Source organism: Brassica napus, chromosome A9, assembly GCF_020379485.1.
Source record: "Brassica napus cultivar Da-Ae chromosome A9, Da-Ae, whole genome shotgun sequence".
NCBI classification, from domain to species: domain Eukaryota; kingdom Viridiplantae; phylum Streptophyta; class Magnoliopsida; order Brassicales; family Brassicaceae; genus Brassica; species Brassica napus.
Window position 1 is genome coordinate 10320448 of NC_063442.1, and position 70689 is coordinate 10391136.

The 70689-nt window shown below is 34.3% G+C and overlaps 7 protein-coding genes and 1 long non-coding RNA gene across 12 annotated transcripts; 4 read left to right on the top strand and 4 right to left on the bottom strand.

Annotated features, from left to right (window-relative positions):
* The first annotated feature begins 5318 nt into the window (after nt 1–5318).
* LOC106376710 (uncharacterized protein At4g04980-like) lies at nt 5319–13910 on the top strand. Of its 2 annotated transcripts, XM_013816825.3 has the most exons (8): nt 5319–10277; nt 10561–10920; nt 11003–11098; nt 11183–11306; nt 11391–12967; nt 13058–13222; nt 13291–13443; nt 13530–13910. In XM_013816825.3, exons 1-8 carry the CDS (start codon nt 10209–10211, stop codon nt 13725–13727), a joined length of 2742 nt encoding a protein of 913 aa, XP_013672279.3. In that variant the 5' UTR covers nt 5319–10208; the 3' UTR covers nt 13728–13910. The 2 variants fall into 2 exon arrangements, with proteins under 2 accessions (XP_013672279.3, XP_048595777.1); XM_048739820.1 differs by having other exon boundaries at nt 5320–10920; nt 13530–13908.
* Nucleotides 13911–14037: 127 nt separating this feature from the next.
* Nucleotides 14038–16145, bottom strand: LOC106361585 (uncharacterized protein At4g19900-like). Its single transcript, XM_013801366.3, has one exon. The coding sequence runs from the start codon at nt 15927–15929 to the stop codon at nt 14583–14585; it is 1347 nt and encodes a 448-aa protein (XP_013656820.1). The 5' UTR covers nt 15930–16145; the 3' UTR covers nt 14038–14582.
* A 3179-nt stretch (nt 16146–19324) lies between these two features.
* On the top strand, nt 19325–22425 carry LOC106376703 (gibberellin 20 oxidase 4). The gene is made up of 3 exons (XM_013816816.3): nt 19325–20349; nt 20463–20784; nt 21330–22425. Exons 1-3 carry the CDS (start codon nt 19643–19645, stop codon nt 21585–21587), a joined length of 1287 nt encoding a protein of 428 aa, XP_013672270.2. The 5' UTR covers nt 19325–19642; the 3' UTR covers nt 21588–22425.
* A 3522-nt stretch (nt 22426–25947) lies between these two features.
* LOC106376698 (coatomer subunit zeta-1) lies at nt 25948–27906 on the top strand. The gene is made up of 6 exons (XM_013816806.3): nt 25948–26190; nt 26826–26985; nt 27064–27211; nt 27292–27369; nt 27479–27563; nt 27686–27906. The coding sequence occupies exons 1-6, from the start codon at nt 26188–26190 to the stop codon at nt 27743–27745; spliced, it is 534 nt and encodes a 177-aa protein (XP_013672260.1). The 5' UTR covers nt 25948–26187; the 3' UTR covers nt 27746–27906.
* Nucleotides 27907–29719: 1813 nt separating this feature from the next.
* LOC106447963 (fe(2+) transport protein 3, chloroplastic) lies at nt 29720–31775 on the top strand. 4 transcript variants are annotated; one of them, XM_013889925.3, is made up of 4 exons: nt 29720–29967; nt 30053–30080; nt 30465–31159; nt 31231–31775. In XM_013889925.3, the coding sequence occupies exons 3-4, from the start codon at nt 30494–30496 to the stop codon at nt 31684–31686; spliced, it is 1122 nt and encodes a 373-aa protein (XP_013745379.1). In that variant the 5' UTR covers nt 29720–29967; nt 30053–30080; nt 30465–30493; the 3' UTR covers nt 31687–31775. The 4 variants fall into 4 exon arrangements, with proteins under 4 accessions (XP_013745379.1, XP_013745368.1, XP_013745373.1 ...); XM_013889914.3 differs by having other exon boundaries at nt 29721–29967; nt 30459–31159; XM_013889919.3 differs by having other exon boundaries at nt 29729–30080.
* Nucleotides 31776–32044: 269 nt separating this feature from the next.
* LOC106447988 (ferredoxin, leaf L-A) lies at nt 32045–32994 on the bottom strand. The gene has a single exon (XM_013889931.2). The coding sequence runs from the start codon at nt 32658–32660 to the stop codon at nt 32214–32216; it is 447 nt and encodes a 148-aa protein (XP_013745385.1). The 5' UTR covers nt 32661–32994; the 3' UTR covers nt 32045–32213.
* Nucleotides 32995–33205: 211 nt separating this feature from the next.
* LOC111197787 (transmembrane 9 superfamily member 1-like) lies at nt 33206–37228 on the bottom strand. The gene is made up of 12 exons (XM_013889888.3): nt 36978–37228; nt 36093–36285; nt 35906–36010; nt 35597–35614; nt 35409–35506; nt 35171–35323; nt 34912–35046; nt 34607–34773; nt 34407–34501; nt 33932–34305; nt 33587–33860; nt 33206–33500 (listed from the first exon to the last, which is right to left on the bottom strand). Exons 1-12 carry the CDS (start codon nt 37071–37073, stop codon nt 33433–33435), a joined length of 1776 nt encoding a protein of 591 aa, XP_013745342.1. The 5' UTR covers nt 37074–37228; the 3' UTR covers nt 33206–33432.
* A 19755-nt stretch (nt 37229–56983) lies between these two features.
* Nucleotides 56984–61983, bottom strand: LOC125577851. Its single transcript, XR_007316251.1, has 2 exons — nt 58237–61983; nt 56984–57599 (listed from the first exon to the last, which is right to left on the bottom strand). It is a non-coding gene; the product is annotated as an uncharacterized LOC125577851 (long non-coding RNA).
* Between the last annotated feature and the right edge of the window lie 8706 nt (nt 61984–70689).

Here is a 70689-nt window from a genome sequence, read left to right on the forward strand (position 1 = left end):
CTCAACATCTCCCACACTGGTTCTTTATCTCTTCCTTCTTATACAAAACCTTTCTTTCTTAATAGTGTATTATGTGTTCCATCGTTACAAAAGAACTTAATTTCTGTGTTTCAATTATGCTCAACTAATGGGGTTGCTGTCACGTTTACTCCAACTTACTTTCAGGTGAGAGACTTGCAGACGGGGGCTCTTCGTCTGGAGGGCAAGCCTAAAGATGGTACCTATGAATGGCCGCTTTCAAAAACCTCTAAACCTCCTTCTCTTGCGTTTGCTTCAGCTGTCAAGACCACTATGTCTGATTGGCACTCGCGTCTTGGTCATCCTGCTTTTCCAATTCTTCAAAAACTAGTTTCTATTTATCAGTTACCTACTACATCTAGTGTTTTAATGGCTTCTCCATGCACTTCTTGCTCTATTAATAAAATGCACAAATTGCCTTTTAAAAATTCTACTTTGCGATCATCTTTTCCGCTTGATATAGTCTTTTCAGATGTGTGGACATCTCCACAAATTTCAGAAGATGGTTTTAAGTATTATGTTATTTTTGTAGATCATTTTACACGCTATACATGGTTATATCCATTGAAACAAAAATCCCAAGTGTTTGATGTTTTTACTAGATTCAAAGTATTGGTTGAAAATCGATTTCAAACCAAACTTAGAACTCTATACACTGACAATGGGGGTGAATATATAGCGTTAGCATCCTTTTTAGCTTCTCATGGCATCTCTCATATGACAAGTCCGCCGCATACTCCAGAACATAACGGTATATCGGAGCGTAGACATCGACATATAGTCGAGACTGGTCTTGCTCTGTTATCTCATGCTTCAATGCCTAAATCGTTTTGGACTTATGCATTTGCTACGGCTGTCTATCTTATAAACAGAATGCCAACTCCGGTTTTAAATTTTCAAACTCCTTTTCAAAAGTTACATGGACATGTTCCAAATTATGAAAAACTTCGGATCTTTGGCTGCCTGTGTTTTCCATGGCTTAGACCATATGCATCTAACAAGCTTGATGCACGATCGACACCTTCTGTCTTTCTAGGCTATTCAATAACACAGAGTGCCTATTTCTGTTTTGATAGAGAAACAAATCGGATTTATACTTCGCATCATGTAGTTTTTCATGAATCGGTTTTTCCATTCTCTATTTCTTCTTCAAAAGTTTCAACAGAGGATGATCAAGACGTCCCCACTCGCTCTCATCCTGTTGTCTCTCTTATACCTCAACCGGTTCCTCATGCTGCACCCCCACCCGCAACAAACCCACCTCAGCCTAACCCTCCTGCTACTACCACTCCCAGCAACACTCCACCTCTCGATGTTCCTTTACCTCCTCCATCTATACCACCTTCAACTCAACTTCCTCAACCTACTCGCGCGAGTACTCGTACCCGTAAACCAGTCCAGAAACTAAACCTTCATACTACCACTACCTCGCTCTTGGAACAGATTCCTAAAACAGTTGCTGAAGCCCTCAAGAGCCCCCATTGGCGCAAAGCTATGAGTGCTGAGTTTGATGCTCAAACAGGGAATCATTCATGGGATTTAGAAACACTAACTGAAGCAGATAATCATGTTAATGTTGTAGGTTGGAGGTGGATCTTCACCATAAAGAGAAACGCAGATGGCTCCATAGCTCGCTACAAAGCAAGACTTGTTGCCAAGGGTTACACTCAAAGACCAGGTGTCGATTATCATGACACTTTTAGTCCAGTCGTGAAGCCGGCCACAATCAGGACCATTCTCAGCATTGCAGTTACTAAAAATTAGAACCTGCGTCAACTTGATGTCAACAATGCATTTCTTCAAGGTCATCTCAAAGAAGATGTCTACATGATGCAACCCCCAGGTTTTATTGATAAAGATAATCCCACTGCAGTGTGTAAGCTCTGGAAGGCTATTTATGGACTTAAACAAGCCCCACGGGCATGGTACAATGAGCTCCGCACGTTTCTTCTCCAGTCTGGTTTCAAGAACTCAGTAGCGGATGCCTCTCTCTTTATCTACAACAAGAATGGGGTTCTCATCTACATGCTTGTCTACGTAGATGATTTGATCATCACTGGAAACAGTCCCTCTCATACATCCCGGTTTATCGAATCCTTATCTCAACGTTTTTCTTTAAAAGATTTAGATGATTTGTCGTTCTTTCTTGGCATAGAAGTAATTAGGACAAAGGAGGGAATGCACTTGAATCAAAGTCGTTACATATTAGATCTTCTACATCGTACAAAAATGGCTGACTGTCATTCTATCAAGACACCTATGTGTTCTAACACTACTTTAACGTTGTCTTCAGGTACTCCTTTGGCTGATCCTTCAGAATATCGAGCAGTAGTCGGCAGCCTCCAGTATCTCTCATTGACGCGGCCTGACATCTCCTTTCCAGTAAATAAGCTGTCGCAGTTCATGCACAAGCCCACCACTGACCACTGGCAAGCAGTCAAGCGCATCCTTCGTTATCTTGCTGGCACAACCACACGCGGCATCTTTCTTCCAGCTCACAACACTCCTAGTCTTCATGCGTTCACTGATGCGGATTGGGCTGGGAACCGAGACGACTATACTTCCACTGGTGCTTATATAGTCTATCTTGGTCGTCACCCTATTGCCTGGTCATCTAAGAAACAAACAGGTGTAGCTCGATCATCAACAGAAGCCGAGTATCGGTCTCTTGCATCCACTACAGCTGAAGTCTGCTGGCTTCAGTCTCTTCTGTCCGAGCTTGAAGCCCCATCTCCTACTAAACCAGTCATCTACTGTGACAATATTGGCGCTACATACCTTGCTGCCAATCCGGTCTTTCATTCAAGAATGAAACATCTTGCCCTTGACTATCATTTTGTTCGACAATTTGTGCAAAGCGGTGAACTGCGCGTATCTCACGTCAACTCAGCTGATCAACTTGCCGACGCACTGACGAAACCATTACCTCACACCCGGTTTGATTCTCTACTAGTCAAGATCGGACTCTCGAATGGCCGTCCGTCTTGAGGGGGTGTGTAAGAGTATGGAAAGTGTATAATCACTAACGTCTATCAACGGCTATATAATCTGTAATTAGTCTATTGTATCTCCTAGAATATTGCCTTGCCTTTCTTGTAATCATCTCTGTACATATAAGAACAGAGCTCCTTACTCAATAACATTCAATTCCAATACTCAATATGTGTACGTTCTCACGGCTTCAATCCATCCTTGGTATGCTTGCTTGAGTCTTTTGTCATGTAGAGACATAATCGTGTTCTTCACTTGTCTGCCGACTGCCCGAAAGAGAACTTCTGGTGTTCGCGATATGTCATCATGCTTTCTAACGTTTCTTTCCCTCTAAATTGTGTAGATAGCAGCCTGAAATACATAGCGAACCAGGAATTGGGGCACGAATGAGGTTGTTGACTGCGTGAGATAGTGAACAATGTCGTCCCATTCCATAGAGTTATTTTAATAGAAGCTTTGTAACATTTTTCATAATTCTTATATAATATATACTCTAAATTTAAAATTAATTGTAAAATACATTGTTTTATAAACTATTTTATTTATTTCAAATGTTACTGATGGAATATTTGTAGTTAATAAAATATAAATTTAATTATTCCAATCAGTTATTTCAATCAGTTTGCGGGGAAAATGTCAAATAACATTTTCGTAACATGAATTGAATAATTTTGCTGAACAATTCATAAGACTAGATGTACTTTAAGACTAGACGTACTTCTTTTTTTTTAAAAAAAACTAGAGGCATGACTGGTTCAAACGCAGCGGTTTCGGTTACGGGAGTTTGCGGATGCGGAGGTTGCGGTTCTAACTGGATATACGGTTAGAAATTAGTGCGTTTGTAAGATACTTATGACTGATTAATTACCAAATGCAGCAGCAGTTAAATAATAAATTAACAATATTTATATTTTATATAATTATAAAAAATATCAAAAATCATGATATTATAATAAATATAAAAATTATATTTAGAAAGTTATAGTTTTAAATTTTTTAAAATTATAGAAAATAGTTTTATTTTAAAATTTTATAATATTAATTAAAATATAATAGATATATTTTAGTATTTTTATAATTTCAATTTAAATTTTTTATTGAATATTTTTATTTTTGTATTTATATTGTTCTAAAAAAAGGAAAAAAAAATTATCTTCGTGCAACCGCAAACGCTAGCTGGACCAGCTTTTGAATTTATGAGGTTAGCGGTTTGAAGCGGTTTGGAACGGTTTGAGTGATTGTTGTAAAACACCAACAACCGCTACCAATTGCAAAAACTTCGTTTGTGGGTGGTAGCGGGAAAACCAGTCATACTTTGATGTACTTTATCTGTCAGAAACATTTAAAACCGTTAAAAGCAAGATTTTCCCTTAATTTATGAAGAGATGTCGTGATTTCGTAAAGCTTTTTCTCGCATTGACTTTCTTTGTTTTTTTGATATTTTTGTTTAATGCCGAGATCTTCTCTATTAAAAGAGAAGTATCATTTTTATCTACAATAAAAAAATCATACTAACCTTATTAGGTTCATTTTATTAATTACATTGATTAATCTAACAAAAATCTTTCTAAAAATTTAAAATATTTTATTTAAATTAATACCATTGATTAATTTCATAATTAATAATTTATACTATTATAAATTAATTTAAATAATATTTTATTATAAAAAAATAAAAGTGTATGCTATTTTTCAAATTTTATAAATATATTCTATATATTCTTTACTAAAAGAAATACCATAAACAATTCATACTAGGTCTATACATCTATTTGATTATTTAAGTTAATTTATTTAATATATAACATTTCTAAAAAATATTATAAATTATATAGATATTAATAAGTAAATTTTAACTGTAAATTTAAATTTTATTTTTACTTATAACAAAATATGTTGGAAAAGTCTAACAAAATCTTAATAAAATTTTAAAATATTTTTAAATTAATGCAGCGATTGATTTCATAATTAATAATATAGTATTATTATAGTCTTTTTACTTATAAAATCCCACAATATACTAAAATAAATAACATAGAAATATAAATTATGCTAAGAAAATATCAGTTCTATATTATAACTAAATAAAAATTTTAAAATGTATTGTATTCAGTCGGTAAAAATTAAAATAAAATGAAGGAGATTCTAAATTTGTTTATTTCATACTATGAATTTATTTTACCAAATTTGAAAATATATTAAGATATAATAAAAATTAATAATAAAGTAAAATGTATAAAACAAATCATTATATATTAATAATATCGAATAAGAAACATAACCAATAACATTATAGATTTATACAATATATAACACTAAAATGTAAATTATATCTTTGAAAGTTTTGCGATGGTATCTGTTATATATTTATAATATGAAAATCTCCCCACACGGATGTGCGGAAGAAAAATCTAGTTTAACATTAAATTAAGAAAAAATAACAGTAATACTCCATGTGACAAGCTTAATTCATCGTTTCCTGTCACCGTAAGCTTCGTTCGACACAACATAATAAAAACTCAAGTCAACATGTCTCCTTCACGTCTTCTCCTTTATCATAAGCAGAAGAAGACTTTACTGTTTGACTCTCTCTCTCTTCTGAAGCCATGGATTCAATAACTATCCTGTTAGCGTAACATCCCTAGTTGTGATATATGAAAATATTTAAGAGAATTGATTTGGCTACATAAGTCACCAAAGTTGACTTTTTTTTTTCTGTCACACGTCTGTTTAGAACTCCAGAGTTTAACGTATTTGGGATGGAGTAGTGAAATGATGGGTGACCTATCGGAAAGTGATTCGCGATACCGTGCGAGTGAGGCCGACCGGGTGGTGATTGCAAGGTCAGTAAACAATGATTCCGAGCCTTGGAAAATTAACGGAGCGACCGTCAGACGAGATGCGGTCCACGGGCCGAGAGAGCGGGCGTGGGTGGCCCATTAGCCGTGGACGGATCGGGGCGTTACAAGTGGTATCAGAGCTGGTTAGCCATCTCAGTTCTGACCCAAGAGGCGTCTTAAGATCTGTCGTGGCGCCACGAGGACGTTGCGTTCTTTGAGAGAGGGTGAATTGTAACATCTCGAGTTGTGATATATGGAAAGGCTTAAGAAAATTGATTTGGCTACCTATGTCACCAAAGTTGACTTATCTTTTCCGTCACACATCCGTTTAGAACTCCAGAGTTAAGCGTGCTTGGGCTGGAGTAGTGAAATGATGGGTGACCTATCGGAAAGTAATTCGCAATACCGTGCGAGTGAGGCCAAAGCACGGGAAATATCGGGTGGTGATTAAAGGGTCAGTAAACAATGATTCTGAAGCTTGGAAAATTAACGGACCAACCGTCAGACGGGATGCGGCAACAGGTTTGGGTGGCCCATTAGCCGTGGGCAGGTCGGGGCGTTACAGTTAGGTTCCTCAGGGATCATCCTCAACAATGAAGGTGCTGATCTTTCACTAAATTGGACAGACTCATCTGAAAACAAAGCTATCTTGTAGTATTTTATTTCAGACACACATGCAAATGAAAAAGTTTTTTTTTTTTGTGGAGATGACAAGTCAGTTACTTTGGACCAATGCGCACCTCTTGTTCCAAACTTTCAACCACCAATGGGATGGCAAAACCATATACCTCAGTGGTACTAGCTACCCACCTGCAGCGAATGCCAAGTCAAAACCAAGGAAACATGCCATGGCCTTCGAAAGGCAAAGCTTCCAAGACGAAAGGGAAATGAGATGCATGTGTCTAGTGTATCAAGTGAATCTGACTAAGGAAAGCGATGATGATACTGTTTCCTCTTTAGAAGATCAACGTAAAAGACATTCTCTTGGTCGTCAAAGAAAAACAAGAAGAAGTCGTTTGCTGAAAGTTGCATTCTTGTTTTGGAAAGGCAGAGAAGAATTGCTGATCAGAGATCAGCTTCGAGTGCATCACGAAAAGCCTCGAACCGAGTTTCTTTGGTTCGAGAAAGGGCAACACAAGAAGGTGAAGTAAGAAAAATAACGTTGCGTTTAAAACGGTTGGAGACAAAACAAGTCGTTTTACTGCGTCAAATAACAGACTCGGAAACGCTTTGTTTGGTTGTTACGTCAAAATGTTTTTGATATTTGTTGGTTTTGCTCGTCTTACGATTATAGATTTATTAATATTTTTGTTTTCAGAATTTTTTTTGTAATTTTATTGAGTTATCTCTGAGATTTAATATTTATAGATATTGGATTATAGACTCCAGTAGCAAACTAAAAATAAATATCTTCTCAATGTCACCGTCCATATGACAAAAATTAAAATTAGCAAGTGCACAACTCTACTATTATTTAATTATTCATCGTGTTTTTATGTTTTACCGACTAGCCACAACGCGTATAACGATTTGAATGGTCCACCTGAGGAAGTTTAAATATTTTTCTTATGAATAAAAGTTTGATGCATGAATTATACTTTGTGCCGTTTCTATTTGTAAACTTTGACTAGAATTAGCATAAGCGCTTCTATTTATTTAATTTAAAAAATATAAGATATTATCAAATTGCTAGTTGAGAAATGTTATACTTTTTCGATATATATATATATAATCAGAGATTTGTAGTTAGACAAAACATATCATTAAGATGGAATCAACATATAAACATAGGCTCTTAGCATGCTTTTCAAAAGAAAAATCATGAAGTGGAGAAAATTTGAAAATATATAATTTTAGAATTGATAATGTGTAAAACCGTTGAAGGATACGAATAACAAATTCTTATAAGCATTTTTGTTTTCTTTGAAGTTTGCATTTTGACCGGTTTGAATTTTGTATATAACGAAGACACTAGTACAACTTACAAACTACATTATCTATACTATTAAAAGGGAAGCATTCTTAAAAAAATCTACTTATGTAAGGTTGTTTGGACCTATTAGTTAGATTAACACCATATAATTCAGCATATTTTTAAGCAAAAGTAATATTCCATACATCAACTCATAATTTCCTTAATGTACAAAAAGAGATATTGTAACTAACAACAATATTTTACCTATCTATACTATTAAAAGGGAAGCATTCTTAAAAAAATCTACTTATGTAAGGTTGTTTGGACCTATTAGTTAGACTAACACCATATAATTCAGTATATTTTTAAGCAAAAGTAATATTCCATACATCAACTCATAATTTCCTTAATGTACAAAAAGAGATATTGTAACTAACAACAATATTTTACCTATCTATACTATTAAAAGGGAAGCATTCTTAAAAAAATCTACTTATGTAAGGTTGTTTGGACCTATTAGTTAGTCTAACACCATATAATTCAGCCTATTTTTAAGCCAAAGTAATATTCCATACATCAACTCATAATTTCCTTAATGTACAAAAAGAGATATTGTAACTAACAACAATATTTTACCTATCTATACTATTAAAAGGGAAGCATTCTTAAAAAAATCTACTTATGTAAGGTTGTTTGGACCTATTAGTTAGACTAACACCATATAATTCAGCCTATTTTTAAGCCAAAGTAATATTCCATACATCAACTCATAATTTCCTTAATGTACAAAAAGAGATATTGTAACTAACAACAATATTTTACCTAAAGAGTTTATTATTATTTCTTAATACAGAAAATAACTTAAGGAAATAGTCATAACAAACGGATTAATATTAATGTGCATATTTTTAAATATTAATGTCCCATTTTAAAACTAATTTATTTATATATGTAGTAGAAAACAATATTAAATTTTGATGAAATTTTATTAAAATTTACAATTTTTTTTTATTTTTTAACTTGAATTTGCGAAAATTGGGTTTTAATATTGAACTAGGTCCGATTTAACTCAAATTCGGTTTTTAGCACAACTCAGAACCAGTTAGAAGAGCGAGTCAGGATCCGACTGGTTCGATTGTACGGTCCAATCATATTTTCAAAACATTGGTTAATACAGTTCAATAATTAAAATATATTTTTTTATTAATGAATATCTTTACTAATAAAAACATACATATCATCTTTAAATCTATTTCAAACAAATCTCACACTATAAAAAATAATGAATAATAAAAACATTAAAAGTCAATAGTTATAATGTGAAACAAAAAAAATTATACTAGATTTAAAATTTATTAAAGATTAAAAACCTCAAATCCGCGCGGATCAAAATCTAGTTATATGTTATAATCGATGATATATCATGTTTTTTCAGGAATTAAGCTACTATTTTAAATCTCATTTTGTATATCTTATGACATTTTATGTCCAAAATTTTGGAAATTGTTATAGGTTAATTGTTTCGGTCCACAAACTTCACTACTGAGTTTTTTTCAAAAAAAAAAAACTTCACTACTGAGATAATTTTTACATTTTATAACATCTAAATCAAAAAGAAATAATTTCATACATTACATTTACAACTGCATGTACAATGTATGGTGATGTATTAAATTTATAGTTAGATTTTTTACCTCTTGTACATTCATACTCTATATGTTTTGTGAGCGAAGATGAGTTTGTTATATTAGCACTTTTGAAAGAAAAAATAATATAAATCTTAGGGATACTGTTTATATATAGTTTGTAATCAAGAAGCTCACCGAGCTGCAAATCGTGTTGAGAGGTATATGATATTGTTTAATGTCTTACCTGTACATTGCACAATAAATAATATGTCTGTTAACGAAAATTTTTTTTCAATTGAAGCACCAATTGTGCAGGTCATACATTGCTTTGCTTTCTTTTTGTGTTACTTGAAACAAGATAAAATTTTGTTTTCTGTTACAAAGGTTTAGTCTCCAGAAAAACAGAATGGCTATAGGAATTCAATCGTTTTTAACTACCTTTTCGATTTATTATATAATTAGTAAATCACACAGATAAGAAAAAAAAAACAGAACAATACAAACTAAAAAAAGGACATAGGTTTAGGAAGGGGTTAGAGAACATTTTCCCTTATATAAGACAGATTCAACATTTGGTTTCCTTTGGCTCTCTCTTTGAGAAAGTTCCATAAGTCCCACAGCCAACAAGTCGCTCTTGAATTGAATCTCAAACCCTAATCTGCCCTGCACGATTCTGATGTTATTCTATATTAATTCTTCAGCTGTAAGGCTTTGAATAAGTCTGTAAATAATCATATTTTATTTTGAAAAGTTCAACAGAAACCCCCAAAAAATATAGTTTTTGTTACATTATAAAGTTGGAGTTGCCGGCAAGTTATGACAGCCGGAGGCTGTTTGGACATCCAAACAATGTTGTTCGGTCGTAAATCATCGAGCAAGTTACAGGTAAAATTGCTCTTGTTTTCGTGAATGATTTTATGCTAAATTTCTCTTGACTGATTTTGATTATTCATATGCACAAAGTCCTTTCATGTATTCAGGAAATCATATAAATGATATATAGAAAAGTCTTGGATTAATAAGTTTTTGTCTCTTGACTTATTATGTGTACCAGATTTTTATAAGCATTCGTCTTGTCCATGTTAGATCATCAGATTGTATCTTTTTGTTACATGATGATGAATAATAAAGGAACTAATTAACAGTTTTTCATAATAACAATTTTCAGCCAATAAAAAGCCAAGCGTCACCTAAAGTTAGCAAGGTTAAGAAGCAGGATGATAAATCTTCTTCTTCTTCTTCTTCACCTAAACCTTCTTCTTCACCAAAACCTTCATCACCTATACCGATTAGATCATCTAAGACAATATTATCCGGGAGCCAACTATCATCATCATCGAGACGTGTTTCTTCGCCTATGGGCATCCTAAAGAATGTTTCCATTAGAGAAGCTAAGAGCCCAAAGACAACCAGCTCGCCTAAATGGACAGGAAACTTTATTCTTATGGTCGAGCTTCGCAGAAAGATCGTTACCTTTAGAGACATCATTGACCTTGCTCCTCTCGAGGGTTCTCCTTCAATAACCGATGTGAGTACACCACAAAGTTAGTTATCCTTTTTATTAATAGTGTATATTTTTTGTACTCACATCCTTTTTTGTTGTTGGATAGATGGTGATGCATACAATGAAAGATCTCCAAAATCTTTGTCCTGAGATTATCCACAGCTCACATATATCTGAAATTAGACGCGCAAATGTTGATAAGGTATTCAAAACATGAGCTGAATATATGACTTCCTCTGGTCCTTAGTTCAAATAACTTGAGTCTGATCAATTGTTTATCCCATAGGTTCTTGACCATTTCTTCAATGCTTTGAAATCCATTGGAGATTCATGGATCGATAACCCAGAATGGATAGCTAAGTCTAAGTATTGGAGTAGCAGCGTTGGAAAGAATCAGTCCGATCGACTAGGTAACAATAAACGTTACTTTCACAAGAAAATCATTTCAAGACTTGAAATTTCAAACTCTTTAAAATGTTATGTTTCCTTTGTAGTGGAAAAGGTGTTAGCAGCATTAGATGGACTGATCAAGATGTCTAAAGAGAGATTTGATATGATGGAGATTGATGAAGTGGAAGAGAAGAAAGAGTTGGTTAGTCCAAGGACTGCCAAAACATCGAGCAGTCGAGTTTTATCTCCATCTGATTCATTCTCCGACAGCAGAAGCTCGTTTTGCGGCTCACCAATCACGCCAAGATCGGTCCTTCCAGAACCAATGATGATGGGTTCGCCTGGTAAAGTTGGAGACTTTGCAAACTCTGCATCACATCTTCTGTGGAATATGAGAGTTCAAGCACTTGAGAAGCTCAGTCCTATCGATGTTAAGCGGCTCGCTATTCACATTTTGTCACAGAAAGAAGCTCAGGAACCAAACCAAAGCAATGGAGAAGAAGTGATTAATGTTGTTGAAGAGAACAAGCAGAAGACGAATGAGATTGATGTGAAGATGGAGACAGAAGAATCTGTTGTTCTAGATGAGCAAGAAGATACATTCATGAAAGTCTCTCCACTGGATTCAACATCTGAATCCAAACTCAATGCTTCAGTGAAATCTGAAGTTGCACCAGCATCTTTGTCACCACCACCACCTCCTCCTCCTCCTCCTCTATCCACTACAAAATCTGTATATTTAGCTTCTCAACCGCCACCTCCTCCTCCTCCGTCACCACCGCTGATTACAAAGGCTAATGTGGTGGCCATATCATCAATCCCACCTCCTCCGCCACTGCCACCATCTCCACCTTCCATTATGCCTTTACAAGGCTCTATTCCACCACCACCGCCTCCTCCTCCAGGAGCTGTGACGGCCCCACAACCGCCGCCATCACTTCCAAGAACCACAATGGCGCCACCACCGCCTACCCCACCTCCAGGGACTGCAGCTGCACCACCACCACCGCCTCCTCCTCCACCAATGCAAAACATAGTACCACCACCTCCACCAATGCCTATACCGAATAGAGCCGGTGGTAGACCACCGCCTCCACCACCACCTCCTATGCCTCAAGCTAATGGAGCAGCACCGCCTCCACCACCACCTCCTATGGCAAAGGGAGCTGCACCTCCTCCGCCACCACCTCCTATGGCCAACGGAGCAGCACCACCTCCACCACCACCTCGAATGGGTGTGGCAAACGGAGCAGCCGGTCCACCGCCACCTCCAGGAGCAGCTGGTCCACCGCCACCTCCAGGAGCAGCAAGAAGCTTGCGACCCAAGAAAGCAGCTACTAAACTAAAAAGATCCACCCAGTTAGGGAACCTATACAGAATCCTTAAAGGGAAAGTCGAAGGTCGTGATCCCGAGGCAAAGAAAGGTGGCGGAAGCGGAAGAAAAGCCGGAGTCGGAAGCGCACCAGCCGGTGGAAAGCAAGGAATGGCTGATGCTCTTGCTGAGATCACAAAGAAGTCTGCATATTTTCAGCAGATTCAAGAAGATGTTGCTAAATACATGAAATCAATCAACGAGCTGAAGGTTGAGATCACTAAGTTCCAGACTAAAGACATGACTGAGCTTCTTAGCTTCCACCGCCGTGTCGAATCAGTTCTTGAAAATCTTACAGATGAGACACAGGTCAGTAACATTTCAAACATCTTATTGCCATCACTTCTATGTCCACTGTTTTTGTGATTCTTGATTCTGAAAATGTTTTGAAACTATTAGGTTCTTGCGCGATGCGAAGGGTTTCCACAGAAGAAACTTGAAGCAATAAGAATGGCTGTTGCATTGTACTCGAAGCTGCACGGAGTGATCACCGAGCTACAGAACTGGAAGATAGAACCTCCTTTGGTTCAGCTTCTTGATAAAGTAGAACGTTACTTCACAAAGGTAACTAGTTTACTTAATTTCATACCGTTTTAACAACATCATGTAACTAAAATATCCAAAATAAAAAGATCAAAGGAGACATCGACACGCTGGACCGAACCAAAGATGAAGAAGCTAAGAAATTCAAGAGCCACAACATCCACTTTGACTTCAACATACTTCTTCAGATCAAGGAGACAATGGTTGATATCTCATCAAACTGCATGGAACTCGCATTGAAGGTAATTAAACAGCTAAAAAATATAACCTTTTATTTTTAAGTATTTTTAAAACCAAAGTTCTTATCTGATCAACCTAAAATTCACAGGAAAAGAGAGATGAAAAGCTTGTGTCACCTGATGCAAAGCCTAGCATTAAGAAGACAGTAGGATGTGCTAAAATGCTGTGGAGGTCATTTCAGTTTGCATTCAAAGTCTACACATTTGCTGGAGGACACGACGATCGAGCTGATTCTTTAACCAGAGAGTTGGCTCATGAGATCCAAACTGATACTCAGAATCCTTGATGTATCCATCGTTTCGAATCATGACTACTACTCCTTTTTGCCTTTCTAAACACCTAAAAATATTCCAAAATGTTTGATATGGAATGATAAAAAAAAAGTATATGTATAATATTTAACCTATTGTTTTGGCTTTGAGTTTGTAATTTTGAAGCCCACCCAAAAAGACTAGGATTTAGAGGTTTCATGGGAGCTCAGAGGTGCAGAGTTTTTTTAGTGAAAACCTATAAAAACCTTTTGAGTCAAGGAAGACCATTGTGTTGCCAGAATATGTAATATGGTTTTGTTGTTATAAACTTTTTCTTTCTTTAATTCTAGTTGTAAGGTACAAGTCGAAATGGTGATGACAAAACCTGGCAAAAGAAATGATATATATTAACAGAATTTAGCGAAAAGTTGATGATAGCGAGGCTAAAAATAGGAATCACAACCTACTTGTAGCTTTTAAATATGATGAAGATATCATCTTAGATTACAATATTTATCTCATTACTCTAAGTTGGTATGCGAATAGAATGGGATTGGCTGAAGCCAGCATGCTCTAATACTGAGCACTGCAGTTGCATTTGGATATCTGACCTTATGTGTTGCTTTGTGATAAGCAAAACAAAAAAGACGGGTTTAACCCTAAAATTTGCCATAAATAACTAGAAGAAACAAACTTCGGATCTACAAATAACACATAACACATTGCTTGTTTTGTAGGGCTCCTCAAAAGTGGCAGATAGAACAGCAAATTTGTATGTTCACATCATGCAGATATATTTGTTCTTTTGTCTATATCTCTCTCTCTTGTGCGAAAATTTACTTTGCATGTTCTTGTTTTACTAATGTAAAAATGTTGTGACAAAAAAAAAACTAACGTAAAAATGAAGAGTTACAGAAGATACAAGAATCAGACATGAGTTTTTGAATGATGCTTCCTTCTTCAATCCTAAAACTCTTACTCTCTCTGTTCCAAAGATGAACAGATAAGCTATGTTTACGTAAATGCATAAGTCTCTTACGTGACCAATTTGCCTCCCTCCCATTCACGGACGCTCTGTAAAATCCACTGATCCTAGTCCAGTCCACCGGATAAAACGAAGACGGTGGAAGAACAGAGAATCCCATATCCGACGAACAGTTAGAAACGTTGAATCTTGCAACCACTCTTGACACTAAGTATGGACCGTTGTGACCCCATTTGTTACCGTTGAAGGTTCTTGAGAACTCGTCGATGAAGCTTTTAAGCAAAGGATGGTTCTTGTCGAAGATGAGCACCGCGTTGTTGAGCCTGCTCCATTTTCTTGTAACCGGATCAACCGTTTGTGCTCCGATTACGTTGTGGAGACTGGTGAGAGGTTTGAGTATTATAACATCTGTGTCTAAGTAGATCCCTCCGAACTTGTAGAGCAAGACTAGTCTTAGAATGTTAGAGAGGTTTTGCTCTAGTGGAATCACTCCTGGACTGAACATTCCTCTCTTCAGTCTTTCAAACCATTTCTCTGCTGACGTGTCTTTGAAAATGTAAGTGAAGTCTGGTTTGATCGCGAGCACTTTAAGCCCTTTATCTGTAAAGGGTTTCAAGATGAGTGTTCCTCTCTCACAGTCAAGTGAGTTTGAGACCAAGATCAGACAGCTATTTGGGTGAGACTTGAAGAGACTCTCTATAGTGAAACGTTCTCTTTCACCAAAAGATTCGATGGAGGAGATCCAGATCATGAAGAACAGGGACTTGCATGAGGATTCGGACAAGAATGACTTGATCCTCGTCTTGAATTTCTGTCTTGATTTGCCTTGTGGCTTCTGTGTCATCTCGGGTGTTAACCCGTTTCTTCTCTTCCGTCTCCTTGTCCTTCTCTCTGTCTTTATTGGCGAAACTTTCTGCTTTTGTACGAACCCTGAAGAGGTTTCTTTCACCGCAAGCAACATTGAAGAATCTGACTTAGATGATGATGTTAAAGTTGACCTTGACGATGTTGATGATGATGATAATGATGGATGATGATGAAGAACCTGGTGGTGGTTATAATTGAGTGAAAGAGTGGATTTGGGTGGGATTGGATCAAGATGAAGGGAGAAGGCAGAGAAGCTGTTGTAGATTAAGAGAAGCATGAGAAGAAGACCTAGAAGAGACAATGGAAGACAACAAACCAAAGAAACTGTCAAATTTTTCAACATCTGCAATAAATCAACTTGTTCTGTTCTTCTGCTCTCCTCCATCTTTTGTTCTCTCCAAACAAATATTTTAAAGACAGAGACTTGGTGTAAAAGATTTCTTCAAGGATAAAAGGGTGTTGTTGGTCTGTCTTATGTGATGATGATACATGTTTGCTGAATATATTAAACAATTTTTTTTTTTTAACTTTCTTGGCATACCGAATATACATGTATGATGTATCATTCATAATAGGTGAAAGGGATGAGTACTAAACTATTATTTAAAGAAGGGAAATCTCCTAAATAACTCATTTTTAATTTTTGTTCTAAAAAACCAACTAAAGTCAAAGTGACTAAAATAGTGTGAATCACAAGAGCCTTATTGAAGAAGAAAGAGTTTTGACTGCAACACTTTTATTCCTTTCAACTTGATTATAAAGATACAACTCTAACTCTATTTATATGCCAAGCGCAACCTCAAAACCCTAATGAACCTCTACACGTGTTTGGAGGACATTGAATCTATTCTTTGTTGCAAGGTGGTGAGCTGTACGCGGTGCCAAAGTGGTCCTGCTCGTCGTACGGTTTGGCTCTGCAATATGAACGTTGAGAGGTTGAGCTAAAGCAGGCTTTGTCTTCATCTTTGACTGGTCTCCGAAACTCATATCATTGGGCTTGGGCTTTGTTGTTGTCTTGGGCTCAGCCTGACTAATACACCCCCTCAAACTTGGGGTCGGAGGAACAGAGACACCAAGTTTGTCCCGCAAACGGAAAAACGCTTCCTGACCAAGCGATTTTGTGAAGACATCGGCCAGTTGCAGAGAAGCGGGTATGTGCTTAACTTCCAGCGTCTTGAGAGCCACTCTCTCACGCACATAATGATAGTCGACATCAAAATGTTTAGACCGTTTGTGGAACATGGGATTTGCAGTGAGACACACGGCAGAAAGATTATCACACAGAAGAAGTGGCATGCGCTGTTGTTGCAGACCCATCACTCGAAGCAAATTTTGCAACCAGACAATCTCAGAAGCAGCAAGGGACATGGTCCTGTACTCAGCCTCAGTAGAAGATTTAGAAACTGTTTCATGCCTCTTAGCAGACCAAGAAATGACATTGGAACCTAATAGAGTGCAAAAGCCACCAGTTGATCTTCTAGTTTCAGTGCAACCTGCCCAATCACTGTCGCTGTAGCAGACAAGTGTGGAGTCTGAGGTAGCATTGATGCCAATTCCCATGTTCAGAGTTCCTTTAACATAGCGAAGGATTCTTTTGAGTAACATGAAGTCGAGACAGTAGGTGAGTGCATCCTTTGACAGATATAATTGACAGAGAATTGTAGATCCGGTCTAGTGAGTGTTAAGTACTGCAGTTTACCTGCAATGCTCCTGAAGTAAGAAGGATCAGAGAAAAGTTCATCTTGACCGGGAACAGTGGCCAGTTTTAAAGGCAAAGGAGTGGGCATCGGAGCGCAATCTTTCATTCCTGCATTGATTAAGACATCAGAAGCATACTTCTCTTGATTGAGAAAGAGACCATTCGGAGTTTGATGAACTTGAATCCCAAGGAAGTAGTGTACAGAGCCCATATCTTTCATGCGAAACACTTGACTGAGCTGAGCAACAAGATGATCCAGAAGCGTATTGTTGTTGCCAGTAAGAATCATATCGTCCACGTAGAGGAGAAGATAGATAACATCTGAGCCATGATGATAGATGAATAAGGAAGGGTCAGGGAAACTGCAGATGAATCCGAAGTCAAGCAAAAAATTGCTAAACTTATCAAACCAAGCACGTGGAGCTTGTTTTAAACCGTAGATCGCCTTCTTGAGCTTCCAGACGTAGTCAGGTTTGTTGGGGTCGACAAAACCAGGCGGTTGTTTCAGAAACACAATCTCCTTTAAATCTCCATGCAAGAAGGCGTTCTGAACATCAAGTTGTTTCAGGGACCATTTCTTTGTAACTGCCACATGAAGAACAGTCCTAATTGTTGCTGTACGAACAACTGGACTAAATGTTTCTATGAAATCGAGGCCCTCCTCTTGCTCATTGCCTTTTGCTACAAGTCTCGCTCTCGGTTTGAACACAGTACCATCAGCGTGGTATTTTGTTTTGTAAATCCACTGACTTCCGAGGGGGTTCTGACCATCTGCAGGTGGCACAAGCTCAAATGTTTCTGTCTCAACCATATTATCAATCTCAGTTCCCATTGCACCGTTCCAGCCAGGATGACGCAAAGCAGCTTTGAGAGACTTGGGCTCTGCATAATCTTCTTTGAGCTTACTAAACGGTTAAATGAAGATTCTATTTTTATTTATAAATTTAATTGGTTAATTATTAAAATATATATAAGTGTATATTATAATTGGAGACATTCTCCAGACAATTATAATACACACTTCTCAACTACTTGGGATCAGGTCAGAAACAAAGCGGGAAGAAGTTCCTTGGAGTAGCAGTATATGATTTGTGCAGGGTGTTCCTCGGTACTCTTTCATTTCTTGGCTCGCTGTAAAAAATAGACTCTCCACATCTGATAGAATAAGGCTTTGGGGTATACAGCAAGAGTGTATCTTATGCAGTGAGAAGGATGAACGAGGGATCACTTGTTCTTAGCTTGTCCTTATGCCTATACGGTATGGAATAGAATGGCAGGAGGGCTCATAGGGTCAAGGATTAAACCCGGACTGGCAAGATACTATGAACTTTCTTCAGACAGGAGCATCAACCAGGATGGACAGGTTTCATAAGAATGGTATTTCAAACTACAGTTTATCATGTTTGGAGGGAGAAAAATGCACGCAGACATCAAAAAGGTATTCAAGGGACTGCTCAGCTTATTCGAGTGATTGATAAAGCAATCAGGAATAGAGTTCTAGCACAGTAGCACTAGATATAAACCTAGCCTCCTCACAAACTGGAGGGCCCCTTGCTACGCTGGTTCGAAGTGTTTGACACTTAAGGCATACGTCTTCATCTTTCAGTTGAACAAGATTGATTAGTTCATAAGCATTTCTTTCCTTCTTTTGTAAAAGGCCCATAGTTTTATCGATAAATTTCAAATTTTCATTAAAATTCTTTTTTTATATGATATATAATTTAATTTAAACAATAATTATATATATTTTTAATTTGAATATTTATTAAATGAATATTTATATTCATATTGTGTTATAATCATTTATATATTTATAATAAAAATTTAACTATTAAACACAAAATTTTAATGTGGAACTTTTAATAATTTTAGTATAATTTAATAATTTTCAAATATTCAAAGTATGATAATATAAAACTAAAAAATGGTAGATGATAAATAAATTGTTTCCAAATCTTTATTAATCAATATAATTAATTGTCATATATATTTTAAATCATATTAAGTAATTCTATAACTTTTATTTGAAGAAAGAAAGAAGAAATTTTTTTTGATTTATTACTAATTAATTTTATAGTTAATCTAATGAAAAATATAGTTTTTGTTTAGATTTTAGATCAAATAATGAATGACATGTATTGTAATTATTTTATTAATTAAAACATATTTCTATAGTAACTCTAAAAATTGTTCTAATGTTGACACATTACCATAGCATAAATGTTACAATGCTTTTTAAATAATATATAAAGGATGTCGTTCTTCTCCTCCCCATTTACACCAGACAACACTGAGAAAAGCTTAAATCAAACGTCATTTTCTCCTTTAAAAGCCTTCTAAGTTCTTGTTTCTTTCAAATAATAAACATCTTTTCTTATCGTTTCATTTTCACAATTGAAATGGAATCCATCACAATGATCCCTGAAACATTCAATGAAAATGCAACCCAAAACAACCCTTTGAAAACGTTATTTTCTCTTTTAAAAAGCCTTTTAAGTTCTTGTTTCTTTCTGATATCAAACATCTTTTCTTATCATTTCATTTTCACACATGAAATGGAATCCATCAAAACGCTCCCTCAAACATTCGATGAAGATGCAACCAAAAACAACCCATTGATGATCTTTGATTCAGCTGACTTAAATAATAAATCAGACAAGATACCTCAAGAGTTTGTATGGCCCGACCATGATAAACCCTCTACAAACGTTCCGATCCTCCAAGTCCCTCTCATCGACCTTGCTGGTTTTCTCTCTGGCAACCCATTTTTGGTCTCGGAGGCTACAAGACTAGTGGCGGAAGCGGCAAAGCAACATGGTTTCTTCCTAGTCATCAACCATGGAATCGATGAGAAGCTCTTGTCTGGTGCATGCACACTAATGGACAAATTCTTCAAGTCACCGAGTTGTGAGAAACATAAGGCTCAGAGAAAGTGGGGCGAAAGCTCGGGTTATGCTAGTAGCTTTGTTGGAAGATTCAAAAAAAATCTCCCATGGAAGGAAACGCTGTCGTTTGCATTCTCCCCAGGGGAGAAGAGTGAGAACCACTCCCAAGATGTTAAAGAGTTCATCGTTAAGAAGATGGGTGACGAATACAAAGATTTTGGGTATATGAGACTCTTTTTCGGTCTCGATTGATTATTTGCTTTACTTTTTCATTTTCGTTTATATGTTATGTAGTAAATATCGTACGTAAATCTTGTTCCATGCATATATGCAGGATTGTTTATCAAGAATACGCGGAGGCCATGAGCGATCTTTCACTAAAGATCATGGAGCTTCTTGGAATGAGTCTTGGCATCAATAGGAGCCATTTCAAAGAGTTTTTCGAAGACAATGAGTCGATATTTAGATTGAATTACTATCCACAGTGCAAGCAACCTAATGTTGTACTAGGGTCAGGACCGCACTGCGATCCAACATCTCTAACCATACTTCAACAAGACCAAGTCAACGGTCTTCAAGCTTTCGTGGACAACCAATGGCAAGCAATACTTCCTAACCCTCAAGCACTGGTGGTAAACATTGGCGACACTTTCATGGTAACGTTTCCTTTTCTTCTAATATCAATGAATGAAAGAGCAAATATACTTTTGAAATAAAATCCGCAAATTTAAACACTTGTTTTCTAAAAGTATTTTAGGAGGTTTAATCAATGCATAAAGTTAAAGCTATAGGTTTTCGGATATATCTATATATATCATCATATCTGGAACTTCTCGATGTTTTTATCTTTTAATCTTGTTTTTCTGTGTATTTAGACAAAATATTTCATAGAAACTTCTGAATAGTTTGAGAATTTTTTTTTTGAGAAACGAATAGTTTGCGAAATGGTGACTATTAATATTACAAGAAACTGAAACAAGTTTTGTATGGGAGCTTTGATCAATGCATGAAGGAGAAGTGTTTTTAACATGTATATATATATAAATTGGAGACTTTAATTTCCCTAAATTTTATTTAGTATATGATTTCCAATAAAACTCTCAGAGAAGCTATAAATAGTTTGAGAACTGAGACTACTGAATAATACAAGAATTTAACAATTTTGCACTTTCCTGTTTTTCGGGATTTTTTTTAATTATAGGCTCTAACCAACGGAATATACAAGAGTTGCTTGCATCGAGCCTTAGTGAATAGCAAAACCGAAAGAAAGACACTTGCATTCTTCCTTTCTCCAAAAATGGACAAAGTGGTGAGGCCACCAGCGGAATTAGGAGGTGAAAGAGCATATCCAGATTTTACATGGTCTATGCTTCATGAGTTTGTAATGAAACATTATAGAGCAGATGAAAGCACGCTTGATGAGTTCACAAAATGGCATACGAACAGAGGAAGTTTCTGACAAAAAAAATTATAGTGTGCTGTCGCTAGTGCAATGCTGAGGGGTTTTGGAGCAAAATATTAGTTTATTAAAGAACTATAATTTAGTTATAATGATATGTTATATTATATATTGAAAATACATTAATATCAAATATAAAATGGTAAAACAAAATATTTAAATTTAATTAAAATATGATAAATGAAACTGTAAATAAATTTATATAATAGATGAAAATATGAATATATAAAATGAGTTAAATTCTTTTGATAATTTATACATGAAAAAAATCAATAGAAAGACAAAAACAGTTAAATACATAAAGTATGATAATTGATACATTTACAATAAATAAAACAAATAGAAAATGAAATAAATTATCTTAAAGAGATTCTTTTTGTACATCTAACAAAACGATGAAGTTAAATGCATTTTCTTTAACTAAGTACACCAAATAACAAAGGAAATGAAACCCCAAAAATTAGTATTTTAGAAGGGGCCTGAAGTCTGTTGCCTTTTTTTCCATGCCTATGGCACGGCTCTGGCTGTCGCATATGCAGTATTTAAGTTTCATAAATGGTTTTTCTTAAATACTATTTTTGAAGCTTTTCTTTTTCATTATCTTTCTTTATGTTGTTGGATTTAATTAGGACTTAGGAGCCATATATGATATATGCATAGCCTCGCTTCTAATTAATTGCATACATTTCACTTTTAAAAGAAAAATGTGGACGTGTTCTTTTTTTTTTAAAGGCTTTCTAATTAAAATTAAAAGTACAGTTACAAGCTATGATCCATGGATCATATATACAGTGAAACAAAGTTTAATAAAGATAGCAACATGAAGCACTTAAGCCAACAACAAGCATGAAGATAGAAGGAAGACCACAAGGTCTAAATGTGGACATGTTCTTTTTTTTTTTTTTAAACACGTACTTGATTAATATTAAAGAGTTAGTTGGGGGCATTAAACTCCTCCCTAACAGACACAGGCTCATACAAATTTAAAGCGCTTTTAGCTAATCTATCGGCTTCTACATTCCTCTCACGAGGAATCCAAGCAAAAGAGCTAGTCTCAAATTCAACAGCCAAGTTTCGAATATCTGAAATTACGCTAATCAGCTCTGCAATGGTCACTCCGGTCGTGAGGCTTTGGATGAGTTGAGCCGAGTCCGACTCGAACCTAAGGTTCCGTAGTTCCAAGCGTTGACAAGAGAGGACCGCTTCCCGGAGAGCGAGCCCCTCAGCCATTAGAGGCGACGCAGTGTGCTCCATTTGGAGTTGGAACGAAATGCTCTGTGGAGCAGTGAGGATATTCCATCCAAGACCCGCAGACATCCGCGTCGCACACCAGGGAGCATCTGAGCGCACCACCGTTACTCCACTTGAAGCTGGGATACTCCTCGCCTGATCTCTTTTACCGGCAGAAACCTCTGGTTTGCCATTGATGCTCCACTCTCGGGCCAAAGTTATGGCCGAGGAAAGGGTGTCCTCAGGGGAAGCTGAGAAACCTTCAAACACTAGTTTATTTCAGACTTTCCAGATGGCCCATAATATCCAAGGGAACAGGGTTCCAGAGGTGATCCCGGCAGGTGGGAGCGTTTTTTGTTTACATATTGCAGGCCAGACAGCCATCAAATCTATCATTCCTCTATAATCCATTTCCGAGATAAAAGGCGCAAGTTGCCATATTTTTAAAGCAAATGGACAATGGAAGAGGAGATGAATGATAGATTCATTGCATCCGCATCTTTTGCACTTTGGATCCACTTCGATGTGTCGTTCGAGCAGGCGTTCTCCCACAGGTATGGCTCCTTTAAGTACTTTCCATGAAAATAGCTTAATCTTTGGGGTACAGTCTAGGTTCCAGATGTTTTGTTTCCAGTTGAAGGCTTCATCTGATGCCCTGGCGTCAGCCTCTAACTCCACTGCAGTGTAGTATCCAGATTTAACAGAGTAATCCCCGGACTTTGTGCCTAACCATATCAGCGAGTCCTGAACTCCGGTGAGACTGGGTTTGATACAGAGTATCTTTGCCTCATAAGCAGGTAGGAGAAGTCGGATTTTTGTACGATCCCAATTTATGCGATCCGGTAGCATCAAGTCTGCAACTGTTAGAGATATGCTCTGCTCGGTAGGCGGTCCCATCGGGCGTTCTTGTTTAGATAGACAGAGCCAGGGGTCTTGCCATACATGAATAGACTGGCCATCTCCAACGACCCATCCAATATTTTTTAACAGGAGGTCACGTCCTATCAACACACTACGCCAGCCGTGTGACGGTGTTGACGTTTCTATGGCCTGGAAAATGGTAGTCTCAGGGTAGTACTTTCCTTTCAGAATTTTTCCCAGCAGGCAGGTCGGGTTCTTGAACAGCCTCCACCCTATTTTGGCCAACATCGCGTCATTGAAGCTCTGGAAATCTCGCATACCAAGTCCACCAATTCCTTTTGGTCTTGCGATTGTGTCCCAAGAGACCCAAGCCATCTTCTTGGTATTTTCATTATTATCCCACCAAAAGCGCGTGACAACATATTGGATTCGATTACACAATGACACCGGTAGCTTGAAACATGACATCGAGTAAGACGGGATATGAGAGAGGACGCTTTGCAGCATAACCATCTTGCCAGCCGAGGAAAGGAACTTCGTCGACCAGCCTCGGGCTTTCTGTTTGATGCGTTCCACGATGGTTGAAAAGAGATCCCTCTTTCGTCGTCCAAAGAGCTCCGGGAGTCCCAGGTACTTACCAACTCCGCCTTCTTTATGTATTTGGATAACATCCTTGATCGAATTCTTTAGGGCCATCGGCGTGAATCGAGAGAAGGTTACTGTCGACTTCTCGGGGTTGATTGCCTGTCCCGAGGCCTCCTCGTATGTTCTTAAGATCTCTGTCAGTGCCCGGCCGTTGCTTTCACTAGCGTTGATGAAGAACATAGTGTCGTCCGCAAATAGTAAGTGGTTAACTCAGGGGCAACCTCTCGCAACCTTGATCCCTTGGATTGCTCCTTCCTCATGTGCTCTGTTACATAATCCCGAGAGAACTTCACTATACATTATAAATATGTAGGGAGAGAGGGGATCGCCTTGACGAATTCCTCTACTCGGTACTATCTTCCCTTTAGGCAAGCCGTTAATGTGGACATGTTCTGTTTTATAAAAAAGAAACAAAATGAATTTTCTGAATGACTAGGATGTACTAGATTTTTTGGCTCGTATATCCTCTGGAAAGAATTTAATATCTTTCGGAATGTAATAATATCTTTTGGAATGTAAACAAAATGGATTTAATATCTTTTGGAATGTAAAAGATATTATTACATTCACACCATTTTGTTTCTTTTCGCTACGATGAAAGATATTAAATCCAATTTGGTTACCAGTCACACCATTTTGTTTCTTTTCGCTACGATGAAATAATTTTGAAAAAGTAACTTCTCTTATTTTGATTATGTTCGTTTCGATGTTCATGTAACCTGCGATCGCGACCTTAAATAAAATATTGTTCTTTTGTTTGTTGAAAGAACAATTGTTTTTTAAGTTGTTTAAATTGTCAGCAAAATGAAATTTTGAGTATGATTGGTCAACGAAGACCAATTGGCTGAATTTATCCATGCATATATATATGTTGAGAATCGACGCCTTCGATTGACTTTAAACTCAATCATAGAACACACTTCGATTTAGTCCGGTACATGTATTAAAATCGGTACATCGGTTAGGACCTGTCGGTCCCTAAGTTTCGATAGAAGACGTTGGAAAACACCTTCATGACCCTAAAATACATACGTAATAGTAAAGCCATGTTCGTTTCGTTATCGCCGATTCCAGCGGCAGCGTTCAAAAATATAAGGCAACAGAGACAAAAAAAAACAGAATCAAAGGTAAAAGCAATCGCTCATCAACTGCCAGAGACACTAGAAAACGAGACGCAGTGACGCTGAAATTTTCCGCGTCGTTTAGTTCATTGTTAACTGCCGCAGCGTCTGGAAAACAAGTCATTAATGCGTCACCGGTGCTGTACGATGCCATGATGAAAGGCTTAATTATCTGACGCTGACGCTGCGTCCAGCGTTGATAAAACGAACAGGCCTTAAGTCGGTGCTGAAGTTTAATTGCCTCTTTACTTTGTAACCTTCTTCTTTAAATAGGATGTTTACCAATCTTCTAGTGGATTGTACTTTTCAATGCACTTCCAAAGAGTTTGAAATTTTGTGAACCAGAGAGTGTTACACAAGAACAATTGAGGTGCTAGAGTCCGTTATGAGACTGTGATGTGGCATCTATCCATTGGTGGAAGAAGATTTGCTTTGCTGACAACTAACAAGATTTGGTGTTATCACAACAAATTGGAGTCGGCTATATATAACGCTCTAGAGAAGGCTCAAGTATCAGTCTAATAACTGGTTCAGGATCCGGTTTAGAGAAAACCGGGAGAGTGTGACGTGTGGAAGTAGCGCTCTGGATTCTTTGAGTCATCATAGCTCAAAGTGGACAAAAAACAATATTTTGTAACGTATCAAAGAATTTCCTCTTCGATATTTTTACTTAGAGAGAGAGAGAGAGAGATCTTCTCTTTCAAGTTCTAGAGCTTTCTCCGCCGATTTCATCTCCTTTAGCCATGGTAATTAAAAAAAAAAACTATTTTCAGTCTTTCTTGCCTTCATATTTCACGTCTCTCTGGATTCTCTGCTAATTTTGGATTGTGGTATGGCTTTTACGTTGTCTAGGAAAATCGATGGAAACAAAAGAAAACTGAAATGCATGCTATATGTTAGATTTTGTAATTGTTTAAAATTAATAAGAAATTAGCAGTAGTTTCAAGTAAGTGGTTAAAACCAAATAGATTTATGTAAAACTTGCATGTGAAATTCCAACTTTAAAGTTTGTTCATGATGATCTTGATAGCGTGAAAATCAAGAATTTTAGCTTTAAAAGTCATTGGAGGAGGTGCTAGTGTGAGTTGGTTGAATGTTGTTAAACTGATCACAAAGAAGAATTTTTTGTTTTCATTGATTTTATTTTTTAAGTTAGTTTGTATTTGTAGTAAGGTTGGAATAGCATGTGGTGAAGATGTTGTTTAGCAGTTTGACTTCCCTGGATCCATAGGAAAAAGGATAATTAGGCCTTCTCTTAATGTAAAAACTGAGACTTTGAAGTTATTCTCAAACGTTGTTCTATCATTAGATCATATATCCTTTTATGATTTGCAATATCTCACAATCTTTAAGCTTTCTTGTGTTTTATTTGTTCACATAGGAGTTACCCCCAAAAGTGAAGAACATTCTGCTTCTTGATTCTGAAGGAAAGCGCATAGCCGCTAAGTACTACTCTGGCGACTGGCCAACAAATACGGCTAAAGAAGCATTCGAAAAAGCTGTCTTCTCAAAGACTCAAAAAACAAACGCTCGCACCGAAGGTAAGTATTTTTTTTATCCTAGTGAATTATGTTTTGTAGTATAATCATTTGTCTTGATTGCTAGTTCTTGATACGCAGTTGAAGTGACGGCACTGGAGAACAACATCATTGTGTACAAATTTGTGCAAGATCTTCATTTCTTTGTTACGGGAGGTGAAGAAGAAAACGAGCTTATCTTAGCCAGTGTGCTTCAGGGTCTCTTCGATGCAGTGAATCTCCTCCTCAGGTCTTGCCTTATCATAGCTACAGTTCTCATATTACCTCAAGTTTTTAGACTTTCTTTTCTTTCTAAACATTAAATTACAGAGGCAATGCTGATAAGAGAGAGGCATTGGACAATCTTGATCTCATCTTTCTATGCTTTGACGAAATCATCGATGGCGGGTCTGTAAATGTTCTCCTCCTTTCAACATTTCGTTAGATAAATAAATCGTTTCCTAGGCTACTTACTTGTATACTCTGAAGTACTACTACTCTTATTATATCTGTTCAGTATTGTCCTGGAGACGGATGCAAATGTGATAGCAGAAAAGGCAGGAATCAATAGCATTGACCCTAACGCTCCTCTATCCGAGCAGGTGTTTTCTTGTTCTAAATGTGATATTTTTTCTTGTTAGAAATGTAACTATCTCAAGTAACAAATAACTAATGAACTTGTTACATATCTGTGTGTGTGTGTGTTGTTTTGGTTTGGCTTCAGACGATAAGTCAGGCACTGGCGACGGCAAGAGAGCATTTGACAAGGTCACTTATGAAATGATGTGCGTGTATTGCTTATTTGCTTTCTAGCTAATGTTGGTTGGTTGGTTGTTATCTAAGTATGAACTGAATGAAGACTATAACTGTGTGTCAGTTTGTTTGTCTCTGTTGGTTGACTCTTAGTCACAATTACGAGTAAGATAATAAAAATCAAAGTTTATATTTGTTTCTTTTTCATGTTTATACAAAAGTAAATTACAAAACATAGATCAAGTACAAAATAACTCACGCACATCATTAATTTTAAGCATTTACTTAAAATGATCATCAAATACTGTCACCAATTTTTTTTGTTTGTCATCAATTCAACTAATATTTTGCGAAACAAACTGGTAACTTATAAACTACGGTAACTTATATTATGAACACCGGTTGAATCTGAACATTGCGTATCAGGCTATCCGTCTGTGTACTCGATATTATGGACGACGGTCGAATTTGAACATTGCGTATCAGGCTATTCGTCTTTGTATTATGTGTTCGAGTCTCCCTTGTATTTTGCGTTATTGATACATGTATCAATTCTGTGTGATTAAAATTCTTTTTTTAGTCTCTGAAAATTTCTCAAGTATGTCTCTAAAATTCATTCTTTTGGTTCTGAAATGATTTTCACTATTTGAGAACAATCAGTTGTAGAAATTACATGGAATTTATGAAAGTTGTTCATGCATTACATTGCTCAAATAAAGGCTTCTAATTCCAAATGAATGAGTGAAAGGATGGCTCTCGTGTTTATTGTCCCATTAATCCATCAAAACCTTCTAAAGTGCTATATCACCTTCTCCCGCGTAATTATCATTTTCTTTCAATGATTCATTTGTGAAGCACCAGGTATCTGGGGTAAAGTTGCCGACTGCACCTCTCTATCTTGAGTGACACATTGTGTTATTGTTTTGTAAAGTATTGATTCTGCCTCTACCAATTGAAGAGTATTTCTTAGATCGACGTCGATGTTAATGAAGACCTTATTGCTTAGCCCTTTCCAAATATACCATAAAAGCAATGGAAACTAATGATTATCCCGTGAAGGTGGAATCCTCCAGTACAAGTAAATCATATTTGCATAAACCATTTGTAAAAAGAAGATGTCTGGATTCGATTGGATCCTTGAGATAGCTTATGTTTGGACTACTGATGGACATTCAAAGAAAACATGATTTATTGATTCCTCTTTTGCTCCACTGCATGTACACCGAGTGTCGCTTTATATATTTTTAACCCACATATATTTTTTTTTACCGAAAGACATCTTAATACTAATTGCCATAAAATGCTTGATCTTTGGTAGGCATTGTATTTTCCAAAGGAAAAACTTTTAATGGAATGCTTTTGAACATTCACCAATTACTTATTAATGACATTTTATTATTTTTAATTGTGTACTTAAATTTTTTTTATTAAAAACTACTCCTTCTGTTCCCAAAAGTAGGATTTTCTAGAGTTATTTTTTGTTCCAAAATAATAGATTTTTCTAGAATTTTAAAGTACTTTTAGTAGTTAATGTTGATAAATTGTATATTTTAAAAAACATTAATTGAAAATATTTAAATTGATTAAATTTTATTGGTTGATAGTTATTGGAAAATGTATAGTGAAATAAACAATAAATTCAATTGTAAACATTTATTATTTTTTTAATATACGTGAATACTTTATAAATTTTTTTTTTCAGGAACAGAGAAAGTAGTTATAAAAAACATTTTTTGGTGTAAAGTTATAAAAAAAAACATGTTGCAACTGAATATTTTTACCCAATTTTTTTCTTTAGTAAAGAAACCAGTTACATACAACGCTGATGAGCTGAGAATCTTTAGATGGTGGCAATTTGCAATATTTTTACAATACAATCCACTAATCGTTTATGTTATTTAAGAAAAAATAAATCAACGAAATTATAATTTAAAAAAAAAAACAAGAGAAGGTTACGCAAAAATGTCGACATACTTGGCGTGTGCCTACAACATTCTAGAGAATTGATTACCAAATGTCTCCCTTCTCTTAAAAAGTCGACTCTAAACCCGTTGCCCAAACTGCATCAGGATGTCGACATTACTTGTTCCTTTCTCCAACTTATATTTTATTTCTGTAACCAACCTATCGAGATTCTCGTACTTACCCTCCCACTCATTCATGTTGTTGGATGTTTCCGGGATATCCTCTTACGCAAATCTCTCCACTTTTTTTTTCATGATCCCAACGAGATCTTCTTCTTAGTCACCCAATGTTCGTCAATCTCTGATTTGATCCCATCCTTTGCAATTTGTGATATTGAATTGAAAAAAAGCTGATTCTGGGTTTTATTGTTTAGGTTCTTTGGAACTTGTTCCCTCTCTCAGGTATTTCATCGAACACCTTGTCAACAATCTCCAGTGAAAGAATGATTCATACTTTTTTTTCCTTCTTAATTTAAAGTCTTTGCATCTAATGTGAAGGTCTTCGCAATCTCACATTGAGTTTAAGAATTTTACACGAACTTACCTGTTTAAAGATTCATTCTTTTGTTCTGTTCTGTTTTATCTGCTTAAAGATTCGTAGTTTTCTTCTGTTATGTTTGGTTCTATTCTGTTCTGTTTCATCTGTTTAAAGATTCTTACTTTTGTTCTGTTCTGTTTTATAAGATTCATACTTTTCTTCTGTTATGTTTGGTTCTATTCTGTTCTGTTTTATCTGTTTAAAGATTCTTACTTTTGTTCTGTTCTGTACTAAAAAAACAGCAACAGAGTCCATTTTGCAGATAGTTCCGGACACAATGGCTGCTTCATCATCAACCATCCTCTGCAATGCCTCCGAGTCAGACCCTTGTCGTGACGACTCCGCAGCGTTTCTACTGAAGCTAGTAGCCATTGCATCCATCCTCTTATCCGGTGCAGCAGGTGTATCTGTACCACTCATTGGCAGGAACCGCCGGTTCCTTCAAACCGACGGCAGCCTCTTTGTAACCGCTAAAGCCTTTGCAGCAGGTGTGATCCTCGCCACTGGGTTTGTTCACATGTTAGCCGGAGGCACAGAGGCTTTGAAGAACCCGTGCTTGCCGGAGTTCCCTTGGTCTAAGTTTCCTTTCCCGGGGTTCTTTGCTATGGTTGCTGCTTTGATCACTCTGCTTGTGGATTTCATGGGGACTCAGTACTATGAGAGGAAGCAAGAGAGGGAAGCTGATGATGATCAGTTGCAGGGTATTGTTGTTCCCTTGGTTGGTGAAGGAGGATGTAACGATGAGAAAGTGTTTGGAGAAGAAGACAATGGTGGAATTCACATTGTTGGCATTCATGCTCATGCTGCTCACCATAGACATAGTCACCCTCATGGTCATGGTTCGTGTGATGGACACAGTAAAATCGACATTGGTCATGGACATGGACACGTGCATGGGGGTTTGGAGCTTGGAAGTGGTGCAAGGCATGTTGTTGTTTCTCAGGTACAAACTCTTTCTTGATTCTTGTACAGCTTTAAAATGTCCAAAAATGAATCTTTATATGATTTGGTTAGGTTTTGGAGCTTGGGATCGTGTCACACTCCATTATCATCGGCATATCACTTGGAGTATCTCAGTCTCCATGCACAATCCGGCCACTCATCGCAGCACTATCCTTCCACCAATTCTTTGAAGGGTTTGCGCTCGGTGGATGCATCTCCCAAGCGCAGTTCAGGAACAAGTCAGCGACCATAATGGCATGCTTTTTCGCCCTCACGACGCCTATAGGGATAGGGATTGGAACTGCAGTGGCGTCGTCTTTCAACTCTCACAGCGTTGGAGCGTTGGTCACGGAAGGTGTATTGGATTCGCTGTCGGCAGGGATACTTGTGTACATGGCTTTGGTGGATCTTATAGCTGCTGATTTCTTGAGTAAGAGGATGAGTTGTAACTTTAGGCTTCAGATTGTTTCTTATTTGATGTTGTTCCTTGGAGCTGGACTCATGTCTTCTCTTGCTATTTGGGCTTAGATTGTGAGATTCTTTCTTTTGTTATAGCTGCTACAAACAATGTGTATAGTTCTAGAATAATCAAATCTCGGATGAGTTATTCTTTCTTCTGTTGCCTGGATGTTTTTGTTCTACAGTTTCCTTATAAAATAGAGGAATTGGAATTAAGTATGCGAAAAAAATATATTAAAAAAGTATCTCCAATGTTCAAAGACAATGTTTTGAGATTATAAAAATAAAAAAAATAAATAAAAGGGAGATAAGGTTAGATTTTCATCAAAGGTGCACCACTCATAGTCCTCAAAGAAACTGTACTTCCAGTGTTCAAAGATAACGTTTAGATTCTCATCAAAAGTTCTTCAGAAATTGCATTACCATAAGTTTGAAACAGTTATCCATTGATCTAACCAAAAGATGGTCCAAACCAAGAACAATTACAACAGACAACAATATAGATTATACTAAAGTAACAACAAACTCAACCCAAAATGTAAAGACATGAATGATTATGAAACCATCAAAAGCAGCATGTTAATGGAGCTTTTGTCTTAAACAATGTCATCTTCTCTGTGGGTCTCAATGGTAACATCAGAAGTAGGATAAGCCGCACAGGTGAGAACAAACCCTGCAGCAATCTGGTCATCATCGAGGAAACTCTGGTCAGACTGGTCAACAAAACCAGACACAACTTTACCTGCACAGCTCGAGCAAGAACCGGCACGGCAAGAGTAAGGCAAGTCGATCCCGGCTTCCTCAGCAGCGTCGAGGACGTAAACGTCGTCGTCGCACTCAACCTCTTGCTCTCCTTCGGGAGTGATGAACTTGACCTTGTATGTAGCCATGGCTGTGACGCGTCCACCACGTGCGGTTCCTGACTTGAGGCCGAAGAGGGTCTGAGTGTTGGCTAAGGGGAGGGAACGGAGGCTGATGGGAGATGTTTGACGGCGGAGGAAGGATGTTCCGACGATGACGCTTGAGATAGCTGTGGAGGCCATTTCTTTTCTTTAGAGGATTTGAGAAGGTTTCTTGGGTTCTCTGTGGGTTATGGCTTGTGGAAATGGCATGGAGAGATTAAAAGGTGAGACTGTGGTGGAATCCTATCTTCCACGTGGCGTTTATCTTGTGGGTTGGTGGCTTATCATCTTCATGTTCTGGTGAATTGTGATTTGTTTCCTTTTTGTGTGTGATTGTGTTTGACACACTTTACACTATCTTGTTGATGTGAGCTGTACGTGGTGTTATTTGGGACAACTCACACTAGATTAGACGGACCAAACTGAAATTGTTGGTACAGGTCCGGTTATAAATTCTGAAGCGAACAGCAGATTTTAAGATATTCATTTATCCAAAAGTTTAAACCAAAAAAAAAAAAAAATTCAGTTCAATACACCAATTTGTTTTTTTTAACCGTAACAAACCAAAAATCTATTCGGTTCAGTCGGCATAAATTTTTTTTGGGGTGGGGGATTTTCCGCCTACCTCTTTACAGAGATGAACGCTTTACCAAAAAAAACGGGGAGAAAAAGCTCTCCGTAGCAAAAAAAAGAAAAGAGGATTTCAATAAGAAAATAAATTGGATTCTCAAATCACTACACAATTTGTCTTCCTCCCTCCACTCATTCCACATTTTCCCTTGTTTTGTAATAATCTAAACCCGTAAGAAGCTTCTTTCTAACAGACTTAACTGCCACCAACCAACATTCTTCTCTCCCGCGTTTGCTTTACGCTCTTGCTTCACTAACTCTCTCGCTCTCTCTCTCTCTCTTTCTAATCGCACTTGATGTTTCTGTAGATCCTCCTTACAAACAGATTCGATCCTAAGAACCCAACAGCTCCTGCACATTCAATTACCAACGTATTTTCAGACCAAACCAAATGCCAGTTTTGAAAGTGAGAACGAGAGAGTGAAAAGATAACTAACCGCAAAGGATTCCGAGGCCAAGACAGAACATCAAGGTGTATCCGAAGTAGAAACTGGTCTGGAAAAACCCAAACATCTTTGTCTTTACGTAGTAGTAATAGATCGAGTATAAGTAGACATAAACCGCAGTCGAAGCAGCTGAGAAGAACGACGTCCATTGCCAGTGATAGTTTTCCGCATTTAGCAAGAAGTATGTTCCCACGATCGTCACACAGACCGTCACCACAACAAGAATCAAAAAGACAAGCAGCATGAATCCGTACACGTAGTATACCTGCCACGAAATGTACGGTGAGTTTTGCTCTTTCTAACTGAAGTTGTAAGCTGTGTAAGAGATCTTTTTACCTTGTAGTTCCAGAAGGATGTGAAGACAAAGTACATTTCGATGAAGATGCTGCCGAAGGGTAAGAGACCTCCCATAAGAGAGACTACTGATGGAGTCAAGTACCACTTCTTCTCAGGGATTGGACGTGGGATTGTCTTCACACGGCATGGGTTGTTTGGGGCACCACTCCAGTTTCTACCAACGACTGTCCCAAGGAGGGCGAGAGGGAATGAAATGAAGCCCCAAATAACGAACACAACCACCATCGTTCCAAAGGGAATAGCGGCAAGAGAACCGTAGAATATAGCGATTGTGTTTAGGATGAATCCAATCCCAAAGCACAAGAATGGGAAGAGCGAAGCCGTGAGGATTATGCACTTGATCCAATGTTTACCTGAGCAAAAGAAGTATCAAGAGAATTTGAGAATGAGTCGAAGGAAGGTGTGTTATTGGAGAGCTTGCTTGCTGTTTTCAACAAAGATGGAAACAACATACCCCCACTTCTTGAGTACATTCCACCGCTCACATAACCAGAGATAAATGACGTCAGAGCGTAGCAAACTATGAAAGTTGTGACGATCGCTCCTCTCCTGAACAAGGTTAAACCAGAATGATTTTCAGACAAAAGCTAATCACTTACTCCGTGAGAAATAACAACATGAGAAGTTGATTGAAAGTAGGAGTGTAATACATACCCAACATAAAGTGTCCCAATGATTGCCATTAGTATGACAAGAAGAACAAGCAAAGCCAACTGTGCACCCGTACCAACAACAGCTGAGAGAAGAACCAGACCACGTGGTGGTCGGAACACATCTCCGTGCACGAGTTTCCATCCAGATTCCTCATTTACATCCCGTTCCTGTTATCAATGCATACCAGCTGTCAGAAGTTGCTCCACACTCTTGCACTAACGATGAAGACAAAATTGACAACATCGTAGTAACACTAAGAGAACTTCTGCAGATATTATTCTAGATAATAGATTGAGGAAAATCACCAGGCTCTCAAGGTCGTCGTCTTCTCGAGCATATTTAGCATAATCATTTCTGAGAGTCCTCATTAATATCATTGAGACCAAACCAGTGAGGAAGATAACCATCATGAACGAGTTAAAGATGGAGAACCAATGGATCTGCATCATTAATGAATCCATTAACAGAGTATTAAGTGTAATAGGTATCCAATTATGAAGCGAATGAAATAATGTCTGATACCAAAAGGATGAAAACAGTAAAACATAACATGCTATGATTTACCTGGTGTTCGAAGAACGGATAGTCTAGATAAACATCAAAACGACGAGCAAATGTGATGTCGGTTGGGAACCAATTCACAGAATATGTCAAATCAACCGTCCTCCCTGCTTCCAACGGCATTGGGTTGTCTTGTGTGAGATTCACATGAATAATCTATGCAAATAACAAAAAAAAATCAGATCACAGAAAAATTCATATGAGATCATTAATACTGCTTAGTGGCAAAGAAACAACCCACCTGGTCTTTGTTGTATTTGACATTAATACTCTTATGAGTATAAAGAACATGCTTGCCGTTTTCACCATTTTTTCCAGGTGCCAACTCGCCCACAAAGCCTATAACAAGAATGAGACGGTTAAAAGTTTATGTCAAGAACTAAAATTGAAATTTTGATTGTTCAAAGTGAATATAAGAAAATATCATACCCCACAGAGGCAGATCATCTGAACTTGCATCCACGTACGCCATAAACATAATTTTTTACAAAAAAACAAGACAAAAGATTAGCAAACTAAGGACGCTAAAAGTTTGACTTACACTGAGGTAAGAATAATGGATATATGGTGATATTGTAGCATTAGCTCATTGCACACCAAGTTAAGTTCCTTTGATAAGCTAAGAAGACTTTCAATTTCAAATATAACAAACAGCGAATCTTCTACAATCGAGCGAATCAATTTTTTTCCTACGACATTTATTAATCAGTAGAATGTACAAGTAAATGTGATACATACCCATAAATAATTCAAACCAGTAGCTATTTTCGATGGCATCTTTGAAATGCTTGACCTTAGCTTCATCAAGTTCCAAATGACAGATCACGCTTCTGTCAACATTTTCTGGGAGTAAAAACAGACGAAAGCAATATAACTGTTGTGCAATCAAGATAACAAAAAAAAACTAGCATAAAAGCTAACGTACTCGTGAACTTTATGTCTATCTGGCTGTCGATGAGCTCATTTCCACCAAGAACCTCACCAAGACCGCCCCATTTGTGAATGCTGTTTTCAGTTTTGCGGCAAAATGGGAGGCTATAGTAGTTATATGTTTCTTGTGGATTATTATATGGGCCGACTTTGTTCACCCACAGAGTAACCTGCTCATTAGCTTGATACTGGAAAAAAAAAAGCAGCAGACCAAATTTCATCACTTGCACATGGAAAGAACATAACGGATCAAAGAAGATTATTTAACAAGACATTATATTGTCTTGTTATTAGACAATAGACAACAAGATTCCCAATGTTAACTGCTTGATCTGCTTAATCAAAAATTCACATCAAACAGAAAAAAATATGGAAACTGCAGCTAAGAGTTGAACTAAATATTTATGGTAAGAGTAAAAAAAACCTCAAAGGGAAAGACGCAATGCAACCAACCACCTTTGCATATCCAGATCTCTAAATTTCAAACTATAACAAGATACCATAGCATCCAAAACTTAGATATGTGATCAGGAAATCACAGCTTAGATTAATATAGGAACATTTGACGCTTCGTTCTCTCTCTATTAGATCTAATTAACATCAAAAAAAAAGAAGCTAAACCTAACAAGGAACTGAAGAGCACACTCCACTCTCTGGTAATAAACAATCACACCAGAGAACAATGATCAATCACCAAAACAAAACCATTTCATATCAACCTAATCCATAATGCTACTGCTAAAACAACACAGTGTACAACCAGCTGGATCGAGCCTCCACAACAGATCCAAGCCAAAAAACAAACATGCAGCAGCAGCGAGATCGAGCTCGAATCGAGCTACAAGCTTAGAAAGAAAGACGGCAGAGATTCAAATCTAACCTTGTGATCTGACTCGGAGGCCGAAGCTGGAGAGAGAAGAAGGAAGACGCATGCGACGACAGATAACAGGGAAGGGACGGCGGAGAAGGACGCCATATCGGAACCCGGCGGAGGCTCAGATCTGAGGGCGCGGTGATGGAGAGAGTGAGAGAGAGAGAGATGTGTTACCAATTTTATTTTCGTTTTCGTTAAATTTAATCTTCGATTCGAAAAATTGGGATAGACAAAATTGCGTCGAGAGTATTTACAATAAAAGCCCAACTAGTTTGATGTTTACTAAAATATCGCAAACCTAAATATTTTTTAAATTAAGCTAATGTAAAATATGACACAAATTGATAAAATAATAAAATAATAATATTTTTAAAATTTCCATGTAAATATATGGTTCCAGAAATATCATAAATAAATACTATATATGAGTCTATTGTTGAATATATTTAAGATAGTCTACTAAAATATGAGTCTATTGTTGTCTGTTTCTTTTTAAAATTAAAATCCTTTTGGAGCTCATCTGAATTTTTTTATTACATCAAGAACTCTTAGAGTTGTCTTTTCGAACTGCATCCAAAATTTTTTAAGAGTTTTGGAAGCGATAATTGCTTCTTTATGTGTAACTATTTCCAAAAGTATCGCAACATCATTTTCTGGTTCATCATCAACATTAAGAACACTGGCCACAATTTCTTCTAAACATTGAACTTCTAAGCATGTATCATTTTCACCGGGATAATCGAGTTGGCTATTAACATCCATTCTATTGCGATAGCCAAGATTATTAATCACAACCTCAAGTTCAGGAATGTCGTCTCCACTAGTGGACTCCTCTTCTAAAATTGTTGATGTGCCATCTTCTGAACGGATTTTGCAGTGTCGAAAGCAATTCGCTATTGTCTCTTGATGAACATTGACTGTCCAAGCTGCCACAGAAAAATTGATAGCATTCAAAACACTAATCTTAACTGGATCTGATTGTCCCAACTCACAGCCTTCTAAAATTTCACGGTAAAGTCTTATGCTGTAATGCATCTTAAAAGCTCTTATTATTCTAGCATCGCAAGGTTGAATTTTTGATGTCATATTGGGTGGCAAGAAGAACAACTCAACATTCTGCAGTCCTTTAATATTTTTTGGATGTGCTGGACAGTTATCAACCACAAACAAAACTCTTCTACCATACATTTTTTTTATCAAACCAGCGGATGTACTCTTCAAAAATAACACTTGTCATCCAAGCACTTTAGTTGGCACGATAGTGACAATTCATGTTGTTCATGTTGATATTCTTGAAACAACGTGGTTTTGCATATTTTCCAATAATCATAGATGATTTTTTTCAAAACCATCCGCATTACAGCAAATAATAATTGTTAGTCTTTCTTTGCCTTGCTTTTTTCCTTCAAGTTGTTTTTATAGCAAGAGAATAATCAGCTTGTAACCTGTAAAACAAACCAGTTTCGTCCATATTAAAAACATCCCATTTAGAGAATTTATCTATTTTTTTCCCTAATAGCCTCCAATTTCTTCTCCATGTCTTCTATATTAACTCAACCACTTTCTCCAAAACGAAGAAACGATTTGATACCATGCCGTACTTAAACTTTTCAAGCTAACCCAAAGAAAGATGATGCTCAGATTCTGGTTGAGTGCATACAAGTTTCATTGTCTCTCTTGCGTTTTCTAAAATTAGCTCGCCGGTCATATTCACAAGATCTTGATATTGAAGAAACCACTCAAAAACATTTTTTTTCCATATCCGGATATTTTGCTTGTTTGTGCCGCTTGATATCTCTTCCCCCTTCCAAGCTGGCTGAAAGATACTCAGATGATCGCTTGAGTGTGTTTGAAATTATACCTTCAATAATTTTTAGATGAACTTCTCTTCAAGCCACAATTGCAGATCGATCTTTTTGAGTACATGAAGTATGATCTCTCTTATACTCGCATAATTCTTTGCGAATTTTATCTGTCATTGTTGATTTTGGAATATTTTTAAGATGAGAAGACATTGTTGAAATCTTAGCAAAGAAGAATAAAAGTGGATTTTGTTTGATGTTTGTCAATTTACGTGACATGTAGAATGATGTATATAATAATTCTCTTAAAAACAAAAAGGAAATTTAAATGAGAAAATATGAACATTATGTAAAACATGAAAATATGTAAATGTAAGAAAATGACAATTTTAAATAAAAGGAAAACATAGAAGAATATACATTTACAAAAAAAACTTGGGGTTTTTGCAAATATGATTCAAAACTTGAAGTCAAACACAAAACTAATCCATGTTTTTTTTGGAATTTTGACTTGCTATTTTCATCCTCAAAATTCAGATTATTCACAAAATGCCATCATTTTTTTATATATTTTTTTAAATGCATATTTTACTCCATCACTCTCATCTTTCTCAAGTATTCACAACATTGACATTGCCATCAATATACACCAACCACCATGAACAACCAATTTGAAGCTCTTAATGCACCTAAAAATCGATTTACACTCTTTCTTTCTCAATTCTTATGAACTAAAAACAACATCTCTTTACTTTTTCTCCATATTTATCCAAAAAAACCCAAGATTTTGATTCTAAAAATTTTATGGTTCATAGAGCCATTGAAGCTTACGATTCTGGTGGGTCACTTTTGTTTGAGATTATGGGTGCTTGGAGAATACTTTTGTGTACTAAACAAGTTATCTCACTGGTTGAAACTATGAAATTATTTTTTTTCTAGATATGTTCGTCCATACGACTTACATGGAAGTCTTCTAGTCAATGCATATGCTAGTTTTATGACTTTTAAATGTGTTTTTCTAGACGACTTACATGGAAGTCGTCCATCTTTGTTTGTTAAAAAAAAAAATCAAGAGGACTTCCATATAAGTCGTCTAGGGAAAACGGGTTAGTTTTGCATTTGACTGGATTGTGTCAGAAATTTGACTTTTCTCGGACGGCTTACATGTAAGTCGTCCAGTAGAAAATTAAAAAAATATATATTTTGTTATACCTAGACGACTTCCATGTAAGTCGTCTCAGGTTACTTTTGCAATTGAAAAATAAAATAAAAAAATATTTTTGTCTAAACGACTTACACGGAAGTCGTTCATCAGACGACTTACACAAAAGTCGTCCATGATTTTATTCCGAGATTCTGGTCAAACCTTGATTATCTTGGACGACTTCCATGTAAGTCATCGGACGGACGACTTTTGTATAAGTCGTCTAGAAAAAAAATTGTTTTATTTTTCAATTGCAAAACTAACCTGAGACGACTTACATGGAAGTCATCTAGGTATAACAAAAAATATTGATTTTTTTAGTTTTCTACTGGACGACTTATGTGTAAGTCGTCTAAGAAAAGTCAAATTTCTGACACAATCCGGTCAAATGCAAAACTAACTCGTTTTCCCTCGAATTTTTTTTTAACAAACAAAGATGGACGACTTCCATGTAAGTCGTCTAGGTTAAAAATCAATTGCAAAACTAACCTAAATGGATGATTTCCTAGAAGTCTACCAGATGACCTCTGTGGAAGTCGTCAATGTTAATAAACTTTTATTTTCTCTAAAACTATAAAGACTTTTTAATTTTTTTTTGTTAATTCATGTATATTAGTCAATATTGAGGCTACTGAATAAAATTTATAACTTAATTGGTGATACTTATGAGGCTACCAACATTCATGCTTAGTAAAGTTTCTAGCTGGAAGTCTTCTACGTTAGTTTTTTGTAAATTTGTTAAGTAACTTTAAGAAATGTTTATTTAATTTTCAAAAGTGTTAAGTAACTTTAAGAATATCAAGTAGCATGATTTAATGTATCTTCTCAGATCATAAGATATACTTTTTACTTATCTATATAATGAAAGTGTTCTAGTTTTGAACTTATGTAATGTTTTATCTTTTATGAATTTGACTAAGTTTTCTTGAGAATTCTTCTTCCTTAATTGTAATAAATTTGATTATTTTTTGTGTTATTGTGTTTTACTATTGAAGTTGTATCAATAACTTCAATTATGTCAAGTAATTTTGGCCATATAATATTGTGGAAAATGAACATATTTACCAATCTTTTTCATTAATATCTCTTCAAATTTACAAAAAAGTCACAACTAAAGGAGTACACATGCAAATCACAAAACATACCACAAACAAAACTATTATAGATGATTTGGAAGAAGACCCCGTCAGAAGACTTCCTGGAAGTCGTTTGGAAGACTTCCAGGAAGTCTTCTAGCGCATTATATTTTAAAAGACTTCCGAGAAGACTTCACATATGTCCTCCAAAGTCTGATCCAGATCTGAAAAACATGTATATCAAACCAAGATCTGAAAAACATGTATATCATATCAAAAAACATTCAAATGGCTTAAAAACAGAGAAAATGAGTAGAAAAGTAGATAGATATACTTTTATAGAACACACAAAGTACATATCCAAGTGGAAGATGAGAACCATCTGATTAAAAACCTGCAACAAAAAGATAGATTAGTGAGAAAGACATGAGACAAAAATGAAAATTTTATATAAAGTTTTATGTTTTCAAGTCAAAGAGATTATAGTGGGTTTGGAGAGTTTTAGTTTGGGAAACAAGGATGAACTTTATGCAATAGGAGGTTACCCAATGAAGAAAAATCAAACGTAAAAACTTACCAAAACACCCAGATCTATTATGAAAGGGAGATATGAGAGAAGACTTCTTGGAAGTCATCTGGAAATCTTCTAGTCCATAAATCTTCCAGATCTGAAAAAACCTGCATATCTAAATCCATATCCGAAAAACCTGCATCTCCAAAAACGTTCAAATGGCTTAAAAACAGAGAAAATAAGTGAAAGATTAGATAGATCTACCTTTATAGAACACACAAAAATACATATCTAAAATTACTAAATCTACATTTAAATGAGTGGAAGATGAGAACCATGTGATGAAAACCCTACAAAACAAGATAAACTAGTAAGATAGATATGACACAAAAACAATAAATTGATATAAAGTTTGGTGTTTATAAGTTCAAAGAGATTAGAGAGAGGTTGAAGAGTTTTAGAATGGGGAACATACCATTTTTGGTGTAGCCATTTGAGAGGAAGAGAGATAATTTTTCTTTATATATGGAGACAAAAATTTCAATAAGGTTAAATATTTTCGATCGAAAGATTTACTAGACGACTTACGTGTAAGTCGCCCAGAAGACTTCAATATTTTTAGCGGGAAATTTAAATATTTTTAGCGGGAAACTAAAATATTTTTAGCGGAAGTTAGAAGACATTCAGAGAAGTCTTCTAATCGCCAGACGACTTACATGTTAGTCGTCTAGATCTTACACATAACCCCCAAACTAAATTAACTAACTAAACACTTCATAAAATCAAATTAAACTTAAAAAGTATTTACTATACACATAAATAATCACATGTAAGTAAAAATTTATTTTTTCACAAAAACATTTAAGATTTCCAAAATCTAACCCTAAGAATACATACAATACTACAACATATGTTGCCAAACCCTAGATCAAATCATGATTCACTACTTTCACTCATCTATGTTGAAAACAATTCAATTTTATTATATCTTAATTTATATCACTTAAAATTGCTTATAATTACATGATTTTAATTTTTCGCTTATCAAAATATTTTTTACAAAATTTATAAATTATTTTTAAGATCATCTATACCAGACAACTTCCATGGACTTCGTCCAGAAGACTTAACAAAATCTCAGAAGACTCAGAAGACTTAGCAGAGCTATATTCGTAAAAATGAGTTTTGTTTTTATGTTTGGTCACAAGTGGATGGTTGTAATTTCACAAGGCTTTTGGTTTACTTTTGCATTTGATTCAAGTTTGGGTATACTTTTGCAATCAAAATCAAGTTTTGAGTAATATTTGGTAAATCCCCCCCCCCACCCCACCCCAAAAAGACTTCTTATTTAAATAAAAGGAATGTATGGAAATTTGTTAAAATTCATTACCTATCTATAAATTAATATCTCTATAATTTATAGAGGTTTTACTGTACCCCGAATCTTTTAGTATCTACCAAAATACACTGATCCTTTTTATTTAAAGCCTGACTGGTTCAAACGCAGCGGTTGCGGTTGCAGGAGTTTGTGGATGCGGGCGGTTGCAGTTTCTAGCGGTTTTAAGAGATTTGTACGACTGGTACTCCGGTTAAAAATTGGTGCGTTTGCGGATGACTTATGACTGGTTAACTATCAAATGCGGTAACAGTCAAATAATAAATTAACAATATTTACATTTGATATAATTATAAAAAAAAATCAAAAATAAAATTATAATAAATATAAAATTTATATTTAGAAAGTTATAATTTTAATTTTTGAAAATTTATTAGAATTGTTTTTATTATAAAATTTTATAATATTAATTAAAATATATCTAATATTTTCATAATTTCAATTTTAAATTTTTTTAAAATTTTTTTTACTTTTGTATATATATTGTTTAAAAAAAAGGAATTTTTTTTTACCCTCCCGCAACCGCAAACGCTAGCTGTAGCCAGCTTTTGAATTTATGAGATTCAGAGCGGTTTGAAGCGGTTTAGAGCGATTTGAGTGATTGTTGCAAACCGCCAACAACCGCTACCAACAGCAAAAGCTGCGTTTGCGGGTGGTAGGGGGAAAACCAGTCACCCTCTTAATAGCTTTTAAAGATCTAACTATCAATCAACTAAAACATGTCAATGATTTGAAGGAAAAGGATAATACCTATATATATACTATTATTTTTGCAAAGTAATTTTTCGCAACGGAACTCTCACTTTAAAAGTTAGACGGGAACAATTATTTTTGCCTTGTCGGAGGTTGTTTGGCGTATGCGCTGCTTGCGGTTCTTGATGTCTGTTCCTCTATGTCCTTCGATTAGTATGGTTCAGGAGGCTCCCGCAAGGTTCATTCTCTCTTCCTCTAATCATCGGGTCTAAAGTTTCATGATCAGTCAAGTTACAAGTTTGAAGATATAATCAATAGCTAGATACTCCTGTGATGTCAAGAGAAGTCCGGCATCCGAAGCAACAAGGTAAACTCCACGTTCATGTGGTAAACATCAACAGCTGAGAACATGGAATGATTTTCTAAAGATTCTGGAGTAGTCTAGCGGATTGCGACGGTGAAGTGGGTGAGCAAAATTAGACTTGTAATGTTTGAATTAGGAAACTTTTGGTTGAATCAAACTTGTAACTGAAACTGAATTCCGGTTTAACTGGTTGATTCTTAAAAAAAAAAATTGACAGATAAACAAATATAGCCATGTGCTATTGGGATTCTAACTTAGTTTAACAAAACCATGCTTGATTTTAGAACTCAGGACCCTCCTCCTCAGTCCTTATGATGGGACATATTGTGTTTAGTATGCGTGTGTGACCCTTTTGACATTTCAATTTAAAACGATCTATATAACAAAATGAATATCATGATTTTGATTACTGAATCATGTTAAACCATGACTTTGTGAACAATATTATTACATAATATCTTGATATTATTAATATAAAATAATTATCTTATAAATATTTAAAACTTCAACAAGTAGGGTAAGGTACACCACAACCCGTGAAGACACTGTGAGCATTCTTAAAAAACCCACCATATACTGGATTTTGTATGTAACCACATAGACACGACTGTTGTGCTTTCAGTGTTACACAACATTCTGGATAAGGGTGAACTCCGATTATTGATGATTCGAGACATGGGATAAGTTCTGTTACGACACATGCCACTTTTATCTCTTCTTCCACGGCTGCACTGGTCAGATCCAAAGACGAAACTAGGACTATCACAAGTGCGATGCATATTGCTCCTGTGAACTTCATGTTTTATAACCTTAGTGACTTCTTTTAAACTAGTTCTAATTATTTTTTCTTTTTGAAAATTGTTTGAGATGTTGATTTTAAGGTCTTGATGGTGAAGCTATTATATAGATGAGACTCGAATAAAGTTTGAAATGGTAGGCTGGCGTTATAGGTTGTGTATTTTGTCTTTTTGTTAATTAAATCTTGAAGCATTTATTTGATAATTTATAAGATATTAGATAATAACAACAGCTAAGAATCAGATTTGGTCAAAAGAACAGCTACCTAATCTAAGAAGATGTTTTAGATGTTTAAAGCAGTTTTTAGTGATTTTCATTAAAAACTGCTTTAGACTACTAAGACATCTTCCAGATATTATTTGCAAAATGATTTGACATATGTTCTTTTTACAATCATTTTTACTAAAAAGTATGAGATAATATACTATAAATGATGGCATGGTTTATGGGTAAATTTAAAATAGATAATTACATAGAATATGATAATAATTCATATATGATCATTAAAATAAATATACGTATACGATACTAAATAATATAACAGATGGAAATATAATATTTCTTGCAAAACCAACTGGAGACGAAGAGAGAAGACATGCTTCCGGTTCAGCTCCCGTAGAGAGCGTTTTGTGAACCAAAAAAAAAAACAGAGAGATTTTTTTGGGTAGAGGGATATGGCTGTGTATCTTATAGATGGGACTGAATTTCTTGGGCTTTCATTTTGTTTCTGCTTGACTAAATTCTTGCTCGCTATAATTGGTAAGCAAGGAAAATAACTGTGCTCTGGATAATAATTTATATATTATTATTGGTAAACTTATCAAAATTTTGTTATATTGTACACAGTTTCAGATTAAGTATTTTAAAAGAAGCAATGCACCACACCATTTTATTGTATGTGCTAAAAGCCTAAAAGAGTGAGTATGTATAAATAATGTTTTAGTAGTCTAAAGCAGTTTTTAGTGATTTTCATCAATTTTATTATGTATATGTTTACTAACAATTTGAATAGTAAACTGATTTTTATTGTTATTTAAAAATATATAAAGAATAAACAAAAAGATGAGCAAAAATATAAAGAAAAAAATGAAAAACATAAGCACAAATTTAGAAAAACTGAAACAACAAACAACAATGTAGAGGAAAAGTAATATAGACAATTTTATCCTATATCTCCATAATATTGTTTAAAATGTCAATTTCTTACAAGTCGCGGTAATGTTAATTTTTATAATAGTCAGTTACATATGTATCTTTAATGAATCAAAATTAGTATATCTAAATATCATTTTAATATTCCTATTTTAGTTAGTAACATTTATTTTTCATAATATATATAAATAATTAAAATATAAGAAATAATTTTTAAACTATTTGAGTTATTTGTTTCTTGTAAATCAAGTCTATGTTAATATTAATAAATTGAGTTATACAAATTATAAATAATTTTAAATAGATATTTTAAAATAATATTATAGATTTTTTCAGGGGCCGACCGAGGAATGAGAGATGTGTGGCACGTGCCGCACTCTCTATTATAAACGTTAAAAATTAAGATATAAAAATTTATAATTAAGAATTAATCAAACAATTGTATTTTTATAAAGATATTTTCTGAAATATTTCTAATATGTGAATTTTTAAAAAAACTTTAACACAATAACTAAAATATATATTTTGATAAAAAAATTGTCAAATTTAAATAATTTGATCTATAATTTAAACTTTTTGAAAATATTTATAACAGTTTATCATGTTAATTTATGAATTAATAGGACATAAACTAATAAATATTCATAAAGGAAAAAGATATCATATGTATAAACAAAGACCTATGGCCAGTATAAAAATAGGATGAAGATCTTGAAGTCTAGGTACCATAGCTTTGCAGATTTTTCATATCCCTGTGTCCTGTTCTGTTACTTGTTTGGTTACTACTGAGGATCACCTACAACTAATTACACTATTCCTGTGACTCTCGTTTTTCCCAGCATCGTTCTCATTCTGCAAATATGAAAATATGTCTTATCTATGGATCCGTTCTTCAGTGACTTCCAACACCCCTAATGAAAACTAAGCTAGATGTCCATGATTACGTCTTTTGATGGAAACTCTAGTTAGTCTTATATAGCTGAAGTGATCTGAAGAACTTGTTCCTGCCTCTCTTTCTAGGCCAATTTACAACATCATCCCTGTAGATGTGCAGACTTTGGCACACCAACATATTTCAAAGGTAACAACAATGGGGAAACTTGTCATGGTAATTGATTTTTTTTACTGATCCAAACCCATCAGCATGTTTCTTGCGGCAAATCTTCTTTCTTTTCCTGTATCTGAGTAAACACTTAGGTCGCTGTAGTTACTGGATTCTGTTTTCCGATTGATCTTCCCCTGACAGAGAAGCCCCTTTTCATTAACATATTACTTACGCTGTTACATATGTTGCCAGGCTTGGTGTGCTCTTGCAAATCTCTCAATAAATAATACATACCTGAGACCTGGCATTACTCCTGCAGTTGATGATATCAACACTAACTGTTCATTTTCTAGGAGAGGAAGATCCACTGCCAAAGTTACATCCAACACTGATGGATCTTTCTATGCACACAATCATCAAGAGGATAGTCAAAAGAGAATAAGAGGAACTGCAACATCTTTTGACTGTTCCTCCTCCTCTTCCCCAGGTGATGGTAAATTAACTTCTGGAAAAGTTCCATGGGTAAATAACGAGGTTAAAATCTAAATAAATAACTTATTCTTAGCTGTGTTGATATTAAAGCAAACAAGATGAGAAAACCATTCTTAGCTAATAACTAATTCTTAGCTGTGTTGATATTCAATTCTTAGCTGCAAGCAGCGCGTCCTTCATTTGTTCCACATGGCTGGAAGCTTGAAGACAGAGCCCTAACTGTGTTGATATTAAAGCAAACAAGATGAGAAAGCCACTTGGTTTTGTGAAATAACCATTAAGAAAGTGAGAGAAATGGCAGCCACACCTTTACTCCATGACTACAGTTGGAACATGATGTAGCGGAAGCCTTTAGGATGTAGCGGAAGCCTTTAGGATAGGACTAGAGATCCGTTGATTCTGAGAATACCCGGAAAACTAGAATAACATAAAGATCTTCTTAAATTCGTTAAGATCACCAATGATCTACCGAAAGCAAAAAACAACAAAGAGAACTCTCAATTTTATTAATAAATCATCAACTCATAAACTCCCTAAAACCATAGCCTCAAAGACTATATATATATATAAGAAAACATAAAAACCCTAAAACATTAGAGATAATTATCTTAATAATAAATAAACTCTAAATAAAACACTAAATAAATAAGATATTTATTCTAAATATCCTCTCTGCATCAGAACATAACTCAGGAGGCAAACAGGGCTGTTCTTTTCCTCTGGAAGCAAATATATTAACAGATGGTTGATGGGTACACGTTGAATGGTAGTGTTCCATAACAATTTCCTCTACGTCAATACTCTCCGCTCCAAAGTAAGCACATGTTGGAGTTGGTCTAATTTTTCAATTCTGCAGAAGTAGCATCAAGAATGTTACCTTGAGCATGTCATCTGAAATCGTATAAAGATATAATTTGTGTTGTGTTATTAGAATAGCATAAGCTCTCTCTTTATACAAGTAGAATGCCCTAAGATGATAAGGACTAGGACTAGTTACATCATTATCCTAAGATATATAGGATTTATCTCTAATACTCCCCCTCAAGTTGGAAGTGTGAGATTTCGAACAGCCAACTTGGACATAATGAAGTCAAACTGCGGTCGAGGCAAGGCCTTTGTAAGGACATCAGCAAGCTGATTCTTGGATGTAACATGTTCTGTTGTAATGAGTTTAGTCTTGAGAGCATCGCGAACATGATGACAATCGCGTTCAATGTGCTTGGTGCGCTCATGAAAGACGGGATTCGCAGCAATGTACATTGCTGGTTTGCTATCACAGTATACCTTCATCGGTGATGCATGATCAAAACCAAACGACTGGAGAAGCTCTTTCAACCACTTGAGTTCTTTAACAGCTTCAGACATTGCACGGTATTCGGCCTCAGCTGAAGATAGTGAGACTGTGTCTTGCTTCTTAGTTCTCCACGAGACAGGGGAGTCACCAATAAAGGTAATGTACGCACTTAACGATCGTCGAGTCCGAGGGCAAGCAGACAGGTCCGCATCACAGTAGATGCTTATTTGCATCGGATCATCAGATTTTAAGAAGATACCTTGTCCTGGCGTGCCCTTAAGATATCTTACAACACGTAACGCCGCCTCCCAATGCGGTAACAGCGGCTTCTGCATGAATTGGGCCAAGATGTGGACCGTGTATCCAAGGTCAGGTCGAGTATTTGTGAGATAGATCAGGCGTCCCACAAGACGACGATATTGTTCAGCATTTGCCAGTGGTCCTTCAGCACGGGCTAGTTGATGGTTGAGTTCAATCGGAACCGCTGATGGCTTAGCTCCAAGCAAGCCTGTTTCAGAGATAATATCAAGAGCATATTTCCTCTGAGATAAGTAGAAACCTGACGCATTACGCGCAACCTCAAAACCAAGGAAATATTTCAATGTGCCAAGATCTTTCATCCGGAAGCACTTTTGGAGATAGTCTTTAAATTCTTGTAGTGCCTTGGCATCATTGCAGGCTATTACAAAGTCATCCACATAAACCAAAATATGTATGCAAATCGACCCACGAACCTTTGAGAATAAGGACTGATCAGCATATTCATGGGAGAAGCCAAAATCTTGTAAGGCTTTTGTGAGTTTAGAATACCAACACCTAGGAGCTTGGCGCAGGCCATAGAGGGACTTCTTGAGCCGACATACTTGCTTAGGATCGGAACAAGTAAATCCTTGCGGAAGCTTCATATAGATTTCCTCTTCAAGATCACCATGTAGGAAAGCATTACTAACATCCATTTGATGGACCAGCCAATTTTTGATAGCAGCAAGTTTAAGAATAATCCGTACTGTTGTTAATTTTGCAACAGGCGCAAATGTATCGGTGAAGTCTTCACCCTCTGTTTGTCTGTTGCCAAGGACGACCAACCGAGCTTTAGGTCTCTCTAGTGTGCCATCCGCATTGTACTTGTTAGAATATAACCATTGATTTCCAAGTGCTTTCTTGCCTGGTGGGAGTGTAGTGACTTCCCATGTATCTGTGACTTCAAAAGCGTCAACCTCTTTAGACATCGCATCATTCCAGATTTTGTGTTTGACCGCTTCTTTGAAGTTTTTCGGTACATTGTCGTTGATTATCGCAGCCATGAACACTTTATGGTTATCTGAAAAGATGTTATCAGAAACATAGCTGGAAATAGGGTATGGAGTCATACCTGAGACCGTATCAAAGAGCCCATGATCGGAGTGAGCGAGATCGTGAGGGGGGTGTGTAAGTGCCGAATGAGTAACATAATCTTTAAGTAGTACCGACGGCGTTCGAAGACGCTGCCCACGGCCTAGTATCTCAGGGAGACCCGGAGAACCTGAAACTGTCTCTTCCACTGGCGGAGTAGGTTCATGTGTAGGAGACATAGGAGGTTCAGTTTCAGCTATAGGTGGCAGGGGCTGAGATGACTGCGGGTTAGTAGGAGGGATGGTAGTCTGTGGTATAGAAGGAGATGGTTGAGTAGGAGGTTCAGCGTGGTGAGGAACACTCCCCCTGGAGTCAGTATTAGGGAAGAGCCAATCATCAATGGTGGAATCATCAATATTCAACGGTGGAGAGACACCATCATCGTCATCTGCGTCGACACCAGGAAACTTTTGTTCCGAAAAAACTACATCTCTGCTTGTGAAAAACTCATGTGTAGTCAGATCATATAGTCGCCAAGCCTTCTTGCCATATGGGTAACCCACAAAGATACACTTCCTACTTCGGTCCCCAAATTTATCTTTATCGCGTGCCTTGCGATGTGAATAACACAAACAGCCGAAAACCCGTAGCTTGTCAAAGTCGGGTTTCTTACCAAATAGAACCTCGTATGGCGTTTTGTTGTTCAGAACCTGAGTAGGTGTGCGGTTAATGAGATGTGATGCTGTTAGTATACTCTCTCCCCAGAATGAAACCGGCAGGTTAGATTGAAACAGGCATGCTCGTGCAACGTTCAAAATATGGCGATGTTTTCTCTCAACCCGCCCGTTTTGTTGAGGAGTATCTACACAAGATGTTTGATGCTCAATTCCAAGTTGCTTAAAATATGACGTAAGAACAAGAAATTCCGAACCATTATCTGATCGGATTGTTTTAACTGTTTTCCCAAACTGCCTTTCCGAGAGAGCAATGAACTCGCGAAGCAGGTTAGCCACTTCGGATTTTTCTAACATGAGGTAAGTCCAGACAGCTCTGGAGCAGTCATCGACTATAGTGAGGAAGTATCTAGCACCACAAGAAGAAGGAGTTCGATAGGGTCCCCAAACATCACAATGTAATAAAGAAAGCGGCTCAGAAGCTTTATTCAAACTGTCATTAAAAACTTGTCTTGTTTGCTTAGCACGAAAACAGATTTCACAAGACGCAGCTTGTTCTGAATCAAAAACCATATTATCTAAAACCGGTAAAGCTGATAAAACCCTAAAAGAAGGATGTCCAAGCCGTCGATGCCATAGTTCTGATGTTGAAGAATTCTTTAACTCAGTTCGATGTACTCGTGCAGCCGTAACACCCGTGAAGTAGTACACCCCCTCACGTTCTTCACCCGTTCCAATCAGGGTCTTCGTAAAACGGTCCTGCAGTACACATAATGTATCAGTAAAGATAGCAATACACCCAGTTTGTTTCAGTAATCTAGAAACAGAAATCAATGTGCAATTAAAATCTGGCACATATAGAACATCTTTCAAGTAGTAGTGCTCGCTTAGGCGCAAAGTGCCTGTTTTCATTGCCTGTGAACATCGGCCATTAGGGAATTTAACCGATGATGGCATAATATCAATCAGATCAGTAAGTAGAGATAAATCTCCAGTCATATGATGAGAGGCCCCTGTGTCGATAATGACATCTTTAATCGTTGGTTTACCAGACAATTTCTCAGTTGAGATCGTTGACTTGGAGTTTTGAAGAAGCTGAAGGAGCTGAGTGATTTGTCCAATTGGGTCGTTGTTGTTGGAGTTTGAAGTAGTGGTGTTGTTAGACGCAGCTCGAGCTGAATTTGAACGTCCACGACCTCGGTTACTGTTGTTGGACGAACGTCCTCCTCTGCCTCGCTGAGACGATCCGTACGAAGAACCTGAATTAGTGTTCTTTTGTTCATACCACCATTCTGGATAACCATGGAGCTGGAAACACTCTGAATTGTCATGACCCTTCTTAGAGCAATGAGAGCAAATCCTATTTGGATCTCGGAAGCGTGTAGTCACAGTAGACAGTTGAGTAGAATCAGGCTTAGAAGTTTCTGTGTGAACTGAGAACCCCATTGCCTCTGTTTTACTCTCCTTAGACCTTGCCGTATTGTTGTGTTGTTCCTCACGTATAACTCTGGAGTAGACATTATTGATATCTGGTAATGGATCTTCATCGATTATTTGTGATCGAATGTTTCGAAACCTAGACTCGTCAAGCCCAAACAAAAACTTATGAACGCGTATCTCTTCTCGTTCCTTCTCAATATCTGCAGAAGCTTCGCATGAACAACCTCGTGGAGTCTTAAGATTATCTAGTTCCTCCCATAGCTTAGACAAGCGACCAAAGTATTCAATGACGGTTTGCCCATCCTGTAGACACGTATTGATTTCATCACGTAATTGATGAATACGAACACCGTTCTTGACAGAGAATCGGCGCTGGAGATTTTCCCAAAGTTTATACGCGTCCGGTACAAACGTAACAGTCGATCTGATCTTCGGGTCTATTGAAGTTCTAATCCAGCCAACCAGCATAGAGTTTGTGGCAAGCCAGCGTGATAGGTCTGGTTCAGTCGAGGGTTTTTCTATAGCTCCGGTAATAAAACCTAGCTTTTGCTTGGCTTGTATGGAATTAGATAACTCCGTCGCCCATTCGGTATAATTGTCTCCACGAAGAAGAACAGAAGTTATTAATGCTCCAGGATTATCTGAGGGATGGAGATAATATATCCCACCGGGAGTAGGAAGACTCGTCGCAGACGTAGTCGACAAGGCAGAATTAGTATCAGACATGTTTCTTGATGATCAAGAAACACGTTTTTAGTATTTTAGGTTATTCAGATCTTTGTGCTCTGATACCATGAAATCGTATAAAGATATAATTTGTGTTGTGTTATTAGAATAGCATAAGCTCTCTCTTTATACAAGTAGAATGCCCTAAGATGATAAGGACTAGGACTAGTTACATCATTATCCTAAGATATATAGGATTTATCTCTAATATCATCATCGTCAATCTCGATAGCTTCCACCTGTCTAGCTGGGTGTGCGAAGTTTCTAATTGGTGGTACCTCCATACCATTTATACAACCGGTTACTGAATCTCCCTTTTAGTTTTTTCTTGGTGTCTTCGTTGTGTGTTGTTTAGTATCCGCATTTTATGCCGAATTACCCACTATTTTTTCCCAACTTATAAGATGTTGTTGCACTACAAGATCTCCAATATATGTTTACGCTTGATATTTGACTCTATTATTCTTTCTGGGTTTTGATTTACTCCTCTTTTTTGATCCGTTATGTTTTTCCATGTGCAAGTGATGAAATATTCTGCTTTTTTTTTTCCAGTATCAAGCTAATGAGCAGGTTACTCTGTGGGTGAACAAAGTCGGCCCATATAATAATCCACAAGAAACATATAACTACTATAGCCTCCCATTTTGCCGCAAAACTGAAAACGGCATTCACAAATGGGGTGGTCTTGGTGAGGTTCTTGGTGGAAATGAGCTCATCGACAGCCAGATAGACATAAAGTTCTTGAGTACGTTAGCTTCTATGCTAGTTTTTTTTTGTTATCTTGATTGCACAACAGTTATATTGCCTTCGTCTGTTTTTACTCCCAAATATAGGGATATTCATTATAATTCTTGTGTCTTATATGGAATTCTTCTTTCAATAGTATATGGTTAGCATATTTCGAAATCATTGGTTCTCAATGTTATTAACCTTTTAAACAGCCAATAATGAACACGTTTTAATATTGATATTTATCAAAGTTGGTATATAAATATAAATATAAAACATAATAAATAGAAACTCACAAATTTTTGGATTCAAAACAAATAAATTCCAAGAATATTTTCTATAACATCTATTTTCGTAATTGCTACATACAATAAATGCAAAAGATAATATATAGAAACAAGATTTTCCGATTTAACTAAATTAACTTGATGACTACGCATAGAATATATTATGTTTGACATGGTAATTGAATTTATATTAGTAATAAATGGAAACTCATATATTTTCGGATTCAACGAATTAATTCCAAGAATATTCTCTATAACATCCATTTTCGTAACTGAATTTATATTAGTTACTATATATTCTGTTTGACATGGTAACTGAATTTATATTAGTTACCATATATTATGTAAATCATGGTAACTGTATTTAGTTATTAGTTTTATATAATAAAGAGAGGATCCCCCAACTTTCTCCTCAAACCGAAGACTCTCGCTTTAAATTAGGTCGATATTATAAATAGGCAGCACTAAATTTATTAATTGACTATAAACAAATATAAAATCTATTAAAATATAGATTAGACAAATATTTATTAATTTAAATAAAATTTTAAAAGAAACGATCCCGCGCTTTGAAAGCGCGGGTCAAAATCTAGTTAGTAGAAATTAAAAAAAAAAACTGAAATTTCATCACTTTAACAAAATAGAGAGAATCAGTGGAGCTACTGCAAATACTTAGGAAAATTTAGGTAGAGATGAATCTGAATTTTATAGAATCGTTGAGTAAATTTGCTATAAAAAAGATTAACTGTTTTGAAGATCGTGAAGAGATCATGGAGGTAGTGTTAGAAATATTAAGGATTTGCTATAAAAAAGATTAACATTTGGCATTTCTTTCATTTAATTTTATTTACTGCATTTGATTTTTTTAAAAAATATATAAGAAATGCCAAATGTTAAAATTTGATTGGTTATGCGACTTGCGCTTTAGTATATAAGATCCCAACCCCTCCATTATGAGTCTTTTCTGACTCCATAATTAGGTTGTTGGTGAGACTCGAACCCAAGTTCTCACCCTTTAACAATACTCCTCCAGGATGAGTTGTCACCAATTGACGACTTTTTATGTGACAACCCATCCTCTCACTAGGAACCTAGGTTCACAGCGCTGTGAACCTAGGTTCCTAGTGAGAGGATGGGTTGTCACAAAAATGTTGACAGAAGCGTGATCTGTCATTTGGAACTTGATGAAGCTAAGGTCAAGCATTTCAAAGATGCCATCGAAAATAGCTACTGGTTTGAATTATTTATGGGTATGTATCACATTTACTTGTACATTTTACTGAGGAAGAAATATCAAAGGAAAAAAATTGATTCGCTCGATTGTAGAAGATCCGCTGTTTGTTATATTTAAAATTGAAAGTCTTCGCAACTCATCAAAGGAACTTAATGCTACAATATCACCATATGTCCAGTGTTCTTACGTCAGTGTAACTCAAACTTTCAACGTCCTTAGTTTACTTTTGTCTGCTTCTTTTTGTCACAAATGATGTTTTTTTTTGCTAGGAATGTAAATATCATATAAATATGAGAAGGTTCAGATATACAAGATAGCTGCAAGATATCACCTTGGCAAAAAAAGATAAAAAACAAGGGGATACATAATTGAGAAACAAATGATCAAGAGAAGATTAAGAAAGCCATCGAACCATAAGACCTTCAAAGCGCTTTCTTCCCCTTCTTCATGTGATTACGTTGCGGACCTCGCGATCAATGAGCCTAACGACGGTCTGAGGGGGTAGACAGACTCCATTGTGTAGACTGTTATTCCTCTGCTTCCATAAATGATACACTGTTGCCTGGGCCGCCACCATTTTTAGTGTTGAAGGCGTACGTGGATGCAAGTTAAGAATATGTTTATTGCAGGTCTCTTAGGTTGGGTCTCTTAACATAATGTCGTAATATAAGATACGGTCACTTAGCTTTTTTAGCTTATCACCAAAACAAAACCATTTCATATCAACCTAATCCATAATGCTGCTGCTAAAACAACACAGTGTAGAACCAGCTGGATCGAGCCTCCGATCCCCAAAACAACAGATCCAAGCCAAAAAAACAAACATGCAGCAGCGAGATCAAGCTCGAATCAAGCTACAAGCTAAGAAAGAAAGATGACAGAGATTCAAATCTAACCTTGTGATCTGACTCGGAGGCCGAAGCTGGAGAGAGAAAAAGTAAGACGCATGCGACGACGGATAAGAGGGAAGGGACGGCGGAGGAGGACACCATATCGGAACCCGGCGGAGGCTCACATCTGAGGGCGCGGTGATGGAGAGAGAGAGAGATGTGTTGCCAGTTTTATTTTCGTTTTCGTAAAATTTAATCTTTGATTCGAAAAATTGGGATAGACAAAATTGCCTCAAGAATATTTACAATAACAATCCAACTAGTTCGATATTTACTAAAATATCGCAAACCTAAATATCTTTTACTAATTAACTACATACTACCCCAAATCTTTTAGTATCTACCAAAATACACTGATCCTTTTAATTAATACCTTTTAGAGATCTAACTATCAATCAACTAAAAAATGTCAATGATTTGAAGGAAAAAGATAATACCTATATCTATACTATTATTTTGTAAAATAATTTTTCGCAACAAAACTCTCACGTTAAATATTAGACGGAAACTATTATTTCGCCTTGTCGAAGGTTGTGTGGCGTCTGTGCTGCTTGCAGTTTATGGTGTATGTTCCTCTACGTTCCTCGATTAGTATGGTTCAGGAGGCTCCCGCAAGGTTTGCTATCTCTCTTCCTCTAATCATCGAATCTAGAGTTTCGTGATCAGTCAAGTTACAAGTTTGAAGATATTATCAATACCTAGATACTCTTGTGATGTCAATAGAAGTCCGGCATCTGAAGCAACAAGGTAAACTCCACATTCATGTGGTAAACATCAACAACGGCTGAGAACAGGGAATGACTTTCTAAAGATTCCGGAGTAGTCTAGCAGATTGTGTCGGTTAAGTGGGCTAGTGAATTTAGACTTGTAATGTTTGAATTAGAAAACTTTTGGTTGAATCAAACTTGTAACCGGAATTTAACTTGTATTTCACAGTTTCAACATTGAAACCTGAGAAACAAACAAGAACTCTCTCTCAGCTTCTTACACAAAGCAAAGTAAAACACTTGAACAACAAGCGATCAACAGGAATTTAGTTACTCATCAATGGTTGGAATAGAGTTGTGGATGGGACCACAAGTGAAATTATGATATCCACTCATCAGTCTCTTTAGCAAACTCCATCTTCTTCTTCTTCTCCATCCCCATTACTCTCTCGGCAAAAGATATAATCTCAGAAGCTACAGCTCACACTCTCTTCCTCCACTTCTCACCATCTCCTCCTTCATCTGTCCTCTTCCTCTTCGATCTCTCCTTGTGTCCCCACACAACTCCAGCGAATCTGTTAACCGTTTCTGTTAATTGATAATCCTTGATTTGCTCTGTCTCTCATCCTCTTCTTTGTCTTCTTCATTTTCTTGTGTGTCCACTGCGGCGTCGCCACGACGGCGATATGATATCACATCGTAAACCAACACGACAATCGAAGATCCGGAACCCCATTAACTGAAACGTATTCGGACATATCTCCGTCAGGTTTTTAACCGGCCTGGTTTGTTGATTAAAATTTATTAGAAAAAACTAGTATTAGCTCCCGTGCATACCCACGGACATTATTCTTTTTTTATTATTATTATATAACATAAATTACAAATTCTAGTGAATATAAATGTTATTTTGAGAGTTATTGGTAGACAATTTTTTTTCTAAAATATATTTATAACTTATAACAGCCTAATATGGATCCAAAGTGCATGTAAAATATTGATCCGCTTAATTCAAAATCATTAAATATGAAAACTAAGGGAAAGTATAGATCTAGCACAAATATAATTAAAATATTAAAAAAATAATTAAAATATTAACTTTAATTTGTAGATAATTGACGTATTTTTGCTCTTTACTTATATATATATATATATATATATATATATTTCTGTTTCCTTTTTTTTTAATTCTGAGAAAAAATGTTTGAGAAAGTAAGAACATAACCAAATTCCTAAAAAACCACGATCACACAACCAACCCAAAATATATTTCTGTTTTCTATCTTGCTTTTTTTTTTTCATTGTCAATGCTATATTTATCCTAAAGTTTTTGTTTCTGAGAAAATCTACAAAAAAAGATACAAAAAACGTATGTTGATCCAAAAAATAATACCACCATACAAAAATAAGAAGACCAACCTGAAGTTAGATCTTGATACAGAGGTAGACATGAGTCCTCGTTTCTTCTACCACTTGATTTTCTTAATCCCCATTTTCTATCTTCTTGTTATCACAACATATTGTTTTTTCTTGAGTTGCTTCTTATGTTGATCTTCGTTCTTCCCTTCCATGAATTACCACGACCACAACGAAGAATCATGTGCCAGCAAATTGAAAACTAATTTAGTCCTTCGAAAATTCTTCAAAACAAAATAAAATAAAATAATTATAAAATAAGTTAGCCGAGAAAACTAACTTTTGTCTCCCAGCCGAGATAGTTAGGATTTGTTGGTTGACGTCCTCCTCCAGCGGAGCTCCGGGGCGTAAGCCAGGCGCCTCCGTCGATGCCTGCTTGGAGCCACTTCGGTGAGTTTTCGACTAAACTTCCCCCGGCTATACTCTTGCTTCCTCCGATTTGTTTCAGATGCAGCAAGAAGTGCTTTGATTAGGGTAATTATATTGTTGTTATACTTGATCTTATTGACTATTGATTTCAAGTTCTCTTGTTAGAAGTTTGAAATTGATCCTTGTGTATCCTAGAGGTTTTTTAATTTTTTTTGCGGTTTCTAGGATCAAATCAGCTCTTGAGCAGATTGTGGTTTCAAGTTAAACTTGTAACCAAACCTTCATTTTCATTAATGATATTTATAATTTAGCAAAAAAAAAGAAAAAGATTCACAAAAAAAAAAAATGAAAAACTATGATTTGACTCATAAAGAGTCTGGGAGTTATTACCAGGAAATTATCGATCAACCTTGCGGGAAGCTTTGCTATGGAAAATTTTGTTTTTACTTGTTCTTTCTCAAAAATTATTTGTTGTGCAAATGTTTAGCCAGATATTTGTAGTCTCGAGAGTGTTGATACCATCTATACTATTAAAGCAGAATACTTATTATGAATCTACCCCTGAAATTTCTTATTAATTATAAAACATTCCATTTCCTATTTAAATTATTTTCAGTGTTATTCGATTGACAAAAAAAAGCCCAACCTATTTTCTACTTACATTTACGTTTTGTTAGGCTCATTCAGTCAGGAATAATCCTATTTCGTACCTAGATAGATAATACAAAATCTAAGTCAACATATAGACTCGGTCTGATACCCTATATCATTTCTATCTATGTTAAACCAAAAAAATAACTTATACTATACATAACGTAAACTACAAAATATAACTCTGAACTTGCGTTTCACCTAAATCCTAACAGATGCACAAACTATCAATTATATAAACATGCATGTGTAATGATTTAAACTTAGGCTTATACAAATAATAATATAACAAAAGTTTATAGATTCATATTATTATACAAATAAGATAGATAATACAAATAATAATATAATGAACGACTATAGAATTTTAACTTACAGTTATACATATTATATTACATTCATACAATAATGTATCCTCAAACACACCCACTTTTTCATTATTTTCTTAATTTCGATTTTTTTTTTAAACTTGGTATTTATGTATCTATCGAGATTTCATCAAGATCTATCTATATTAAAAAAAATTAAATGGTAACAATTCTCAGTAATTATAGGAACTAATAAATCTCAACAAATAGAACAAATAAAAAATATGATAAAATTTGAAGAAAGAATAAACTATTTTCTTAATGTATACTTTAGAACATTAAGGAATAACTTGGGCTACAAAAAATATATTAACTACACTGCATATACTAACTTGGACAGAAGTATATATATTTGATTGAGACAGATTTCGATTAATATATTATATTCCTATACTACCGTAACTTAAATCCAAAAGTAGTTATGATTGGCTTCGAGAGATTTTCAGAAATTAATGAATACAATATCTTTCCAATTTATATAATTTGAGACAAAATCAATTTGGAAGCCCATAAAATTCATAAAATTATTAATTTCAGTTCTAAAGTCGACTTATTATAAATTATAGCAACAAATTTTCTTTAACAACTCGAAAATTTTGTATAAATGAAATTTAAAATTGTGTTATAAAATAAAAAGTAAAAAAATATCACAATATTTTAATAAATGTAATATCTATACCTTAACATTCTTTTCATTACCCAAAAAATAATCTAAATAAAACATAGAGAATATAACATTATAAGGGAAACACATATAATATAGCAAAAAAAATTCAAACTAATCTACATACAAAAATTAATCAATTAAGAAAGTTGTAAATTTTCTATTAAAAATATTAAATTTATGAAAATATTACATTTAAAAAATATTTATCAATTTATCCATCGTTTTTAAGTCCATTTCGTCTATGTTTACTAACCTATCTATATTCGTTTGTGTTCTAACCTATACGCTAAGACTACATTGAAACTCTAACTCTATTCAAACCCTATTAACACCATCAAAAACCCGTTGTCCAAAAAACACAAACCAAATATATGGATATTCATTATAATTCTTGTGTCTTATATGGAATTCTTCTTTCAATAGTATATGGTTAGCATATTTCGAAATCATTGGTTCTCAATGTTATTAACCTTTTAAACAGCCAATAATGAACACGTTTTAATATTGATATTTATCAAAGTTGGTATATAAATATAAATATAAAACATAATAAATAGAAACTCACAAATTTTTGGATTCAAAACAAATAAATTCCAAGAATATTTTCTATAACATCTATTTTCGTAATTGCTACATACAATAAATGCAAAAGATAATATATAGAAACAAGATTTTCCGATTTAACTAAATTACCTTGATGACTACGCATAGAATATATTATGTTTGACATGGTAATTGAATTTATATTAGTAATAAATGGAAACTCATATATTTTCGGATTCAACAAATTAATTCCAAGAATATTCTCTATAACATCCATTTTCGTAACTGAATTTATATTAGTTACTATATATTCTGTTTGACATGGTAACTGAATTTATATTAGTTACCATATATTATGTAAATCATGGTAACTGTATTTAGTTATTAGTTTTATATAATAAAGAGAGGATCCCCCAACTTTCTCCTCAAACCGAAGACTCTCGCTTTAAATTAGGTCGATATTATAAATAGGCAGCACTAAATTTATTAATTGACTATAAACAAATATAAAATCTATTAAAATATAGATTAGACAAATATTTATTAATTTAAATAAAATTTTTAAAAGAAACGATCCCGCGCTTTGAAAGCGCGGGTCAAAATCTAGTTAGTAGAAATTAAAAAAAAAAACTGAAATTTCATCACTTTAACAAAATAGAGAGAATCAGTGGAGCTACTGCAAATACTTAGGAAAATTTAGGTAGAGATGAATCTGAATTTTATAGAATCGTTGAGTAAATTTGCTATAAAAAAGATTAACTGTTTTGAAGATCGTGAAGAGATCATGGAGGTAGTGTTAGAAATATTAAGGATTTGCTATAAAAAAGATTAACATTTGGCATTTCTTTCATTTAATTTTATTTACTGCATTTGATTTTTTTAAAAAATATATAAGAAATGCCAAATGTTAAAATTTGATTGGTTATGCGACTTGCGCTTTATTATATAAGAGATTTGCTCAGTTAGAATCTATATATATACTATTATTTATAAAGTGATTTAGCTTATTTGTCATAATTTCCATGATTTTATGTAATTTTGTTTATTTGTCATATTTTGATTAGGTTTAAGCTGAGTCATTAATTTATTAATAGTTTTTAGTTGAGTCCAAAATTTATTAATTTAAATGATATAACTATAAATATGTAATTAGATATATAATTATTTTGATTTTGCTTATTTGTCATGTTTTCTATGATTTTAGTTAATTTTTCTTATTTGTCATGTTTTTATTAGGTTTTAGCTTAGTCATTGATTTATTAATAATTTTTAGCTGAATCACTAATTTATTAATTTTAAAAAATATTCGTAATGAAATTTATATATAATTAAAAACGAATTTTGATATAATAATATGTAAATCTATATGTTATATTAATTTTTTTTTATTTGTCATATTTTATTAGGTTTTAAGCTTTTATATAGATCATTGACTTATTATTAGTTTTTAATTGAGTATTTATTAATTTTCACAAAACCCGTAATGAATTTTATATATAATAAAACGCACATTTTATTTTAATAATATTAAAGTTATATGTTATATTAAATAATTAATTATAAACTAATATAATAAAATTGTGAAAATATATTTAAAAATTAAGAAAATTCTTATATATATATATATTGCGTTGCTATCTGAAAACAATATTTTTATTATAAAGTTAAAAAACTAAGATATAAAACAGTTTATAATTAAATATTAGTCAAACAAAAATATTTCTATAAAGATATTTTCTAAACTATTTCTAATATATGAGTGTTTTAAAACTTTTAACACAATAATAAGTACATAGTTTGATGAACGTTTTTGTGACATATATAAATAATTTGATGTTTGATTTAACTATTTAAAATCATAAATAATAACTTAAATTGAGACTGAGTTTAAAACAATTTTTTTTGCTTTTACTTTAAACCAGTTTAAGTTTAATCCATAAAACACTATAGCGTCAGTTGGTCACCACTAGAAAAATGAAAAAATAAACAAAATAAAAAATAAAATTTCATTTGAAGAATTGAAAAAATATTAAAAATGTTAATTTTTGTTCAAATTGTTCCTTATCAAAATTGCACACGGAAATTTTTTTCTTATAAATTCATTCCTCCATGGAGAATTTAGAAGAAAAAAATGGGATCTACCTTTCAATAATTTGATTAAAATTTCAACGTAACTGGTATAAATTTTAAGGAACAAAGAATTCACCATAATATTTTCCATCAACATGTTCACCAATTAGAGTTATATAATGCCGATTTTTGGATTAGTAAGACATAAAATAATAAGTATTCGTAAGATTATTATGCCCGCATGTGTGGGCAAAACACCTAGTAAGAAGTAACGAGAGAGTTTGACAAAAAAAAAACAGGTAACGAAAGAGAGTAGTGTTTCAAGGGCATATTGGACAATGAACAACTCAAAAGTGTGTGGCAAGTGAAATGTGTCTTTAAGTGATATTAATAAGTCAAAATGTGTCTATCAATGTAATTTTTTCTAGTGAACAATATTATTACATAAGATCTTGATATTATTAATATTAAATAATTATTTTATAAATATTTAAAACTTTAACAAGTAGGGTAAGGTACACCACAAGCCTTGAAGACATTTTGAGCATTTTTATAAAACTGACCAAATACTGGATTTGAGATGTAACCACATAGACACGACTGTTGTTCTTTCAGTTTTTCGCAACATTCTGCTGACGGCTGACTTCCGATAAATGCTGCTACGAAACATGGGATAAGTTCTGTTTGGACACACGCCACTTTTATCTCCTCTTCCACGGCTGCACTGGTCAGATCCAAAGATGACACCAGGACTATCACAAGTGCGATGCATATTGCTCGTGTGAACTTCATGTTTTATAACCTTAGTGACTTCTTTTAAACTAGTTCTAATTAATTTTTCTCTTGAAAATTGTTTGAGATGTTGATTTTAAGGTCTTGATGGTGAAGCTATTATATAGATGAAACTCGAATAAAGTTTGAAATAGTAGGCTGGCGTTTTAGGTAGTGTATTTTGTCCTTTTTAATTAAATCTTGAAGCATTTATTTGATAATTTATAAGATATTAGATAATAACAACAGCTAAGAATCAGATTTGGTCAAAAGAACAGCTACCTAAAATGCCAAGAAATTTTGTTCACAAATAGAAAAGACATCTTCTAGATATTATTTGCAAAGTGATTTGACATATGTTCTTTTTACAATCATTTTTACTAAAAAGTATGAGATAATATACTATAAATGATGGCATGGTTTATGGGTAAATCTTACATAGATAATTACATAGAATAGATAATAATTCATATATGATCATTAAAATAAATATACGTAAATACGATACTAAATATTATAACGATGGAAATATAATCTTTCTTGCGAAACCAACTGGAGACGAAGAGAGAAGACATGCTTCCGGCTCAGATCCGGTAGAGAGCGTTTTGTGAACCAAAAATAAAAAATAAAAACTAGAGAGGTTTTTTTGGGCAGAGTGATATGGCCGTATATCTTATAGATGAGCCTGAATTTCTTGGGCTTTCATTTTGTTTCCGCTTGACAAAATTATTGCTCCCAATAATTTGTAAGCAAGGAAAATAACTATACTCTGGATAATATTATTTATATATTATTATTAGTAAACTTATCGAAATTTTGTTATATTGTACACAGTTTCACATAAAGTATTTTAAAAGAAGCAATGCACCACAATTTTTTATTGTATAAAGAGTGAGTATGTAAAAGTAATGTTTTAGAAGTCTAAAGCAGTTTTTAGTGATTTTCATCAATTTTATTATGTACTAGGGGTTGTCCGCGCTTCAAGTATATGTTTGTATATGTAACTAGGATCGGCCCGCCCTACGGGCAGGAAGTTATAATAAAAATTATTTTATATTAATTTATGAAATATCTAAAAATTATTATAGATAAAAAAATATTATAAACAAACAAATAATGAAAAAAATGGGATAATAATAATAAATTATTTTTTTGAATTATAACGACAATAACCTTCACTGTTTTTTGATAAATAGCATTATATTTTTAATAATTATTTTAGTTTCAAATGTTTAGTTTTATATTATATAGTAATCATTATTCATTATCATAAATGTGCACATTACAATATATATATAGAAGAATTATTGTCGAAGAAGATTTATTTTTATGAACATAAATCGGCTAATATATTTTATCTTATAAATTATTCGAATTGTGAAATAAATTTTCTACTATAAAAATAACATTAAAACTCATGTAACACAACTAATGTACACAAAATAAACACAACTAATGTACACAAAATAATTTTATAAGATAGAATTTGTTACTCTACTGAAATTAATATCTCCGTCTTAATTTTTTTTTGGTTGACATGTGTAAAAATAATTCTATTTGTATTCTTTAAATATTCCTTATTAAGGTTTTACTTTGTTACTCCGTTTCATTAAGATCACTTTTAATAAAAATAATCAGAATAATACGGTTGTATTATTCAAAGTTCAATACTCAAATATTCATGAATATTGTATAATTTCTAAACAATTAATATTCTAAACTATCAACAATTCAGAAAAAGAGTGTCTGGAGTTACTTGATCCTTACTCAACTTTATCTAATATCAATTTTCTATTTACTATTTAAAATTTATTTATTCTACATAGTTTATCAATACTATTAAAACAGGAACATGCCCCATTGATAATAGTTGAGTCCAATTAAAAATCATATACATCATCTAAATATAACTACAAATATAACTATAAAATATAACTGCTAACTTTTACGTTTGTGTACATGTGGAACCAAGCCCAACTGACGCTTTTAAATTTGAAGGATCCACATCTATATAAAACATAACTGCATTTACATCTATATCTCCGTAACTACTTTCTTATTGGTCAAGACAAATTTTGTAACTTCATGTCCAAAATTATCGGTGGCCACTTCATTCTAATTTTTATATTGTCCCACAGTTATATATTATATAACAATTATTCTTTCCTTTTGGGTTTTACCAACATTACATTTTCAATAATATCAGCATTTATCTGTTCTGTCATTTTAAAGAGTAAGTATATTTTATGTTAACTTCTTTTAGAAATTTAATTTTTATAATTTTTTTTGTAATCATATTTATATTTTTTTAATCATATATATGTATAAATTTTAATCAAAATCTATTATATTTTATAAAATAATAGCAATTTAAAAGTTATAGAAACATAAAAAATAAAAAAATAAATGTAGAACATACAAATATGATTACAAAGAAACATGTATACATACATATAATTACAAAAAACCGAACATATAACTTTTTAGCTACTATTATTTTATAAAATAGATTTTGATTAAGATTTATACATATGATTACAAAAAAAAACACAAATATAACTACAAGAAGAAACACTAATATAAAAATTAAATTAAAACAAAAAATGTACCCGCCCTTTCAAAGGGCGGGTGAAAATCTAGTTTCTTATTAAACTTAAACACATAGCTAAAAGTATTATTTTAGAGGTAATAACAAACTCAGAGGTGGTCGGTTGGAATTTTACAGAAGGTAATTATGTAATTATCTTGGCAAGTTTGAAACTACCAAACATTTTAATAGTACACTCTTTCACCACACCACAAAAAATCATAGAACCACGAATCTTAATGTCAAAGTGGATGGAATTACTTTATCACTGCTCAATCTAATATGATCATAATTATAATGATTATTTTCCTCAAAATTTACTGAATATACAGAATTCATCTACATATACAGCAAAAACCTAAATACTATATATGAGTTGAAACAAATAGAAATAGTTTTTTTTTTATCATAATGAAACCGACTGTCAAATAACTCGTAACCAAAACATAACGAAACCGAAACAAAGATAATCAAAGACTAACTGCAGAATAATAAGAAACATTATTTAGACCCAACATATGAAACCATAACTACTGGAATTTCATTTCAAACATGCACTATCTTAGCCGCATTGATAGATGAGTGGATCCTCTTTTTAGGCGCATGATCATCTGCCTTCTCATCAGCATCCTTAACTGCATCACTGCTGCCCTCTCCAGTTTCAACCTGAACAGGAACTGGAATACCATCTGGATTGTCGTCATCATCAGCATCGTCTCCTCCCTAGTCCATTCGGACAGTTTTAAAGATTATTAAAATAACTCTTACATCGACGACAAAGATTATTAATAGATAATCAAAGACTATTAAAGTCATTCTTACATGACATGTGAAGCAAAGATTTGTATTCATAAATTAATTTTAATTGTAGAGGCTTTTTTCATTAAATTCTATTTTATACAAACCTAACTGGATTACTCTGGAATGCTATAAACAAAAAAACAAAAATCCAATCTAACTGAATCAGTCTTGAATGCTTCTCCAAAACTAAATTTTCCGGAAGAAGTGAAGTATTCTTGTATTAGTTCACTGAAAAAATAACCTAATATGGAAAGTATTTACATTTTTTTCCTATGAGAAGATTTTAATTCTCTTTTTCGTAAGGGTCTTATTGTGAATGAGTTTTAATTCCTAACTAATATTTTCACCAAGAGAGAGTTTAAATTATTAAGGTCAAACTATCTCAGAGTTTGGACCTTAAGTGAATAGCAATAATGCTCTCAAAACTTTCATCATTGTGGAAAATTTTTAATGGTTCTGACCCGCTCTTCAAAGAGCAGGTATATTTTCTGTTTTATATTTTTTTAGAAACTAATTGTCTATTTTTGTTTTTGATCATATATGTGTTTTTTATAATCATATTTTTGTAAAATATTTTTCTTAAATGATTAGTAAAAGGTTTTAATAATTGTATCAAATAGTAAGACTAAACATATATTAATAGGTCACGTTTCTAATTTAATACAACAAATGAGTTAATATGTTTGTTTAAATAATTTATTAGTTGATGAATATTTTGCATGTTCCTTGAAATAACCTTCAAAAATTTGTAATCACAAAAAAAATTAATGTCTGATTTAAGCTTAATAAAATTCTAAGGATATTTTTTATTTGTATAATTTATTACAGTTATTTTTCTTTCTAATAAAAGTCTAAAAATAAAAATAAAAATATTTTCTCTTCTTTAAATGACATCATCTTATTGGGTTTATGATGGGATGATGTTGTTCTGAAGTCATATCATTATCTTCATTATTGCAATTGAAATATTTTTTTATTGGGTAGTTTTTTTTCTCTGTGAAATGATATAGAATTAGTTGTATCGTAAAAGGGTGTGGATTTCAGAAAACGTTTTACCTAAAAATAATTTGAAATATTATATTTTTTTTTCTAAAACTATTTGATGTATCTGTTTCTTGTAAATCAAGTTTATCTTAATATGAAGAAACCTAATGACAACTTTTTATATAAAATGTTTTTTTTGAAACTAAACTTTTATATAAAATGTTAATATATAATTCATAAATATATTCAAACTTTGTTATATGTCTTCATATTCATATTTGTGATAAATAATATAAATTTCTTTGATGATAAGCTTAAAATTTTACTTATCTTAAAAACATCCCAAAGTCAATATACAAAAATGAAAAGGTGATATAAAATTAAACTATCCTCATAGTTTTAGACGAAAATTTTCTTTGTAAGATGGTAAGTGAAAATTGATATTATATTTATAAAAGTGCAATAGAATGCATATCAACAGCCAAATTATGTACTCGAATTATTTTAAAATGTATAATACCCAAAACAGCGTAATTCGTCTAAAATAATAACATACATCAAATCTCAATTGAGAAAACATCCATTAAATCTTGCAACTTTCAAATTAAAGCCAAAAAAACTTCTAACTCGTGCTTGAGCCAAAAAAAAAAATCATCAACCTTTAAATATTACATGTTTTAGCTCACATTTTCTGTTGACGACTAGATTTTGATCTATCCTTAAAAGGGCGGGTATATTTTTTATTTTATTTTTAGAAATTTAATTTTCATATTTGTGTTTTTCTTTGTAATCATATTTTTGTTTTTCTTTAAAATCATATTTGTATAAATCTTAATCAAAATCTATTTTATAAAATAATAGCAATTTAAAAGTTGATCTGACATACGCTCGGATATTTGTAATCATATATGCTCGTATGCTCGTTTTTTTGTAATCATATTTGTCTATTCTAGATTTTGATATAAATTTGTATTTTTGATTATTATTTACATTTAAATGTTACAAAGAAAGTATTATAATTGTGCAGATTATAATATGTTTAATTGTTTTAATAGAATATATATTGATGATGAAATATGTAATCAGGTTTTAATAAAATCATGATATTTTTGCATTTTTAGCATTTTGAATTATTAACGTAATTAATAATATTAATACTTGAAAACCTATGTAGCATCCATCCGTAAGTCTAGGCCATAGATCCGATTAAATACGACCTATATACTCAAAATATTGATTTATTGTATTAATCTAAATTTTTCTAAATTTAATTTACAATATAATTTTAATATGTTTTCGCGATATTTTGATATTTGATCATAATCCACGTTAAAAATGGTAAATTGAGTGATATGCATATAATTTAGCTCAAATTTTGGATTAAATTATAAAATTTATATTTAAAAACTCCTCCAAATCCGGTTAAAACCAAAAAAAAATCATTGACCCATGATCTGGTAATGGTTGACCCAAAAAAACCTAGATAAATCTAATGGTCATCTATATGAAAATATTATAAAGTTGGTAATTTGAGTAATGTAGTGTGCTTTAGGCGGATTTGGACGTTACCAGCAAATGTATAGATATGAAATGTTTTTATACATACGTAGACATGTTCTCTATTTATTAAATAAATAGTAACAATGTCAATTAGATATGGACTATGGTCTGTATTTTTAGCTAACAGATAAAAATAATATTTGAGAAAAATACTATATTTGTATTTCTGGTCATGAGAAAATAATTTGTGGGTTAAATAATTTAGTTACAACAATAAAGGAAAAGTAGTAGAATGGAGTGGGTCCCGCCGGTCACAGGGAAAACGATCAACTCGTCTGGAAAAGTACGTAACTGTCATACCGTAGTGTGTATATGCGGTGGTTATCATATAAAAATATATGTATTGTTGAAATAATAGTTAGATTTTACTTTTATCAATGGATCACACTGCTGTTTTAATAGAATACTAGATATCGATCCGCCCTCGAGAGGGCGGGTATATGTTTTGTTTTTAAATTTTTTTGTCTAATATAATTTATATGATTGTGTGTTTGTAGAATCATATTTTTGTATGATATGAATTTAATAGAATAGATAATTTTTGTAAGTATATTAAATAAATCAAGTTCCATATGTATTTGTGTCTTTCTTTATATCATATATGTATTTTTTTTGTAATCATATTTGTGTTTTTATCTGTGATCATATATTCATATTATAGACTACATGTAGGGATAAGAGTTCAGGTTCGATTCCGACTATTCAGATATTGGTCTTTAGATGAGAGATTAAAACCTATTTGGATATTTATAAATTTTAGTTCGGATTCAGTTTGGATCATTACGGGTTCAGTTCAAATATGGATATTCATTTAAATTATGTAAAAATTTTAAAATACAAATATACCATAAATTCTATTAATTGTGCGACTGGTTTTTCCGCTACCACCCGCAAACGCTGCTTTTGCGGTTGGTAGCGGTTGTCGGCGGTTTGCAACAATCACTCAAATCGCTTCAACCCGCTCCGAATCTCATAAATTCAAAAGCTGGCTCCAGCTACCGTTTGCGGTTGCGGGCGGTTGCGGGAGGATAATTTTTTTTCTTTTTTTAAATCAATATATATACAAAAGTAAAAATGTTTAATAA

Coding starts and splice junctions, on each gene's coding strand:
- LOC106376710 (XM_013816825.3), top strand. CDS start 10,209: ATGACAGCCGGAGGCTGTTTGGACATCCAAACAATGTTGTTCGGTCGT. Junction 10,278..10,560: donor AATCATCGAGCAAGTTACAG/GTAAAATTGCTC, acceptor AACAATTTTCAG/CCAATAAAAAGCCAAGCGTC. Junction 12,968..13,057: donor ATCTTACAGATGAGACACAG/GTCAGTAACATT, acceptor TGAAACTATTAG/GTTCTTGCGCGATGCGAAGG.
- LOC106361585 (XM_013801366.3), bottom strand. CDS start 15,929: ATGGAGGAGAGCAGAAGAACAGAACAAGTTGATTTATTGCAGATGTTG.
- LOC106376703 (XM_013816816.3), top strand. CDS start 19,643: ATGGAATCCATCACAATGATCCCTGAAACATTCAATGAAAATGCAACC. Junction 20,350..20,462: donor GACGAATACAAAGATTTTGG/GTATATGAGACT, acceptor GCATATATGCAG/GATTGTTTATCAAGAATACG. Junction 20,785..21,329: donor ACATTGGCGACACTTTCATG/GTAACGTTTCCT, acceptor TTTTAATTATAG/GCTCTAACCAACGGAATATA.
- LOC106376698 (XM_013816806.3), top strand. Junction 26,986..27,063: donor AACAAACGCTCGCACCGAAG/GTAAGTATTTTT, acceptor CTTGATACGCAG/TTGAAGTGACGGCACTGGAG. Junction 27,564..27,685: donor ACGCTCCTCTATCCGAGCAG/GTGTTTTCTTGT, acceptor GTTTGGCTTCAG/ACGATAAGTCAGGCACTGGC.
- LOC106447963 (XM_013889925.3), top strand. CDS start 30,494: ATGGCTGCTTCATCATCAACCATCCTCTGCAATGCCTCCGAGTCAGAC. Junction 31,160..31,230: donor GGCATGTTGTTGTTTCTCAG/GTACAAACTCTT, acceptor TGATTTGGTTAG/GTTTTGGAGCTTGGGATCGT.
- LOC106447988 (XM_013889931.2), bottom strand. CDS start 32,660: ATGGCCTCCACAGCTATCTCAAGCGTCATCGTCGGAACATCCTTCCTC.
- LOC111197787 (XM_013889888.3), bottom strand. CDS start 37,073: ATGGCGTCCTTCTCCGCCGTCCCTTCCCTGTTATCTGTCGTCGCATGC. Junction 35,324..35,408: donor TCAAATACAACAAAGACCAG/GTGGGTTGTTTC, acceptor TTATTTGCATAG/ATTATTCATGTGAATCTCAC. Junction 34,502..34,606: donor ATTGGGACACTTTATGTTGG/GTATGTATTACA, acceptor AACCTTGTTCAG/GAGAGGAGCGATCGTCACAA.